Below are 72089 nucleotides of genomic sequence, written 5' to 3'. Positions count from 1 at the left end.
TATAACCCCGCCACCTAATCCCATAAACCATCTTAAAGCAGCCCATTTTAATGTAGAGGGAAATAGTTTTAGTTTCTGGGGGTCGGTGGTGTAATCATATCCCCTGCACAACACATCAAATTCAAATAAAAATGCATCTGGATCTTTTGATGTAAGACCGTGAAATGTAGGGATATGTTGAAGAGGGATTTCTTTCATAGGCGCATTTGCTGCAGAATCCACTATAGGGTATTGTAATGTAGAGGTTTGGGTATTTGGCTGATTTTGAGCCATTGGGTCGAATATATGCCAATAACCTTCTGGGATATCTAGGAGGGTATTCCTAGGCTGAGAGGGAATGGCTTTAACAGGGACAGTTTTAATAACACTTCCTCTATCTGGGATAATGAGAGTGCCTAATGTCTGAGGAGATTGAGTTTCTTTAACAATGATTTTTGCAGCACTTCCATTGTCAGGGCTGTTTAATGGCTGAGTTGTTCTAATAAGAGATCTTAGTTCCTCAGTTTCCCCTGTTTCTCCTTCTTCTTCACAAAGATTGCTGAAATTCCCTTCCTGCAATAGTTCTGGAGTAGAATTTTCAATTTCTTGAAAGTCATGCTCTTCAGTTTGACTATGCACCTCAGCAAAGGCTACAGATGGTGATCCTGTGGCCTGAAGGGAACTAGTAGGCTGTTTAGAAATGACTTTCCTTGGTCCTACTGAGGGCTGAGATTCTGCTTTCTTGTAGATTTCGTCTATGAAGGTTGTTCGGCCAAGGGTCACCGGCCCCTTAGCTTTTTCTGGCTTGGGTAGAGGTTTGGTATTTTTTTCTGGTTTTTTCTGCTTAGTCATGCACTCAAATTAACTACTAAATTTTATTCAAACAAAACAATAGAAAATCTGTAGGAAAGTGGACAGAGGAGCAGGGCTTTTACATGCTCCGCACGTAGGTTCTTACCTTCCGTTTTTAAAATCCAACTCTTCCCTAGCAGGTTCGTACACTACTCTGAAAAAAAGAACAAATGGCTACACTCTTTCCCCGGCAACAGCGCCAAAATGTAGAGCTATAAAAAGGGTCTCTTTCACCTCTAATTACCTCACATTAATATGTCAATCCGGGAGCGTTTTGTTATTTCAAAGAGTGTCTCAGTCTGAGGCTATCATTTGCCAGAGTAATGCTAGTAGTACAGTGTTCAGAAATGCAAGAGTAAATGGATGCTTGTCTACAGCTTAACTTCTTCAAAAGAGTAAATCACACAAAGACTAAACAACTTATCAGTCAAGGGTTCAGTAGAAATAACCCATCCCTTTGGAAACTGATGGAAAAGGAAATCAGAGAACAGATCGTGGATCTGGGAGCCGGACAGTAAATGCCAATGCTCACTATAGCCTTAGATCATTCCTCACACCAAAATAAGAAATGACAGGAAATGGAACGGTAGATAAGAAATGGAACAGCAATTAAGAAATCGAACAACAAGTCTGCAACGGAACAACAAATCCGAAATGGAACAACAATTATTAAATGAAATAGCAGCTAAGTCTTACAAGCAGTAACAATCTTAATCTATCAAATCAAAATGCATTAATCGTAATCAAACGAAAATCTTTCACTCTTAAGGGCGAATCGAACAACACACACCAATGGAACAACGCTGATTACTGATGAACTATGGAACGACGCTTGAAATCCATATATGCACACAACACACTTAAATAGTAATATGATCCAAGTATCAATCTCAGTTAGAAGGAATACGACTGCGTTTCAAAATAGAACATCATTGTTCATAAATCCAACAATCGTAAAGAACATAACTCCCAAGATGTGAATGAACAGGTGCACAACACAAAAGCTCTGTAATGGAATAGTAACAGTATTATGTTAAGACTTAGCAATATTAGATCAACTCTTAAAAGAACAGTAATATGATGCAGAGTCAATACAATAGTTCTGTCTGTGGGAACCTTAATGAATTAAACATAACAGAGCATGTGATGTAAACTTATATAACACATCAGATTACCAAATAACGACGATAGGCAAACCACACATAAACCAACGTAATAATACAGGAGCAAGTGTCATCCAGGGTCAGGCCCTTAGCCTCAAGGGGTACACCACTTGAAGTTAATCTAGACTCTGAGATTAAGTAATCACCAAGTTTGTATTAATGCATAAAGCAAAATTACAATAAACCAGTTCTTAGCGAGACTCGATGATCACAGTTTTGATCTTAAAAGAAATTACATAAAAGCATAACCATGTCTAACTCCCTCCCGAGCTAACAGTGCTGTCCCTTTTATAAGGGTGACGGCGGAGATGTCTAAGTGCAAAAATAGATAAACGATCCCTCAGGATCAAGGATCCTGAGGGATTCGCCGAACCGTTAGTCCTCAGTCATTTCTTTTCTCTCCTGCACTGAGCTGATATCTCCACCTCCTTTTCTGGGCTGATTCGCTTTGATTTGCTTTGCCTTGTTTGCATTTGGTCTCCCGTCAAATGGACAGCGGTTAACCCATCCTTGTCCTTTCCTTTGGAACGGCAACTTCTCGTTTTCACTCCTCCTTGCATAAGGAAATGACAATTGTCAGCGTTTTAGTCTTGCATATTAATCTCACAAGTTTTATTATAATTCTTTATTATTTTCTGAGTTCATGATGCAAAAAGGTTTGCAAGTTTTGATGAAAAGATACTGAAATAATCATCAAAAATATACCTTCTTTAGTACTCCACGGTGGGAAGGGAAGTCGAATCAAGAAAGAGGAGGAGGAGGATGCAACTCTAGAATCTACGGAACAACAAGGGAAGAGGAAGAAGAAGGACATCTCCAAGGTAAAGTGCTTCCATTGTGGGGAGCTAGGACATTATGCATGCCAGTGTCCCAGGAAGAAAAACAAGGGAGAGGCTTCTGATTCTAAGGCAAGCTCGACTAAGGTGGAGAAAGAAGTCGAGACTGATGACGACTGTGCCATGAGTGCTCATGCACCTCTAGAGAAGAGGTGGGGAGACATCGAGTTGTAGTCAAGAGGATTACAAACTAGGAACATGATCCTTGAGGTGCCCAAACTCTTGGTTCATGTTCAGCTACGGGAGCCCATAACGAAAGTAGTAGAATGACAGAGGATGGGTGGAGCAAAGTGTAGTGGAGAAGCAAGGCAGTGCTTGGGTGCATAAATCTGAGGCAGCACAATGGAGATTGCAGGAGTGTGAGAGGCGCAAAGCTACTTACAGCGGTGTAGTGGCAGCAGAGGGAGCACAGGATAGTAGCAGAGATAGCTTCAGTTTCATGAGGCCTCCAGATTGACTGGGATGTCAATATTTGGGAGAAGTTAGTTACCTACTTCTCGGTAACTGAGTTGCAGTGCAGCAGTTAGCAGTGGCAGTGCTAGGGGCAACATGGGTAGCATATTGAGAGGGAGCCATAATACATATGTAGCAATGGCAGTGGCAGTGTCATGGGAAGTAGTACAGGAAGCAGCAATGCAAATGATGTGATCCAGTAGGCCAAGCAATAACATAGGTACTGGTGTGGAGGATCAGTGTGATGTTTCCACGTGAAACATTACTAGAGTACATTCCTTGCTAAGAGGGAGTGTTGATTTGTGGTAGCATAGGATGTGCTCTAGCCATGAAAATTGGTGGAGAGTCTAAGGCACATAAGATCTCCAAGAACCAGAAATGCTTTGGGGAAATTCGACCCTGTTGGAGAGATATTAAAATAGTTAATATTTTTAATGGGGTTCCTAAGTCTAAACTTAGGAAAATTAAAATATTAATGGGTATTAATATAAAACTGGGTGAGAATGTTCTAAATGACATGGATCAAGCCAAATATAATCTTAGCCGTTGATTAATCTTGGTCGTTGAAGACTCAGCATGAAAAGTATAAGAGGAGGCTTGAGGGTCAGTTGGAGAAACACCAAATTGATCAATCAGTTCGATTTTCTGGAGCAGGGTTTCTTGAGAGAATCGAACCAGTGATTTGTTGCAGTGAGGGGTAGTTTGGCACGAGGTCGAGAATATATAATAGAGAGGCAAAGATAGTGCCAGAGAGACAACGTAGGGCCTGGAGAGGCTGATGCAGAGGCAAATGGGAGTTATGCAGAGGCTGAACAGGCTAGCATGGGTGACGCAGAGGGTTTGAGAGATGACGCAGAGGCTTCAGTAGCTATGCAGAGGCTAGCAAGGCTGATGCGGGGACAAAAGGTAGTGCTAGAAGAATTTTTGTGGGGTAGACTGAGTGTTGGTGAGCCGGGAAGGGTGACGCAGAGTAGCAGAGAAGCTTGGAGTAGCTTTCGCTATCCAGCTAAAGAGCTGCCATAGTTGCTGTGGGATCATTCATCCAGTGATTGATCAGTCAGAATATCTGTCTCCGAGGAGAGGTATTACTTTCAAGGACATTCTTTGTTGGGTGAGCCATTTCTGGCACCCTAGTTATATTCAGAAATTTCATAATAATAAAACCCTCATATCTGTTGCACCGGTTTTCCCGTATTGGGTTTTTTGGGGACGATTGTCAAAAAATAATGGTGTCCCTTGTGTGTTTGTCTCAGTTATTTCAGTTTTGATCTTTATATGAGTTAAGGCTGCATTTGTGTTTATTTCAGTATTTATATTTATAAATAGCTTGTTAATGGAATGAGCAAGTAGGAGAAATTAAACCAGATAATGCAGTAGGGATTTCTAACGTGTCAGACTTAGAAATTTCAACACCTAGGAAGTCCAAAATACACTGCCACACTCAAATTACATCCAAATTCTAGCGTTATAATCCTTCGCCACTTGTCCTCTCAGTGAACAATTACTGACTCATTGTTCCAGGGCGCACTCCCAATGTGCATTTGACTCCATCTAGAAATGTTAATGACCAAAACAAATATATCCCCGACCTTCCCTTCTTTGTTACACAGTCCCTCGGGAAATCCGGTCACCCCTTCTGTGCAGTCACTGTCCTTTCTTTGACATTTTCCTTGTTGCAATTAAGTATTACTATGCAATGTCACATCACCCAACTGTTAGTTATATAAACACATCAACTATTACCTTGTCATGATAATACCAAGCATGTTTCCTGCATTGCTCGAACATGTTAACCACATGTTCCAATTATCAAGACAATCATATCTATAAATTTGAAATCAATCTTTACCAAGACTAATATTCATGTCATAATCCATAATCAACTCATAGTTATTAGACATAATGACCTAGCCTTTCCTTTTTCTGGATGCCATGGTTTGTTGGGATGTTTGTCTCAATTTTGAGCTTTGGTTTGTGAGATGGATTTCGGAATTCGGGGCGGAGGTGGTCTCAAGGTTCATTCCCAAAGGCCTAGGAATCCCTTGACTGGTTTTGATGGGATACACGGTAAAGCATGAGGGAGAAGTCTTGGTTTAGGGCCTAGTGATCTAGGTTCGGATTGCGTATAGCCTAAGAGACTGGTCTCAGTTTAGGGCCTAGTGATCTAAGATTGGATTGCAGTAAAGCCCGAGAGACATGGAGATAGAAAATTCATTAAGGATAGTGATGAATTCCAGATGGCATTCCAAGTTCGGTTCGGTTGTGATCAGAGCACTGGTTTTGGTGTGATCACAATTTGGTGAGGGTGGAGGTGGTTTAACCTGTAGATTCACTTGGTTGTTTTTGGATTGGTTTATCCATGAGATCCCATATTCATGCTTAGAATATGGCACAAGGGTGACTGGCTGAAAGAAAGATTTGGTTCAACCATGTCTATGGTTGGGTGGTACGTGGAAGTCCCAAACCTGGTTGGATTTGCCTATGATTAATGAAAGCTAAGTTCTCTTGATTTTGCACTTGTTTATATGTGGATTTAATGGTTGTTATATATCTGTTATTTACATGGTTTTATGTTGTTTATAAGCATGGTTAATTGACTGGTTCATGTCATGGTTATCTCATGTATTTACTTGTAATTGTTAAATTGATGGATGCAATACCTAATTGATGTTATAACAGTTCAAGGGAGAAGGTGGTGATCCTTCTTGTCATGTTTCATAAGAGTTTTCAGTCATTCATGCTCTGTCTTGTATCCTAGACCTGTAGGTTGCATTGATGCCAAGTGTTTGACAGAATGTCAGTCCTAGTTGGGGATGGTCAGGACTAGTCTAGAGGTTGATTTTTGGTTTATTAGTCTTGTGATCATGTCTTTGATGGATTCTAAAAGTTATAACAAGTTCTTGGCAATGGCTGGAATTTTGGGCTACAAAAGTTCCTTGAATTTTGTGGACATTGGCACGGGTTTGTTGGGAAAAGTCTCTGGACGTTGGCTTGTAGGCCTGTGAGAGAATCGATATGTCCCTGAACGCTGGCATGCCTATAGCATGAGAGCGTCCAGAGGTCAAGAGGTCTAAAGGATCAGTGGGACCCAGGGGCAGGATGCCTGAGTGGCTGAGATGTCTCCAAGGGGTGTTCTCGCTGACATGGAAGATGTGGTTGATGTGTTCCGTCAATTCCAATTCCTTAAGGTCAGCAAGGAGGTTGAATCCCTTCATAATGGCCTCTCTCGTCACATGTTTGCCCCGGTTGAACGGTTGCTTGGGTAGATGTGGGAGGAGGGTGGTTACATATTGGTATTAGAGCATGGTTTCACTCTCCTTGGGTGAATGTGTTTGTAATGCATTCACGTTGGTTGTACATGTGTCGGTCATCCTTGTGGTCTATGTGCTTATTGCATATGCATGGTGTTGGTCATGGTCGTAGTGATGTCACCATGGGGATAAGGATGTCGTTGTCTGAAGCATGTTGTCATGAGTGTATGATTGGTTACATGTTGTTATATGTCGCTTACATGTGTCATTTTGTATTCTTGGTTACATTCTCGTATGTTTGGTTACATTCTTGCATGCTTGGTTACATGTATCATTCTTGTAGGTTTGGTTACAAGTATCATTGTTCATGCTTGATCATATGCGTTCATGCATGTGTGTGTTCAATTACACATTTCTTATGCATGTTAATGTTTGCATGTGGTCAAGTATATAATGGTGTTATGGTTGTTCTTCTCATGCATGTAGTTAATATGGTCATGCATTGATGAATGGACTCTAGCTAGATTGATGGTTACATGGTTATGTGCTTATGTATCATATGTCTATATGTTGTTATAATTATGTTATACATGTATCACAGTTGATTTGATGATCTTGCAGATGAGATATCCTCCCCGAACTATGCTAAGGTACGTTGGTTTATTGTGATTTGGTTTAGCTGACATAGTATGCCTTGTAGGAAAGAGATCAAATGGCTAGCAAGATGGTAGACTACAAAGACTCTCCCTATGAATCAAATGAGCAACGTGGTGTTGGGATCTCTTCTGATTTGGAAAATACATTGAGAAGCTTGAAGGAAGAAATAAGGAGTTGTAAGGTGGACAATGACAAAATCATGTAGGCACAAGAGAAACAAGCATAGGTTAATGCAATACTACTTCAGAGTTTGTCAGAATTGCAGCGACAGGGACCACTTCAGATCAGCCATGAGTAGGAGGACAGAACTAATGGGGCATATGGCAATAGGTCTTATGGTGGTCACAGGTCGGAAAAAGATGACACGATCAAAGATGGTAGGTTGTTGGACACTTTGGATAGGAGAGGTGATGGACACAAGTACTATTCTAGTTCTAGTTCAAACATGCATCATGATCGTCATTGTTATCATCCTTACAGGAGGAGTGATAGGGGATACTTGCCGGATGAGTTTAAGAAAGCAAAGCCACCTACCTTTTATGGAGAGATGAAGAAATCACAGGATGCAAAGGCATGGTTGCTTGGTATGAGGAAATTCTTCAGATTGCATGATTATTTAGAAAACATGAAAGCAAAGATAGCCACTTTTAGTCTCAAAGGTAAAGCAGATATTTGGTGGGAAGATGTGAAGAATGTTAAAGGTATACATGAGGATGATTTGACTTGGCATGAGTTTGAGAGGCTCTTCAAGAAGAAGTATTTGTCAGAAAGATACTTTGATGACAAAGCTAAGGAGTTTTATGAGTTGCAGATGGGTTCCATGACAGATGATGAGTATACTAGCAGGTTCTTGGAGTTGTTGAGATATGTGCCTTACCTCAAGGAGGAGAAGGCTAAGGTTAATAGATTCATCAATGGACTTCCAGTAGCATACAGAGACTAGATTGAGTTCAATGAGCCTAGATCGTTGGAGGAGGCCATCCAAAATTTAAAACATTGTTATGAGCAGTTGAAGTGCAAAGTTGAGGCTAAGCGTGAATTGAAAGGAAATGAGAAAGTTAAAGGGAAATGACCACCAAAGCAAGGAGGATCTCAAGATGCAAGTGAGAAAGAAAATGTAGTTCCTTACAAGAGGTTTAATACAATGGAGAAAGGACATGGAGAGCAATAGGCTAGAGGTGGTGGTAGGGAACCATTGCAGTGTTGGATATGTGGTAAGGATCATTGTAAGAGGGATTATTTGCAGTATCAGACTAGTGGTAGACCCCAGATCTATAGTGCTCAGAAGGCACATACAGTTGGTGATGTTGGTCATAGCATTCCTCATATCTATGCAGTTATGGACAACAGGCAGGCAGATCATTAGGCATCTATCATTGAGATGGACGGTAAGCTTTGTGATCAAGTTGTTTCTATTTTGATTGATCTTGGATCTAACTATAGTTATATTAATCTTGACCTGGTGGATAAGTGTGGTTTGAGAAAAGAAGTGCATGTAGAATCTTGGTTGGTACAGTTGGCTACAGGTACAAAGAAGAGAGTTCACCATTGGGTAAGAGCTTGTGCATTTGAGTTAAATGGTATGCCTACGAAAACACATTTGAATGCCATGCCATTGGGTTCATATAGTATGCTTTTGGGTATGGATTGGATGTACCTTCACAATACCAAAGTGGTTTGCTTCGACAAGGCCATTGAGTGTGTGGATGATAGTGGGGAAAAGAGAACTTTGTAGGGGAAGAAGAAGCCTACATCAGTGAGGATGATTATCACTATGCAGGCTAAGTGTAATTTCATAAAAGGTTGTGTGATGTTTGCAGTGCACACTTCTAGTGACAAAGGTAAGGAAGTTGGTGATGTAGATGTTTTGAGCAGATACCCAGTTCTACAACAGTTTCATGATGTATTTCCTGAGGACATTATAGAGTTGCCACCTCACAGGGAGGTAGAATTTTCTATTGAGTTGGTGCCAGGAGCAGCTCCGGCATCAAATGCACCTTATCGGATGAGCACACCTAAGTTGGTAGAGTTGAAGTTGCAGTTAAAGGAGATGCTTGACAAGGGATACATTAGTCCAATTGTATTGCCTTGGGGTGCACTAGTGTTGTTCGTAAATAAGAAAGATGGTACTCTCATATTGTGCATTAATTACAGTCAATTGAATAAGGCAACGATCAAGAATGGGTACCCATTGCTAAGGATCAATGATTTGGTTGATTAGTTGAAGGGAGAAGCAATGTTCTCTAAGTTCAACTTGATATCGGGATACCATCAAGTATGCATCAAGGAAGATGATATCTTCAAGACTGCGTTTAGGTGCAGTATGGGCATTATGAGTTTGTTGTAGTTCCATTTGGTTTGAGTAATGCTCCATCTACATTTATGTGTTTGATGAATAGTGTATCACATCCATATTTGGACAAGTTTGTTATTGTATTCATTGATGACATACGGGTATATTCTAAAAATGAGGAAGAACATGATGAGCATTTAACAACAGTGTTGAGATTACTAAGAGAGCATCAGTTGTATGCTAAGCTTAGCAAGTGCAACTTCTTTAAGAAAAAGGTGCATTACTTGGGACATGTTGTTTCCAAGGAAGGCATAACAGTAGATCCAGAAAAGATAAGGGCCATCATGGAGTGGGAAACCCCTAAGAATGTGGTTGAGGTGAGATCATTCATTGGATTTGAAGGTTACTACAAGAGGTTCATCATGAAATTCTCATGCATTGCATAACTTATCACATCATTGCAGAGGAAAGGTAAGAAGTTCGAATGGAAAGAATAATGTGCAACTAGTTTTGAGCAGCTCAAGCAGTTGCTCACACATGCACCAGTGCTAAATATTGCGAATCCGGACAAGTAGTTTGTAGTGTGTATAGATGCTTGCAAGAGAGGACTTGGTGGAGTTCTCATGCAAGAAGGACATGTAGTGTGCTATGAGTCACAGAAACTGAATGAGCATGAGTAGAACTATCTGATGCATGACCTTGGGCTAGCAACGATGATACATGCATTGAAGATGTGGAGGCACTATCTTCTTGGCAGGAGGTTTGTATTGATGAGCGATCACGGTGGGTTGAGGTATTTGTTTGACTAGCTGAATCTAAACGCTAGGCAAGCTAGATCGTTGGCCCCCTTAGTGAGCTCGACTTCGAGATCAGATACATCAAAGAAAAGGAGAACTGAGTTGTAGGTGCTATTAAAAAGAAGGTACAGGTAAATCATATAGCAACTATGAGCTCTTATGGGACAGAGTTACAAGACAGGATCTTGCAGGCAGGATAGTGGGATGACAAGTACATGGATATCATGCACAGGTTACATTAGATTATAGGTACAGGAGAGGGTACAAGTATAGGAGATCTAGATGCAGACTATTGTCTCATGACAAATGGTTTGGGGAGATTCAGGGACATGATCTATGTACCAAATTGCAGTGAGCTCAAGAATATTATCTCGAGGGAGTTTCACATCAAGCCATATTCAAGTTACCCAGGATATCGGAAGACATTGACGGCGGTGAAGAAGTTCTACTATTGGCTAAATTTGAAAAAGGAATTGGTAGAGTTCGTGGTTAGATGTTTAGATTATCAGCAGGTAAAGGCAGAATGTAAACATCCAGGTGGTCTACTAAAACCTATAGCAATTTTAGAATGGAAATGGGATGCCATTTCCATGGATTTCATTATAGGTTTTCTGAGGACAATGAGAAAACATGATTCTATTATGGTTGTGGTTGACAAGTTGAGCAAGGTATCTCACTTCATTCTAGTGAAGACTACATATTCAGTTAGTGAGATAGCACAAGTTTGAATGAGAGAGATAATGAGATTACATGGTGTTCTGAAGAAGATTGTGTTGGACAAGGATGGAAAGTTCACTTCTAAGTTCTGGAAGGAGCTATTTTTAGGTTTGGATACAAAGTTGGCCTTCAGTACAAGTTATCATCCATAGACAGATGGATAGACAAAGAGGGTCAACATGATCTTGGAGGATATGTTGAGGATGTATGTAATGCACCAACAAAGGAGATGGGAGTAGTATATTCTAGTGGTTGAGTTCGCATACAACAATGGTTATCATCAGTCATTGAGGATGAGTTATTTCAAGGCATTGCATGGGTAGAGTTGTAATACTCCCATCAACTGGAGTGATCCAATGAACAAGGTACTTATTGGACCAGATATGTTGGCAGAAATGGAACAAGAAATGTAGGTTATAAAGAAGAATCTAAAGGCAACATAGGATGGACAGAAGAGTTATGTGGACCAGGACGGGTATTCAAGGATTTTCAAGTTGGGGAGCATGTGTATTTGTGCATCAAGCCCAAAAATATCTCTTTGCGGATTGGATCATGTGCCGAGTTGGCACCACAATATTGTGAGCCTTTTGAGATCCTTGAGAAGATTGGACTAGTGGCCTATCGACTTGCATTGCCTCCAACATTGAAAGTCCATGATGTTTTCCATATTTCATTACTTAAAAGGTATATAAAGGATGTTGATCATGTTATTGATTGGTCTGTATTGTAGGTGGAGAAAGAAGGAGAGTTCCAACTGGAGCCTCAATGCATATTGCAACAGAAGCATCTCATGCTTAGGAACAGAGCCATAGAGCAAGTTAAAGTGCATTGGAAGCACTTTGGGATTGAAGAATTTACATGGGAGATAACAGATCAGATGCGGACCCTATATCCTTCATTGTTTTCCAGTTGAGGCAAAGTAATTTTGGTTGAAGTTTGGTATATATTTGGCATATGTATATGTGTATATGGATGTAAATACCTCCATGAGCTAAGTTATAAAGCTCCAATAAGTGATATGGTTGTTATCTTGTCATGTTGTCATGATGTTTTGCTTTTGAGCAGGTCTTTTGTTATAAATAATGCGATGAGCTAATTTATAAAGCTCCATGGGCAGTATGCTTGCTTTTTAGCTGTTTTGCTGAGGTCTTGGCATGGTTTAACACTGTAGACGATGTTCCCCAAGGGGGAGGGTTCTGTAACAGAGTTAGTGAAAAGTTCATGTAATAAAATTTAATAAAGGCAAAATAAGACCACGGTTAAGGGACACGTATTCGAAGCTGAATGTTGGGCAAAGATATACTAGTGGGCATCACTGGATGTATTTTTGGCTAAGGAAAATGGCAAAGGCATTAAAAGGAAAAAAATGCATTTTGGCACATTTATTTATGAAAATAAAGGAAATTAGGAGAAAAGTAATGTGAAAGGTCATAGGTTGCATGTGAGGAGGAAATTGAAGGAGAATAATGGAAAATGAAGAAAATAGAGGCCTCATTAATAAAAATTCTTATGAGGATCAGTTGGTAACCTTTTGTTAGTTCAAGTTTTGGATCTCTCTCATTATTCTCTCTCGCTCTCTCACGCTTGGTCACTTAGAGTTTTCTTGGATCACTCTAGCTTTGTGTCAGGGAAGGAAAAGCAAACAAAGAGAAAGGAAGGAAAACAACGATCAAGGAGGGAAGAGCAAGATCAACAGTTTCAGCAAGAATACTTGCAAGTAACATATTGCATGTGTGATTTCCTAGCTGGGTTTGACATGCATGACTTTGCTTATTGGTATATGGTTCTCAATGAAATCTTGGCATCAATGCGATCTACAGGTCTAGGATACAAGACAGAGCATGAATGACTAAAAAATCTTATGAGACATGACAAGAAGGATCACAACCTTTTCCCTTGCACTGTTATGACATCAATTAGGTCTTGCATCCATTATCCTTTCAGTTACAAGTAAATACATGAAATGACCATGTCAATAACCAACATTAAACCATGTAAATAATAGTGAGATAACAACCAATAAATCCACATATAAAGAAGTACAAAAGCAAGAGAACTTTTCTTTTATTAAATATAGGAAAATTCAACCAGGTTCGGGACTTTCATGTACCACTCGACTGTAGACATGGTTGAACCAAATATTTCTTTCAGCCAGTCGTCCCCGTGACATATTCCAAGCATGAATGTGGGATCTCATGGGTAAACCAATCCAAAAACAACCAAGGGAATCTAGAGGTTAAACCACCTCCACCCTCACCAAACTGCGATCACACCAAAACGGTGCTTCAATCGCAAAACTGAACCGAACTTGGAATGCCATCTGGAATCCATCACTATCCTTGAAGAATTTTCCATCTCCTTGCCTTTCAAGATTTACTGCAATCCACATGGATAACTAGACCCTAAAATGGGACACCAGTATCTCGGGCTTTACCGCAATCCACACCGGATCATTAGGCCTTAAACTGAGACTCCTCCCTCCAGCTTTACCATGTATCCTACCAAAATCGGTCAAGGGATTCCTAGGCCTTTGGGAATGAACCTTGAGACCAACTCAGACCCAGATTGTGAAATCCATCCGAGAATTCCAAAGCTCAAAACCAAGATCAACATCCCAACACACCATGGCATCCGGAAAAATGCAAGGCTAGGCTGAAAACCACTATTGTAACCCGACAAAACTATGCCACCAACAACAAGAGAACCATACACCAACATGCAAAGCCATGCATGTCAAAACCAACTAGGAAATCACACATGCAATATGTTACCTGCAAGTATTCCTGCTGAAGCTGCTTGATCTTGCTCTTCCTTGCTTGATCCTTGCTTTCCTTCCTTTCCTTTTGCTTTCTTTTCCTTCCTTGCTCCAAATCTAGAGTGCTCCAAGAAAATTCTAAGTGTCCAAGAGTGTGTGTGAGAGAGAGAGAGAATAATGAGAGATCTCCAAAACTGAACTAACCAAACTTACACTGACCAAGCTTACCAATTGATCCTCAGAAGCCTTTTTTTATCAATGAGGCCTCTATTTTCTTTAGTTTTTATTATTTTCCTTCATTTTCCTCCTCACATGAAACCTGTGACCTTTCACCTTCCTTTTCTCCTAATTTCCTTTATTTTCACAAATAAATGTACCAAAATTTCCTTTTTACCTCTTTAATTCCTTTGCCATTGCATTTGCCAATTTCCTTTAGCCATAAACACATCTAGTGATTCCCACTAGGATATCTTTGCTCAAATTCAACTTTGAATAAGTGTCCCTTAACCGTAGTATTATTTTGTCTTTATTAATATTTATTACATGGAATTTTCACGAGGGTTGTTACAAACATCTTCACCTTAAAGCTTAACATATATCATTTGTGACGGAGCAATTCATGTAACATCACCCGACCCCTAAGGTTACCATTAGAGGAATGGGGTATATATATATATATATATATTGTTAATTATGAGTTAATGGTTCCATATTTACATACACACACACACACATTTGCTATGCCTGCCAAAATTCAACAACTTCCACTTTTCTGCATTAGCCAGTGGCTTCCAGGCGGGTCCTACTAGACACATCACTCCGCTTACCCTATCCTGGTGGTTGCAATTATCCTGGCACCTCATATCTTATGGTGACACTTTATTCCACCAGGAACACATTGTCGAGTTGACTTGGTTGTGGGTCCTTCCTCCACCAATAAGAGCTCTATTCAGTTTGCATGTATGAACATGCAGTTGACCCACGTCACCACATTTGGCCCCTTCTAGTGCGCAACTGAAAGCACCGCTTTTACTTCCTATCACGTTTCACTTACTGGGCTTATGTGGATGCTAGGGGTGTATGGCCTCTTCCTCATTGGTCTGTCCACCGCAACCACTTCGACACCATCCTGTTTTCCTTCATCCCCGTGCTTGCAAATTGCCTACCCTATTAATCTATTTTGGGTCATGGCGTCAAGCTGACATGGCTGGTGGGACCCTTCTCCACCAATAGGATGGTGTATATCGTTGTGTGAAGTGACTTACATCATCCCGCTATCTTACCTCTCGATGCTTTACATTTGACTCCCGCTTTAAGCTTTTGTGTGAACTTCGTCAGGCTGAATCGACAAGTGGCTAGTCCTCGATGCAATAGCACCACAACAATGGCACAAGCTTGGTTGTGTATCCCTTTTATATCATCCCTCCAGGATTTTCCCAACATTTTCACTTTGCGCCTTCTCTTCATGTGTTCGGGCTAGGTGTTCAGGCCTACCATTCTAGCCAAGAGCAATTGTAGAAATTCTTGCTATAGATCAACAGATTATGCAATATACTAAAGCAAAATACAAGATCTACTTCTACAACAAACTTTGCAGAATCTTAATCGAATTGAGCAAGATCAATGAGAACACATATAACTGAGAATGAGAAATCATTCACACATAACACAAAAGAAATAACCCGGGGAAAGCCTCAGCCTAAAACCCCAATCTCTGTATTATCATACAAGTGGAAATATGTTCGAGTTACAAAAAGAATCAGCTCACAAGCTATCCTGCTCTCTTTGCAATCAAATAATACAACTCACAGACTGAGTAGACATAAGATATGCCTTCCATCAGCCCTCCAAGCCTCCTATTTCCTTGCGCAGTTTTTCTTGGGGTCCAGTGATGCCACCTATGTGAATTGGCCTCATCACACCCTCTAAACTGAAGAAGTAACTGCGCAATCTCCAAGGAATGAATTCCTTCTGCATGAAAGAGATATTCACAATCGAATATTCCTGCAACTGATAGTACACTGACCCTCCATCTGATCTCAACTGGGTATCTGTCTGAACTGACATGCATGAGTTATTTATGAGAGAATATCTAGTTATCTAAAGTGCAGCAGTTACATGCATGCATGCATTAACTAACTGATCTCACAATTAATTCAACAAACTGTTTGAATTAATCTAACTGGACTTGACTTAGTTAACTGAGCCAACTAATTACAACTCAATATTACAACTCATCCTTATCTCTTTAACTGATGGATAAATTCCTCAATCAATGGAGAAACTGTTGCATGTCCTCACATAGACTTCATGTTTTATTTTCTACAACTAATTAACTCAAGATGAATTAATTAATTATTTTACAAACAACTGCTAAGATCAAATTCGAATTTTACTTCTCTATTTTAGTTCAGGGACTAACTAAAATAGGAAGGTATCCTGAAATGCTATTTATAGCAGTACTAAAATTAGCACTTCTATATTTAGCATTTCTTGTTGCTATTTTCAATACTCCCTCTCAACAAGAAAGGGATTATCAGTAACCCCAATCCTGTCTCTGTGGAACTCGAACTTGCATTTTGACAATGCCTTCGTCAAAATATCTGCATCCTGTTCCTCGGTTGAAACATACAGCAACAATATGATCCTCTTGACCACATAGTCTTGAAGATGGTGATATTGGATATCAATGTTCTTGGACCTGTCATGAAAAACTAGATTCCTAGAGAGTTTGATACAACTCTGATTATCACAATAGATCACGATTGGATCTATCCTCTCACCAAACAATCCCACTAGAATCTTCTACATCCAAATGGCCTCACATGCAGCCTGACTAGCAGCCATGTACTCATCCTCTGCTGAGCTAAGTGCAACTGACAACTTTTTCTTGCTGTGCCAGGAAACTGCAGCTGAACCAAGGTTGAAGATTCCTCCAGAAGTGCTCTTTCGGTCTGATGGACTCCCTGCCCAATCTACATCTGTGAGTCCCTGAAGCTTCACTCCCTTTGTTTGTCTGTACCACAAACCAAAATGAGATGTGCCTCTGAGGTATCTCAGCACATGCTTCACTACCTTCCAAAACAACTTGGTAGGCTGAACCATAGCTTGACTCAGCTGGTTCACCACAAAGCATAAGTCAGGTCGTGTGTTCACTAGATACATAAGTGAACCCACCAGCTACTGATAAACAATAGCATCTACTACCTCACCTAAAGTAGCATCCTCCTTCCTCCAGTTCCCAGCTAGAGGAGTCTGCATGGGCTTGCACTTCTCCATGTGAAAGCGCCTAAGTATCTCATTGGCACACTTGCCTTGAGACACAAATACTTCACCATCTTTTTGCCACATCTCCATGCATAGAAATTAGTGCATAAGACCCATGTCTTTCATTTCAAACTCTCTTGCAAGGTCCTCCTTGCAAGATTGTATCAGCTAATCATCACCTATCAAAATCAGATCATCAACATAAATAACAATGATCCATGGTTTACCTTCTACCATGATGTGGTAAAGGTTCGCATCTGCTTCACTCTTGGTGAAGCCCAACCCAGTGAAATAGCTGTCGATCCTGGTGTACCAAGCACGGGGTGATTGCTTCAGCCCATACAAAGTCCTCTTGAGTCGACACATATGCGACTCGCGATCAAAGGTCTCGAAACCCTCTGGCTGCTCAATGTACACTTCCTCCTCAATCTTCGCATTACGGAATGCTGTCTTCACATCCGTCTGATGGATCTTACAACCCATCTAAGCTGATAGTGCCAACATTGATCTGATAGATGAGTACCTTGCTACAGGAGCAAAGGTCTCATCGTAGTCGATCCCCTCGACCTGTGAGAAACCTCGGGCAACAAACCTTGCCTTATGTTTCTCAATACTGCCACCAACTACCTGCTTTACCTTGTAAATCCATTTGGAACTCACCACTGACTTACCCTGAGGTCTTAGGACAACATCCCACACACTGTTCCGAATGATAGAGTCGTACTCCTCTACCATTGCATCAACTCAGACTGGTTGTTGCACTGCCTCCTCGAATGAAGAAGGTTTGGTATCTACACACTCCACAACTAGGCCATGTACCTAATGTATCACTCGGGCGACCTCCTCTGTCTGCACTGAGAAGATGGTTGTCCCACATTATCCCGTGCATCCAGCATCAACCTGTCAGCTTCCCTTGAGCATTTCCGCCCATCTCTAGAAGTCTCAACATGAATGGATGTCTCCACTCCTGGATCCTCTGCATGCGGCTACTCCGAATCAATTTGAGGCTCCTCCTCATTAGGAACTAAAAGTTCCTCCTCTGCATGCAACTTGAGCTCCCTCTCAAGTGATAATTGCATGGCTTTCTACTCGTCGAACTTCAGATCCCCGCGTACCATTGTCCTTTGATTGGTAGGCAGGTACACCTGATAGTTGTGGGGTGTATCCGTGTACCCCACAAGTATTCCCAACTCAGCTGTTAGATCCAGCTTCTTCCGGGCATCTTTGGTCACATGACAGTAAACTGATGATCCAAAGATTCGGAAGTGACTCAAATCTGGTCGCTTCTCGGAAAAGGCCTCCATAGGTGTCTTCATTGCCAGTATATGGTGCAGGCTTCTATTATGCAATTATACTATTATAATGCATGCCTCAGCCCACAAATGCAGTGGTAGGCTTTGGTCATGCAACATCACTCGAGATGCTCCCATAATCGATCTGTTCTTCCTTTCGGCCACCCCATTCTGCTGTGGGTTATGGGGTGTCGTCAATTCCCGTTTAATTCCTTCTGCAGTGCAGAAGTCTTTAAACTGTTGGGAGACATACTCTCCACCATTGTCACTATGCAAGGCTTTTATTTTCTTTCCAGATTCTTTCTCTGCCAAGGCTTTAAACTCACAAAACCTCAAGAAGGTCTGATCCTTCTTTTGCATAAAGTAGATCCAACATCTACGAGAAAAATCATCAATAAAAATAATATAGTACCTTTGTTTAGCAGTGGAGGCTATAGGAAAAGGTCCAAAAACATCTGAGTGAACTCGCTCCATGATTGCTCCAGCTCTACTGTCCCAATTCAGAAAGGAAGATTTTGCATACTTACCCAAGGTACAACCTTTGCATGTATTCGTCTACTCCAATTTTCCCTTGGGTAGTCTGGTAGAAATTTGCTACATGATCTTCAGGGCTCCATGGTGCAAGTGACCCAGTCTTCTATGCCATAGCTTGCCAACATCTTGGCTCTGCACCATCTCAACTTTGGAACTCAATGCAGCACAGTCGTCGACCTCCAGCTTGTAGAGATTCTTTACTCGATTCCCGATTCACTTGGTCTGTCCAGTACCAATATGCCTCAGGAATACCTTTCCTTTACTAAAGACTACATCATAACCTTTATCTTCTAGCATAGCAACAGACACAATATTCTTCTTCAGACCTGGTACATACTTTACATCAGTCAGGGTGAGAGGAGCTCCATGCTCCCTCCAAAACACAACCATACCTTCACCTAAAACACGGTACTTTCCATCATCACCCATCTCGATCCACATCTGGAGATCCTTCTCCTCCAAGGTACTGAAAAGATTCTTGTCACCTGACATGTGGAATGAAGCTCCACTATCTAGGTACCACCCACATCCCACCATGGATGAAACCATGCATGCGATAAGAGAGAAATCTAGCTCAAACTGTGAGGCCAATGCCTCACCATCAGATCCCTTCGAGGATCCCTTCTTGGATTTCTTCTATGGACAATTCGTAGCATAATGGCCCACTTCAGGACAATGAAAGCATCGCACTTTCGATTTGTCAGACTTCTTCCCACCATGGGAAGAACTGGATTTGGGATGGGACGCCTTCCCTTTCCCTTTCCCCGCCTTACTCACTAAGTGATGCAGGAGCATCCAACACCCTTAGACAAAGGGAGGAATCCAAAGCAGAGAGAAGAGGAATACGTGGACCAGGGGAGGAAAATAGGGAAAAATCTATTTTAAAACAGATTTAAAGATGGAATGGATAAGTCTCAAAGTCTTTTTAATGTAATATACCATGTGTTATATGCATGCATGTAATGAGAGCTTAAGGGATTTTTGTTAGAGGGTTGATCGGATCCTTCCGTGATCCGATCCAAAAATGCTTCCTCATATATATGTGATTGAACCTACGTGTTCAAAAGTAGTAGAGACAGAGGGAGATAGATACAATGTAGTCAATAGGAGAACTGCTGCTAAGGCTGAAATGCCTTTAGATTGTAATCATGCTGCGTTAATAGAATATATATGTGTTTATGTCGAACTATGCGCTGTATGTATTTCATATATGTGTGTGTGTTAATGGCTTGGAAGCTAGCATTTTATATGTGTGTGCGAATGGTTTAATCCCAATTGTGAAGTGTTTGATCGACCATCGATCACAGTAGGATCGATGGCGATCCAATGGAACATTGTTATATGTTATGTCGTGTGTTGGTAGAGTGTGGTAGAAGGAAGCCTGAGAAAGGCTTAAATCCATCGAAGGTGAGCGAATTCCTATTTACACTAAGAAACGGCGTAAACATAGTCAGATCCGAGAGTCTAGACTTAAAAGATTATAGGACACTGTCTATACCCTGATTTGTTCTGGAAGGCTGATCGAAAATCAGCGAGTCAAAGTACCAGAGGAATCAGGATGGTGGATACGCCGATGGCCGATAAGCGATATCACCGATAGGTCTATCAACGATCAGGGGTTGTGGTAATCAACGAACGAAGCTCTGTTTGATCAGAGGTGTCGACATCAGAATGGCATTGCAGAATGGCGAGAAGGAGTGGACCCGCCAATAATATGAATGCGGCTTTATTATTATTTGAAGTCCGGCATGTATGCTTGGAGTGGGGTTTCTTTGTAAATTTCATGTTTATGTGTTTTCTGATAGTTGTGAGGCCATGGGGATTTAATGCTCGAACTTATGTTTGAAAGACCCAACAAAATGGTGGCTCCAATTCTAGCATAAGTCCACGGTATAAAGGCTTAAAACCTAAAGCACTTCCGAAAGGCTTGGTGGGCCATAACCCACAGGCCTCAAGATTAATTTGTTAAGGAAAAGGAATTTTGATTAACCCCTTAAATCTCATGTCCATCATTTGGTATCAGAGCAGGGAAAGTTTCCTACGAGAAGGAAGAAGAAGATTCTTCATGCAAGAGAAGGGAAAGGATTCTAGAGAGAAAGAAGAGAAGTAGGAGGTACAGTTGATAAAGCTGGAGAGCTATGGTCTTACTGTCGCGTAGAGAATGACAGCCAAAGGTGAGAAGATTGTAGCAAACCTAGAGCATGGAGTGCTCATATGGTTCTAGAGGAGAGAACCTGAAGGATGCCAAAAGACCAAGTGAGGAGGGCTTGGTGAGGTATCATGTAGTAGAAGGAGACTGTTACTACAGAGGTTTGGTTGTAGCTCACAGAAGACCATGAAGGCAGTTCCATTGAAGAAATACAATGGGTAGAATTGTGAAGAACAAGGAGAAGCATATGACCAGGAGGTCATAAATTTTTGTGCCTTGGGAGTCTGATGCAGGAGCATCCAACACCCTTAGACAAAGGGAGGAATCCAAAGCGGAGTGAAGAGGAAGACGTGGACCAGGGGAGAAAAATAGGGAAAAATCTATTATAAAACATATTTAAAGATGGAATGGATAAGTCTCAAATACTTTTTAATGTAATTTTCCATGTGTTATATGCATGCATGTAATGAGAGCTTTAAGGGATTTTTGTTAGAGGGTTGAGCAGATCCTTCCGTGATCTGATCCAACAATGCTTCCTTATATATATGTTATTGAACCTGCGTGTTCAAAAGTAGTAGAGACAGAGGGATATAGATACAATGTAGTCAATAGGAGAACTGCTGCTAAGGTTGAAATGCCTTAGGATTGTAATCGTGCTGTGTTAATAGAATATATATGTGTTTATGTTGAACTATGCACTGTATGTATTTCATATATATGTGTGTGTTAATGGCTTCGAAGCCAGTGTTTCATATGTGTGCGTGAATGGTTTAATCCCAATCGTGAAGTGTTTGATCGACCATTGATCACAGTAGAATCGATGGCGATCCAATGGAACATTGTTATATGTTATGTTGTGTATTGGCGGAGTGTGGCAGAAGGAAGCCTGAGAAAGGCGTAAATCCATCGAAGGCAAGCGAATTCTTGTTTACACTAAGAAATGGCGTAAACACAGTCGGATCTGAGAGTCCAGACTTAAAAGATTATAGAACATGGTCTATACCCTGATCAATTCCAGAAGGTTGATCGCAGATTGACGAATCAAAGGATGAGAGGAATTGAGATGGTGGATACGCCAATGGCCGATAAGCGATATCGCTGATAGGTCTATCGATGATTGGGGGTTGTGGTAATCGATGATCGGAGCTCTATTTGATCGGAGGTGTCGGCATCGAAACAATGCTGTGGAATGGCACGAAGGAGCGGACCCGCCAATAGTATGAACGCGGTTTTATTATTTGAAGTCCGGCATGTATGCTTGGAGCAGGGTTTCTTAGTAAATCCCATGTTTCTGTGCTTTCCGATAGTTGTGTGGACGTGGGGATTTAAGGCTCAAACTCATGTTTGAAAGACTCGATAAAGTGGTGGCTCCGATTCTAGCATAAGTCCACGGTATAAAGGCTTAAAGACTAAAGCACTTCCAAAAGGCTTGGTGGGCCATAACCCACAAGCCTGAAGATTGATTTGTTAAGGAAAAGGGATTTTGATTAACCCTGAAAATCTCATGTCCATCACTAAGGCTAGATTTTCCTCATCATCTTGCTTCGATGAGGATCCATCTCAGGTGCTTCTTCTTATTTCCTCCTGCATTAGATTCGATCAAAGTCATTCCCAATCTGTCTTCCATTAACTGAGTCTTGGTAGCTATGCCAGCTCTTAGGAAGACTGAGGAGTGGAAGACTCACCATGTCATCATCAGCGGTCATGATCCCTACACTTCCAAGCTCATCCCTGCAGGTGGTGAGCTTGTTCAGATATGTAGAGATCGTGTCACCCTTTTCACACTTGATTTTCCGAAGCTTGTCTTTTAGCACCAGCTTCCTCTGATCGCTACTGTTCTAATATAGATCTTTCAATGTTTTCCACATCGAAAACGGTGTCTCCTTCCCATGGAGGCTCAAGAGAATCTCGTCTTGAACTCCCTCCAGGAGGATTCTCCTTGCTCTAGCCACACATTTCTTCCATTCCGCCAATTCTATAGCATCAATCGACTTGGGGACTTCTTGATAAATGAAGTCCTTTAGACCATTATCCTCTAATACTGCTTCCATGCGATCCTTCCAGGTTATATAATTTGAGCTGCCATCAAGGGCATACTCGAGTCTTAAATCGTTGAACACCATTGGTGAAATTGAGATGTGATAAGAACTCGATTTTATATTCAGGAACCTCAAACTTCAAACTTCTCCCTTCTTGTATACCGTTCTTCGCTTTGATCACCTTTGCTCTGATACCATGTAGAAATTCTCATTTAGATCAACAAATTATGCAATATACTAAAGCACAATACAAGATCTACTTCTACAACAAACTTTGTGGAAGCTTAATCGAATTGAGAAAGATCAATGAGAACACATATAACTGAGAACGATAAATAAATCACACATAACACAGAAGAAATAACCCGGGGAAATCCTCAACCTAAAATCCCAATCTATGTATTATCATAAAAGTGGAAATATGTTCGATTTACAAAAAGAATAAGCTCACAAGCTATCTTGCTCTCTCTACAATCAAACAATACAACTCACAGAATGAGTAGACACAAGGTATGCCTTCCCTCAGCCCTCTAAGCCTCCCATTTCCTTGCACAATTTTTCTTGGGGTCCAGTGATGCCACCTGTGTGAATTGGCCTCATCACACTCACTAAACTGAAGAAGTAACTGCACAATCTCCAAGGAATGAATTCCTTTTGCATTCAAGAGATATTCACAATGGAATATTCCTGCAACTGATAGTACATTTTCCCTCCATCTGATCTCAACTGGGTCTTTGTCTGAACTGACATGCATGAGTTATTTATGAGAGAATATTAAGATATATGAAGTGCAAAAGTTGCATGCATGCATGCATTGACTAACTGAACTCACAATTAATTCAACAAACTGTTTGAATTAATCTAACTGGACTTGACTCAGTTAACTGAGCCAATTTATTGCAACTCAATATTACAACTCACCCTTATCTCTTTAACTGATGGATAAATTCCTCAATTAATGGAGAAACTGTTGCATGTCCTCACATAGACTTCATGTTTGAATTTCTACAATTAATTAACTCAAGATGAATTAATTAATTATTTTAAAAACAGCTGCTAAGATCAAATTCGAATTTTACTTCTCTATTTTAGTTCAGGGACTAACTAAAATAGGAAGGTATCCCGAAATGCTATTTATAACAGTACTAAATTTAGTACTTCTATATTTAGCATTCCTTGTTGCTATTTTCAACAACAATCCTATTGGGTGCACATCATATTTCCACATCATCCCACTTCTTTTCACCTGACTTTTCTTTGCTCGTGCCCTTAGAAATGTTCTAGGGTAAGACCTCTAGGTTCTATATAAAGGCCACGCCAACATGGTGGGACACGTAGTGGAACCACCACTTGATCCAGCTCCCTTCCATCTACGCCTTATGTGAGTGCTCTAAGGAAACCTAACAGGATGGCCTGTTAGGTAGGTCCATCCAAACCAATAACATAATAGTTAGGTTTGTGTGGTTTCCAGCATGTCCTGCTTGTCACTATCTCAAACTAGTACAAATGGGGCCAAAATCCAACAGTTACTAGTTAGATATGCGATTTATTGTCATCAACCATTCGACACGTTGGTGCTTATCAAATCGTCACTGGAATTGTGTCGAATAGTCGACAATTTAGTTACCATTGGATATGTGATGGTAAGGATGCCGATTATTTATTGCATAAAAAGGTTGAAATGGTCATTAAAAAACCAATGTTTATAAGTCAATTTGTCGACACATAACATCGTTTGATATTTGATGGCACAAACCAACGTTCAGGCGTTGGGTAATTGACAACATAAGTGAATTGTGCAATAGAAGTGTTGTCGCTTTGATACTTTTAGGCTGATGGTTAAGTGTTGGATATTCAACAAATAGGTCGTTTTGTTTGATGGAACAAATCGACATTCAGGCGTTGGGTAATCGACGACATAAGTAGATTGTGTAACAGAAGTGTTGTCACTTGGACACTTTCAAGTCGACGGTGAAGCGTTGCGTATGCGACGGATAAGAGTTTTGTTTGATGGGTGTGTTGAGGTACCGACGCTTCTGTCCATTGATTCGGTCGTCAAGTATCCGACGCGTACTCCGATCGGAAGTCATCGAATATTCGACGACTGGCCTCGACCGTCAAATAATCGATGGATATATGTGTTTAAAAAAATACATAGTACACAAACCCGATCTTGGCCTTCCTGTGGGTTAGGACTATCCTCTTTCTACTCAACCACTGAAAGCAAGGATCAGGCTCAAATCCCCAATTAAGGGTTTGGGGAGGGGAGATAAGCTGTAGCAAGGCTCCTACAAAAACCCATAGTAGGTGATAGATTTGGGAAGCCATCCTAAATAAGTGGTGAGCCTAATGTGTTACCTTCCATTACATACAATTAGGGGAATGGAACTCTTGGGATACAGACTAATCACAAGAACATCAACACAAAACTGGTCATATTAAGTTTGCAAGAGAAATAAAGTTTGCCTTCTAATTTGGAAGGTCAATATTATAATAAATGACCAAATTAAAACACATTCCCAAGCTTCCTTGTAGATCCAAAAATATTTTTATAAGTTGGAATATGGAGCTATATATGATGTCATTTAAAATGCAATTGAAGAGCATGAAAAGTTGCTTTCATGTAGTTAGATTTTCAATTTCATGTAAATTTGAAGGTAAAATTACCTTAGAGTAAAATACATGCGCCGGTCTTAGTTTTGATCCAAATTGAGAAGTTCAACTTGAAAAAGGTGTAATTTGTGATTTGACACCTATTTATAACCTTATAAAGGCATTTGTAGATAAAACTTACGTGTTGTGCATAAAGGCTAAAAATTGCCTTATAAATCTTGAAAGGGCCAAATTGTTAAAATTGGCTATATGAAAATGCATGCCCAAAGTCAACTAAGCCTCCATAATTTGCGATTTAAGTTGTAAATTGATTATTAAAAATAATTAACTTTTTTATAAGATTAGGAGTGAATTTACACTCCAAAAAAGATGATTTCTATGCACAAAGATGACCTTTTAATGAATTAGAGGATAAAAATGAGAGAGAAAAATGCACACCTAGAATTTGTTCACATCCAAATTGATTGATTGAAGTTGGAGAGTGTAATTTATCTTTTCACCTATACTTTATGCCATGCATTTAGAGAAAAGTCCCTTTGATGTGCAAAAGGACCAAAGATTATCTTATAAAATGAAATGCCATTTTATATCTCATGCTTCTTATATTATAAGGTAACCTTTTAATGTGTCATGCTTATTATATTGCGGTAGAATGATAATGGAAAGGCACTATCCTTAGAGTAGGTAAATGACTAACAATATCTATATCTATTTAATGTGAATTTTATATTGTTTTTATAATTGAATTAATTTGTTTTTGTTGATATAAGTAATTATTTGCACTTGATGTTGACAATGTGGGAAACAATGATAAATTGTCTGAATCCTTCAACTTGATAGTGACAATAAAAAAGGCTTTGAGAAAGGAAAACATTGAACTTATTGCATTAGCTAACTATGAACAAAAAAAAAAACAAATAAAAGAAACATAAAGACCTTTGATGGAAGATATATAATGATATGAGGTAAGCACCATCTTTTAAAAAGATTATCTACCACATATATTGATTCACAAATTTTGGTTTGCTACTTTCATATGATTGAACAAAAAAAGTATTCTTTCTCTAATATTTTGCGTGATCTATGCATGAGCCTACTAGTAAGGTCAATGTTTGTAGTAGTGATGCACAAACACCACAACATCCTGGCATGAACAACATACCCACGAGGCTATTTTCCTCTTTACTTGTGGCTCATAATCCTATCACTCAAATCAAAACACCTTATGGGGCCCACAAAGCACCCTCCTAGTGCATGTCAAATGATGGACATGATGGTTGAAATTAGCCAATTAGTGATTTTACCAATTGGTTTCCTGGATTGACAAAAGTTACAAATAATGGAATAATGCCAATTACCTTTTTAGTGAATGAGAAAATGTTTTTATTAAGATACCAAAATCCTAAGTATTTATGAATTTCTTAATTATTTCATATTATTTAATTTAAATGTACATCTCTCTGATTATTTTAAATTAATGATCACATCGTTTATTAGGAAACAACACTTTTATACATAGATGAATGATAATACTTTGGATATATTTGGGCCCACCATATGTAAATGATGGAATTCTGAAAATGCTAATTTGAAAGAGGATATTATTGACTACAATGTCAACCGATTTGGTGAGTCCTTCAAGAAAAGTGTAGACACTTCATTAGTTGTTACATACTTGAAATATGTAAGGGATCAATATATGGTTCATTTACAAAAAACACTAGGTATGAGCATCCTCTTATGATTTCTAAGAGTGAGTGGAAGATTCTACAGGAGGATCTAAAGGAGAAAAAAATGAGAAAGAAGGAAGGATGTCACCTGGTTTAGGAAGGTATATGACATTTTGAATTTAATGTGTTGAATGTTCTTTAGTTTTACATAAGAATTGTAATATCTAATGTATTTGAAACTCTTTGTAGGCTCCCACACATGTCAAAAGAAACCAAGTAAAGACTCAAGAAGCTAGAGAAGCAAAAACTTGGTCATGCATGGAACTAAAAGCATGAATTGTAAGTATCAAATAATTAAACCACATCATTCCTATAATTATCCAACTTTTAGTTGATGTGTTCAATGTCTAAGTGGTATGTGTTTAAAAATATATATATATATATATATAATACACAGTACCTAAACCCGATCTTGGCCTTCATGTGGGTTAGGACTATCTGTTACATGTCTATTTGGGCACATCACTCCCGACGATCAGATCAGTGTAAACATGGTCTATCAAACCCTAATTCAGTTGCTACATGCCCTAGACATGCCACTTCATTGAGTGCTTTCATCCATAAAAGTTTCCTAGTTTGAAACCTTGCTGAAATGCCTCCTTGGGACACCAATGTAGCCTTGGTCAAGGGAAACTGCTCTACATAGTAGGTAGGCCCATTCAAACCTGTGCTGCATAGCACTTAGGCCCACTTAAGCTTGCGCTGGGCGAGGATGAGTGAAATTGGCATAGGATTCTGGGAATATTCCTTGATTCTAGAAGGAACCTAGCTCCTATCCTATCAAGATGAGCTTGACTTAGGATAGCCTTGGATCATATAATATTCTATCCTCTCATCCCTTTGAACATGGAAACTAATCATCCAATTATGGAAATCCATTCAATGCCATATTAATGACAAAACCAATTGCATTCAACTATAAATTGGCCTCCCATCATAGAGCCAAAGGAGCTTAGATATTATTGAGAAATACTGTTGGTTTAGAGACTTGAAATAATTGTCAAGTAATGTTATGCTGCTGGATTGATGTTGCTATTGTTGTGAGGAGGGTTTGGACTATGCTGGATGAGTGACACGAGATCAAACCACATTGGGTGCAACTTCTCCTTCTATTAATCAATAAAGTTGTTTGTTCCTTTTCCAATACTTTTGTCTATATCTATGATGAATGTATGTTCAAATGTTGTCGATTCCATTTGTTTACAATAAAGAGATAATATGCTTTGATTGTTGTCGTCTTGTGTTTATGTTGGCAGGTACTAATTGAGCGAATTTAGTTTGAGCGGAAGCAATGGGAGCAACTCAAAGGAGATCAAAGGAAGAGAAGGATCACAAGTAGGTTCCTTTATCTTATCTATTTATTGTAGGAAAAGGTTAAACATCTTTACTTCAGTTCTTCTAAGTGTAACTACCCACTTAGGGAAGATATACTTATTCGTAGGTATAAATTTCGTATAACACTATCCTCTTTCTACTCAACCAATGAAAGCAAGGATCAAACTCAAATCCTCAACTAAGGGTTCGGGGAGGGGAGATAAGTTGCAGTAAGGCTCCTCCACAAACCCATAGTAGGTGATATATTCAGGTAACCATCCTAAACAAGTGGCGAGCCTAATGTGTTTCCTTCCATTACATACAATTAGGTGAATGGAACTCTTGGGATACAGACGAATCATAAGAGCAACAACACATAACCGATCATATTATATATTATATTTTCTATAGTTCTTGATATATTATCTATAGTTCTTTATATCCTATGGATATTGTCTTTCTTGAATCCTTAGTAGCACATATTCAATCAGTTACATAGTACGCTTCACACATAGTGAGGTGGAGTCAATCCTTATACACTCACTGCGACACTTGATCACTTATTCGGTCAGTTGCAGACAACAAATCATATAGCCCACACAGAAACAACACTCTCCACTTCACTTGTAACCCACATTGTGCACAACATAGCTTTCATTCATAATCTTCACACAACTTAGACATCGAACACACTAAACACTCTCAAGGCCATCATCAATGCCATAAATCTACATCTAATGCACAATTTTCTAGCTCTTACTATCTACTCATACTTTTCTTCATATCGTTGATCACCCATAGTTGAAGCTAGAGGATATTGTGGCTTATGGAGTTACGGTTATCAAAAACAATCAAAAGAGTGAGTATCTTGTGTGAAAGAAAGATACTCTAGAACAGGAGAATGTGTAACAACTCTTTTTCCATAAAAACCCATGTATATAAACCTAGTTATGCAAATTGTTTATTTGTCAAAATAAATTTATCATTGTTGGCTTCTTGGGGCCTAACCCAAGTTCGGAGTTAATTATCCAAACAAATCCCTGTACTACTGGCCCTTTCAGCAACAGTCCACGGAGCGCGAACTAAGGTCTCACCCAAAGTAGTATGGGGGGGTGCTAGAACTAGGTTTTTGCACCCTTGAGATGTTTGAGGGTTTGATTCGGTCCAATGTTAGTCCCTTTGTGCAGGTTACTTTGCGCACTTCCTTGGCTTTCGTGCCCTGATATATTCGCCTTTGTGTAGCCATAACGAGGGGCCGTGGGGCTTCCGCACTGCTAGAGTATCACTCTGCACTATATCCCTAAGTCACCCCCGAGATCTTATATTCTTACACCAACTAGGTATCTTCATGTAAATGGATGCCTTATGTCCTATTTACTTATACAACACATTCATATGAGTTTGTGCAACAAATAAACCGTAAACTTGTAATTCATACCCAATAATACAAAAAACAGGAAAAGATACACAAAAATATGGTAAAACTTCTCTTTATTAATGCTTCCAACGGTTACAGACTCGACCTGCCCTGCGCACTCAGATGCAGGGGTCCGCGCACTCAGTTGCAGACTACTAGGCCTCTGCGCACTCAGCTGCAGAACCTTCTCCTACTCTACGACCCAAAGACACAACTTACACTTCGACTCAATCAATTCCTTAGACTCATCTTGCTTTTTTCCCATTAACTATTCTTTACACTTAGAGCCTCGCTCTATTTATACAATCCCATGGTCCATGGACCATGGTTAGATCTTTCAAACCGAAATTACATTACAAAAACAAGGGCGAACAACCCTATGACTCTATTATGACTTCGCGCTTCGTGCCCACAATTCACAGAGTCATTACAATGGACTTATTCAAAACTTGATCTTTAAGCCCCAAAACATGCATGGGGGGGATTCCACGCCCAACAGGCCCCCAACACAAACATCGTGACTCGCCCTTGAGTCACTCTGTCAGTGTAGAGATCTTCACGCAGAGTCCTTCCAACTCTGCTCGAACAACTGCAAGGTCGGTAACACAGTGAGTGGCTGCCTGTTGAATCTCCTGTACACGTTGTTCCGAGACCGCGGTGTTGGAACTGCTTCCCTGGATCTGTTCCTGCGTCCCCTGCATTTGCGCGAGCTTGCCTTCAATTATTGCTGTAATGATGAAGGCCTCATCGATCCAAGGCTGAACGCACGCCTTCAAGATTGCTTCTCGGTGTCGTGCGACATCCACTTGTTCTTTCAGCACTTTGTCCTGTTGCATTTGCATGAGCCTCTTAGTGAGGTCCACTGTCTGCACGGTCCCTATGACGTTGTCGTACTACTGCTGGAGCTCATGTGCCTCTGTCTCTAAGCATTGGATGTTAGGGTCCTCCTACAGATTAGTGAGGAGCTTGAATGATTCCTCCAACATTCTGGTGCAGTTCCTTACTGCACTGTTGATCTCTTCCATCCCTGATGTAATAGTGCTAGCGCGTTGTTCTCTGACTTCTACAGGGGGGATGGTTGTGCCTTCAACCGCATCTCTACTACCTGAAGGTTCAGCTCCAGCTGAACCTTGGCCATTTCTTCTTGCACCTCGCACACCCTTGCTGCCAGTCTGTGGATGCACACCTCTGCTGGTGCATCTGCTGGGATGGCCAGCTTAGGGACCATCTGGCAGGCTTCTTCAAGTACCTATACCATCTGCCTATTCTATGACACAACCTCGTCACGCTGCAAACTCAACTACTCCATGTTGATCTTTTTCTCGCTCAACACTTGCAATGCGCGACTCTACTAGCTCGCAGTTCTGCAGTAATCCCATCTTGCAGAACATAAAGCGTCTCCTGCAGGAGCGCAACCATGTTGATCCCTATCCCTTTTAGTGCACTAACTATAAGCCTGTCGGCCCCATTTGTTGTAACCAGTTCCCCCTCTAGCATCACTATGGTGTTGGTTGTCCGAGTGCATAGCATTTGCTCGGTTGCAGCTGTCCCTACTGTGATGTTGGTCGAAAGGGTACCAGCCTAAGGAGTGCGCACCTACAAATCCTGAATCTATGCTTGGAGGGCCCCCAACATAATCTGATTCTCCTCCTCGAAGTTCTAGAGGGCCTCTGTGGTGACGTCGCGTACTGTTTCGCCTATGTCATGTAGATCACCCTCAGTAAGGGTGATCGGGTCAATCGATAGCTTGGATTCTTTCACCTTCTTGCACGACCCTGTCTACTCGCTTGGGCACTGGTGCTTTAATAGTGTGGACGTTGTTTGTGGGTCCGCGCCGCCCACCTCTTCCTCTATTTCCATTTCTTTCTCTTACCCATGCAAAGGCGACTTCTTGCACTCGCATGCCTTCTTGGCTGTCGCTTGTGCTGTTGCTATTGCGGCCTTTTTCTGTTACGCTGTTGTTTGCGCAACGTCTAGTGCCTCCTGGGATTTCGCTATCGTTGCTTCTTGACTTCTCTTTTCTGCCAACTGTGCCATGCGCAGTTTGGCCTCCTCTTTCTTCTTCTGCACAATAGACTTGTCCATCGCCGCAACGTCTGAGGCACACCACTCGAGCGGCCATGTCTCCAATACATCAAAAATCACATTATCAATGGCTATGAAGGTTAGCTCGCTCCATTTCTTGGCCAGGTCCTTGCGCGCTCTGATATATATGTTGTGGAAGTTCGCTTTAAATTCTGCAAAACTTTGCAGGCTATTGTAGACAGTGGGTGATAACCACGGCTTATGGTTAATCCCCATTCTGATGTTCATCTCCATGAACACCCAAAATATCTTGCTATCACGGATTCGGTTCGCGTCTTTTGTGGCCTACAACGAAGCGTACTTCGTGGCCTCTGGAAGATCCTTGTCAATTGTGGGGAACTAGCTATCCTCCAACAATTCCCCAGCCACCAGCACTATGGACAACAGAAGCCATGCATAGTGGAACGTTTTTCCTTATTCTTATGCCTCACGACAATTTTCCAGGAACTCTTTGCATGAGAACTTGGACCAGTTAAACTGGACCCCCTTCATGCATTTCTCAATAAGTGCAACCACCGGCATGGGCACCTTATCTGTGCGACACTTCCGCTCGAGCTTGCCTACCAGTATCTGGGTTGCCACTTTAACCGCTTTTTTGTTGATGCTAGATATGGCATAGCCCCATTTCTTCTTCTCCAACTTGTATTTCTTCTTCATGGCCTCCGGAATGGCCAAATCGCTGCTCTTCCTCTCTGAGATGTTTGCGGGGTCCTCTCCTTTGCACGAGAGTCGAGTAATGCGATGGATGAAGTGGTCCATGATGGGGATGGGCTCCTCCAGCCACAAACACCCACCATGCACCAGGTAGAGCAATTGCTTGATGATGAATATCGTTACTGGGGTGCGGTGGAAATGTGGCACCTAGAGCAGGTTTAATAACCCTGCCTTCTCCACTCCGTGTAACCACTTTCGTGGCTCCAATTCTATAACCCCCACTGCGGTGTTCTGCTTGGGCTTCATGAGCTGCGCGGTCTCTAGATGAGGGAATTTCTTGTGGTCAGTGAGATCCCAATATTGAAACTTCAAGTTTGGCACCCGTCCCAGGTGCGTGCCTTCAAAGATTATGTCGTCTGGGAGGAGCGGAGTCTGGAGAGAGCTCCTGCTCTCATCGAGGTCCTTGGGTACTTTTGCCTTCCCCTTCCGCAGGGGATATATGTGGGCAGCTTTGTTGGAGGGTGCATAGGCTCAGTTTCTTCCTCCATGCCCTCGTCCTTATCTTCTTCAATTATGAGGTCCTCTAGGTCTTCCTCCTCTTGGTTGGTTTCCAAGTTAACTGCTTCCCCTTTCTCCTCCATTGTTAATCTAGTGAGCAGCGGGTTTTGCGGGGACACATGCACCAGAATCATTGGTTGTTTATCCTTCTTCGATTTTGGTGTGCGCAGTGATTTAGGGATTTACTCAACAATCCTGGCGCCTTCAGGGGCATCTTCTATGGTCAGGGCTTACACGGTCTCTTCGGCGGTCATCTTTGCAATTTCCCTAGATTCCTCAGATGCTGCCATCTTGCTTGTCCATAAACCTCTCAATTGCTCAATCAACACTCGACACAGGGAAAAGAGATCTCAGCGCAGAATACGCGGGGAATACAACAACTCAATTCTAAAATGACCAAGTGTTATTTGCTAGGTAGCCCTTTGTAATTTATAGTGTCTTTTGAATTTGAAGTCGACCGTTCCCCCTAAATCCAGTCCATTAATGCTCCCTTGGTGGCATGTTTTTCCAAATCTTTCCCATAAAGTGCGTCTTAAATGCCTTCCGCCCACTCCATTTGGTCGCAAGTCGAGCATCACATCATGAATAGTGACTCAAATGGTTACTTTCCAGCCAAGCCGCGCGGTAGCGCAACCCCCCTTGCGTGGTCATGGACCTTGTGATTCTTTGCTCCTGTGCACAGTTCCAACATCGCGTAGTTCCCGAGTAGAGTAGTTTATAGTTCCGTGCCTCCTTTCAACTACTTGGAGTGCTAATACTGTACTTCCCATAGCTAATTAGGTGGCTGCGCCACCTGTATAGGGTTTCAATTGGTCATCCATCACGTTCCCTAGAAAACATCCACCTTTTACTGTTACTGGTTGCGTCGTGCATTTTATCATCTGTAGCGCACCACCATGGGTGATTCATTTAGTAATATGCGGTCCAAGCCAAGGCATCCGGCTAATCAACTCTCAGCGGTAGTCCAAAAATTCGTCAACGTGATCGTGCACCCTTTTTTATCACCCTGGTTTTTTATCAAGAAAATCTTTCTTTATTTCGTCCTCAAGTTTCTTGACTTCCACTTCCACCAGAGCATTTTTCTTCCTTAAACGCATCCTTTCTTTCATAAGTTCTTGGAGCCTAAGGTGACCCTCTCAGATTTTTTTCCCTAGGTTCCAAGCGTTCTGCTCTGTACAGCTGCACGACCCCTTCTTCCAATGTTCCGCGAGCCGTCATATCTACTGGCGCTGCTATGCACGGACTAGTCATTTTATAATCTATGGGGATTACAACATTCACTCCAGACTCCAGCCTCGAAGGCGTCCGCTCCGTTAGCTTCTTGCACGTTATAAGCCCACAGAACCACTGGTACGCGCAGGTCGCAATCAGTCCGCTGCGCATTGTGTACCTTGTTCAACACTTCACATACTTCGTTAAAGGCTTCTATGTGGATAACCTTTTGCACACTTGTTCTTTCCATACTCCGTTGTTCCAACCGAAGGGGTCGCTTGCTCCATTGCCTTACCCGCATATGCTTACTGATTGTGTTTCCCAACACGAAGTCTGTGTGCATCCGCGCAAGTTTTGTAACATACGCTTGTACCCATTTGGATAGGTGCGTGTGCAGATCGTTCCATCCAAAAATCCTATCTGTTAATCACATTTGAGGCTTCCCAAACCATATGTGCATCATCCTCCTGCATTCACGCCAGTCCGTAAAGCTTCCTTGGTGCATACCCCACCACCTTGTGGGCGTAGCACGCAGTACCCATTTCAAAGCCTCGAAGCATTGCTGTTCCGTTAATTCTCTTTCGAATATATTCAGGAAGGCATCTACCTTGCTTAACCCATCATACGTAGGCAGATCCCTTACCTCCATTGATACACAACGCAACGATCTCGTCATCATGTTACAGTTCAGCGTGGTTACCTCGTGTAACCGGTTCTGCCATCGCTCTATCTACTCATTAGAATCCGATGTACAAGAGCTTTTGCACTCCCATGCGATTCGTCCATTTGTAGTTGGATTTACCCAGTCTTGCTCTTGTGCGGTTATCTTGTAGATGCAATCTAAATCGTCGTCCCTTTCATATTTGCGCATTGGTTCCGTGTAACACGATCCTTCTGTAGGGTCCAAAGGTACAACTACACGCAGAGAATTTTTCTCAAAAATCATCTTGCACTTCTTCAGATTTATCACCCCATTTAGGTTAGTGGCCCAATCTATCCCTAATAACGTAGGGTAGGGATTGCTATCATCAAAAATCTCTATCACTTCAAAATTTGCCAGCGTGCTCGCTCCTTCAATATCCACTGTGATCCCTTGCAATCTTCGCATAGGTAGGATCTTTTGCTAGTTCACCATTCGTAGTTGGATAAGAGACCATTGTAGCGCAGGCCTCCCCATGCACTCCCATGTCTACTTCGGCAGAACGTTCATGTCCAATCCTAGGTCCAGACTCACTTGGTCCATCTCATATTCTCCAATTTGCGCGGTCAATCTCATCTCCCTTCTCGTCCTCGTCACATGCTTTCCGATCTTCCAGACCATGCACGGTTCTCTTGGCGCGGTCCCATCACATCGATTGATGAGTTCTTGTAGTCCTTTTACAGCCTTGCTATTGCGCAACAACTTCATGCATGTTTCCAGGAATGTTGTGAGCATCGATGGGTCCATTTCCGGCTCCGGTCTGTCTTTGCTTCCTGAAGTGGAGGCATCAACGAAGCTCTTCCTAGCTTCCATGAAGGTTTCCTTAGCGCGCTCCAAATCAAACTTTGGTTCTTTCGTCGGAGCCTTGTGAACCCAAGTACTATCTTTAGGCTGCTTGCCTTTATCGTCCCCTATCATAATTCCACTTCGAAGCACAATATTCACATTAGGGTCTTCCTTGCACGGCTCAGACCTCATCATTTGCAAGTTCTAAGTCGGGGGAGGTTGGAGAACTGCTTTATCCCGCAACCTCGCTATTAGTGTGGAACTATCCTTCGTCTCATGATCAAACAATGTACAATACAAGCATGATGGACACGTCAGATTCGTACAATTGTGAGCATAATGTCCTAGCCCTCCACAATTGTAACATATCAGCTATCCGCGACCTCTTCCAGGTCCTCCTCCACCTCGGCCTCGTCCACGCCCCTAAAATCTAGTTTGCACCATCCCTGCGTTCTGGTCAAGGGGTCGCGTTTCAATCTAATCTTTGTAGGTGGGAGTCCTATCCATCATCAACTTATAACTTCTACAGGTGCACTCATCATGTCCCACTGACCTACAAAAATTATAGAACAACTGTTGTGAATTTTGCGTGTACTTCTGCAACAGATGGCAGTTTTCTGTAGCATGCTTTCCCCCTATTTGACAAATCACGCACCATAATGTAGGCACCATGCTAGGTCCTGCTTGTGCTTCTGGTCTCAACGACATTGGTCCTCCTCCCGTGAGGTAATTAGCGAACACTGGGCAGTGGTCCTCGTCGTGTCCTTGACCCTTGCACTTTATGCACCATACCTCGTCGTGCACTTCTGGGCGAGCTGTCTTGTCATGTTTTAGACTCTGCATCTCAAGGCACAAGTTTTTCAACTACGCGTGGATGTGCTGAACTCCCAGGTTGGGATCTTGTATTGAGGTTTCATGTAGCCTCATCGCAATCTCCAAGGCCTCAGACTGAGTTGTTAGCCTTTGTTGTGACAACGTGTTCCTTAAATGCGGCGCTAGCGATGCTACAAGCCATTCGAAGTGTTGTCCATCCGTCAAAGTCATGTTAGCTTCACAAATTGTGCACTTCAGTCTCTGATCCAACTCCCAAGGGGTCTCACTTGGTAGCATCATGATATCCTTGAACCTAATGATTGTTAGGATATTCCGACACATAGGATATAGTTAAGTTCAACTTGGTCTAGTATAGAGTTAGGTAAAGTGTCTTTCTTTACCGTTGTACATTTTGTAACTTACAATCCGACGGTCACGATATGTAGTGATCCGACGGTTCACTCTCACCTCGGCATTACCGACACTTGATCCGTGGCTTGACACCCGATTGGTCCATGAGTTCTATTTAAAGCGCATGGAGGGTCATTGTTCGGGTAATCTGTGCATGAGAGAAGCTTATGTAAATTTTCATTCTTTGATTAATAAATTGCCTGTAGTACCCATGTTGGGACAGGCCGTGGACTGTTTCCCTCCTTGCACTCTGAGGGTTTTAACCACGTCAAAAATACTGGTGTATTGATTTGAGATCTGGTTGTGAGCGGTGTCCTTTTGGTGTTCTTTCTGAGGAACTTACCCTGTAAATTCCTACATTGTATCAAAGCTATTTGAGGCCCGCGTCCATTGGTGATCCAAATCTGAAGCCAGTAGAACTGCATGCGGCTGTCGTTTCCTAGATCTGTTGTTTCTGACTGCTTTCGGGCCGAGAGGACTGCTCTGTTGCGTTCGGAGCATCTGTTCCAGTGAGGAACCCCTTTCGTTTCACGCGAAAAGGTTTCCGGTAGCCCTAGCTGCGTCATTTTTCAGATCAGGAGGTATACAGTGTTTTTTGCAGTTTACTGTTATTTTCTCTCTGCTTATTTCGGTTTCGGTTTATTTAGCCTTTTTTTTAACCGGATCTATACCTTTCATTTCTGCGTATGCTCTTTGCCCTGCGACTCTGTGCGACCTGGGCAAATCAGAAACAGAAAGGAAGGATTTTTCTCATGCGTATGCTCTTTTCCCTGCACCTTAGTGTGATCTCGGAAAATCAGAAACATTGAGAAAAATATTTAGTTTTTCGGCTAAAGCTAACTTTGAGATTTTTTTTTAAATTTCTAGTTTTTTGGCTAAAGCTAACTTCGAGCCGCAAGGTTCGTTTTTTTTTGCATATTCGTGTTGGGTTTTGTGTTTTGTGTTTTGTAGGGAAAAAGAGCTTTCTCAAGGCAAGCACGCAAACCAAGGCCCCCCCCCCCCCCCCTCTCTCTCTCTCTCTCTCTCTCTCTCAAATTTTTTGTATAGATCAATTGGTTCAAAGCTATTTTTAGAGAGTAGAGGTCTTGGGTTCAAGTCTCCATTTTGTGGGGGCGGATTTTTTCATTCCCGCACATTCGCGCACTTTGCCAGCAACATCAACAATTTTTTTTCAAAAAGCCATAACTTCTTCATCCGGAAGCCTTTTTCAGAGCCGTTTTTTTTTTAAAACCGCCTATTTTTTCGAGATCTATCCATTGGAACACTTACTTTCAGCATCTTCAGCTTCAGTTTTTTTTAAAAATGGAAAGTCCATGCCAAGTCATTCTTGACAGCACTAACTACTTCCAATGGGTAGCCTACATGGAAGATTTACTTAGAAGTAAAGGTCTCTTTAGAATAGCCACAGACCAAGAGAAGAAACCAAAAGATGAAGACAAGGCTGCAAAATGGGAAAATAGACAAGATCAAGCACGTGGTTTGATAGGGATGTCTATTTCTCCTGATCTTAGATTCCACATTGCAGAACTTGAGACTCCTCATGAAGCATTAGAAAAACTCGCTAAATTTTTTGGGATTAAAAATGAAATTAGAGCCCATCAACTTGAAAATGAGTTGCTTACTTTGGATCCTAATAATTTTTCTTGCATTGAAGATTTCTTGTCCAAATTCAAGACCCTTAGATATCTCTTGGAAGGTGTTAAAGTTAAGAAAGAAGATGGTAACCTTATTTATTCCATCCTTACTAAGTTGGGACCAGCCTACTCTGTATTTGTTTCCACTTTCCATTCTACAAGGGAAGCTTTCATTTGTCAAGGAAAAGACTACAAGGCCCCTTCCTTTGACTCCTTTTGTGATTCCTTAATAAGAGAACAAGAAAAACTCTTACACCTTGGTCTTCTTAATCTTGGAAACTCTTCCACGAAAGCGTTAGCCGCCCAACAGCAACCAAATTCAAAGAATCCTAAGAAGTCATATCCTCAAAAGAATGGTCCTAAACCAACTCAGCTTCAAAATGAAAGATCATTTCAGCAAAATGATAAGACCAATAAAAACAAATGGAAGAAGACTGATAGACATTGTAACTTTTGTAATCGAGATGGCCACTTAGAATCTAAATGCTTTAAGAAGATGGAAGCCTTGGAAGCCGCAATGAAGAAACATAACATCCATGTGGAGCCTACTTCAACTTCAACTTCCGGAATGGCACTTTCTGCATGTCGTTGTCAATCATCTCAGTCTGGTTATGCATTAAATGTATCTTCTTCTTCTTCTCATTCTCATGAGTGGCTCATTGATTCTGGAGCCTCTTATCACATGGCCAAAAACCAAGCCATGTTTTCTTCTTTAAATGATTGTAACACCAAAAATATATATGTTGGTGATGATAGATCTCTTAATGTTGTAGGGACTGGAACTGTTCATCTAGACAATGGTCAGTTTAATGATGTATTATGTGTTCCAACCTTATCCTGCAACCTTCTATCTGTCTATCAGATAACTCATTCAGGTGAAGGTAAAATTGTTGAATTTTCACCTCATGATGTTGTAATCAAGGATCTAAAAGATCCTAAACAGATTCTAGCTACTGGTCTTGCTGATGATTCCACAAGGTTGTATAAGTTTCACAACTTTGGGTCATCAAATCTTCCCTCAGTATTTGTTGCTCATAATGATGAAGTGAGCAAACTTTGGCATGAGCGATTTGGTCACTTAAACTATCGCTCCCTTCAGCATCTATGTAAAGAAAATATGGTGACAGGTCTTCCTATGGTATCTTGCAGAGATGGTGTTTGTTCCGGATGTGTACTCGGAAAACATCATCGGGACAGTTTTGACAAACGTGCCTCTTGGCATGCCTCAGCCCCTTTACAGCTTGTGCACAGTGATTTATGTGGTCCTCTTCCTGTTGCTTCATTCTCTGGCTGCAAGTACTTCTTAACTTTCATTGATGATTTCTCCAGACGCACTTGGGTATACTTCTTAAAACTCAAGAGCGAAGTATTTAACACATTTTTGGCCTTCAAAGCCTTTGTTGAAAAACAATCTGGACATCAAATTCTTAAGCTAAGAACTGATAATGGTGGAGAATATGTTAAAAACACATTCATCAACTTTTGCACCGAAAATGGAATTCAAATGCAACATACTGTTCCATACACTCCACAACAAAATGGTGTAGCTGAAAGGAAAAATCGCACCTTAAAGGAAATGGCTAATTGTATGCTGCAATCTAAAGGACTCAGTCTTAGTTTTTGGGCCGAAGCAATTAATTGTGCAAATTATATAATCAATCGCACTCCTACTAAGGTTCTAGAGAATATCACTCCAGAAGAAGCTTGGAGTTCCATTAAACCAGATGTAAGTCACTTTCGTGTGTTTGGAAGTGAAGCATGGGCCCATATTCCAGATGAAAAGCATAAAGCTTTAGAACCTAAGAGTGAGAAATGTACTTTTGTTGGATATTCTGAAGATGTAAAAGGTTATAGACTTATTCCATTTAAGTCCAAAAATGTTATCATTAGAAGAGATGTCAAATTTGATGAAAATAAATCGGCCTGCGAGCCTAGTCCGGCGGATGTGCCACCTCTTCCTATCTCTTCTACTTTTGAAAACATTTCTTCTTCAGATGATGAAAGCGAGGATGATAATCCTCCCCCACCTTCTCAGGATCCTCAACTTCCAAGATGGGTTCGTGCTACTCGGGATGCAGCAGGTGATCTTGCCGGTGATCCTACAGATCAGCGACGTACACGTTCTCAGTTTGAAAGAGCCTCTTCTTTACTGGCTCAAGCTCCAGTAAATCATGATCCTGACACTTTTGCAGAAGCTTCAGGCCATCCACATTGGGAAGCAGCTATGAATGAAGAATATCATTCATTGATGACAAATGATACATGGGATCTTGTTCCTCTACCAAAGGGACGCAAACTTGTTAGATGTAAATGGGTTTACAGAACCAAGTATGGACCAGATGGGAAAGTTGATAAACATAAAGCTCGTCTCGTTGCTAAGGGCTTTTCACAGGTTGAAGGCATTGACTACACTGAAACCTTCTCCCCTGTTGCCAAAATGAACTCTATCCGCCTTGTTCTTTCCCTTGCTGCCTCTTTAAAATGGGAAGTCCATCAGATGGATGTTAAATCTGCCTTCTTGCATGGGGACTTGCAGGAAGAAATCTATATGGAACAACCCATTGGCTTCATACAAACAGACTCCAGCCTTGTTTGTCGACTTAAGAAATCCCTTTATGGCCTCAAGCAAGCTCCTCGGGCTTGGTATGCCAAAATGGATAGCTTTCTTTTAGAATCTGGCTTTTCTAGGTGTCATTCTGACAATACTGTCTACACCAAGAAAGTGGGCAACTCTCTTATCATCCTTGTTCTTTATGTTGATGATCTTATTCTTACTGGTAGTGATCCCAACCTTATAAACCATGTGAAGTCCAGCCTTAAAAAGAAATTTGAAATGACAGACTTAGGACACTTACACTATTTTCTCGGTCTTCAAGTCTTGCAATCCAAGGAGGGTATTTTCCTTTCCCAGTCCAAGTATGCTTGTGATATTCTTCGTCATTTTCACATGGAAGACTGTAAGCCAGCCCCTTCTCCCTTTCAGTCTGGAGTCAAACTTTCAGTCTCTTGTACTTCTCCTGAAGTTGATGCTACCTTATACCGTCAACTTGTAGGAAAACTCTTGTATTTAACCCATACTCGTCCTAATCTTTCCTTTGCTGTTGGCCTTGTTGCTCGTTTTATGCAAAACCCCCGTGAAAGTCATTGGAAAGCAGCTAAAAGAATACTTCGTTATGTTCGAGGTACAGTACAGTTTGGGATTCATTACAGTGCCAAAGCAGCTCCTCTGTTAGTTGGTTTCACTGATTCTGATTGGGCTGGTGACCCTGATGATCGGAAGTCTACTGCCGGTTATGTCTTCACTCTTGGTTCAGGACCTATTACATGGGCTTGTAAGAAACAGGCTGCCATTTCTCTTTCATCAGCAGAAGCAGAGTATCGTGGTGCCGTGGAAGCTAGTAAGGAAGCCTTGTGGCTTCGTCAGATCCTATCAGAGTTTGGCTTTGAGCAGCAGCATCCAACCACACTTTGGTGTGATAATCAAAGTGCCATTAGCTATGCAAAGATCCAGTCCAGCATCAGCGCAGCAAACACATTGAACTACACATGCACTTCATCAGAAAGCTCATTCATGACCATGTTCTTGAAGTGCAATATTGTCCAACAGATGATCAGGTTGCAGACATCTTCACAAAGGCTCTCACAGAGGCGAAGTTCACTAAACTTCGATATATGCTTGGAGTTCAGGAAGTTGTCACTAAGGGGGGATAGGCTCTAGTGCCTCCTTCCTTCTCCTATTGTGTCATATTTGTAAATCCTTCAATCCTATCCCAAGTTGTTCTTAAGGGGGGATGTTAGGATATTCCGACACATAGGATATAGTTAAGTTCAACTTGGTCTAGTATAGAGTTAGGTAAAGTGTCTTTTTTTACCATTGTACATTTTGTAACTTACAATCCGACGGTCACGATATGTAGTGATCCGACGGTTCACTCTCACCTCGGCATTACCAACACTTGATCCGTGGCTTGACACCCGATTGGTCCATGAGTTCTATTTAAAGCGCATGGAGGGTCATTGTTCGGGTAATCCGTGCATGAGAGAAGCTTATGTAAATTTTCATTCTTTGATTAATAAATTGCCTGTAGTACCCACGTTGGGACAGGCCGTGGACTGTTTCCCTCCTTGCACTCTGAGGGTTTTAACCACGTCAAAAATACTGGTGTATTGATTTGAGATCTGGGTGTGAGCGGTGTCCTTTTGGTGTTCTTTCTGAGGAACTTACCCTGTAAATTCCTACAATGATCAATTGCGCCTTTGACTTCGGCCTATTAAATTCTTTGTTTAGCACAGTTTGGATGTCTGTGATCCCTGCATTCAGATTGTCATTAGAATGCTTAATGTACCAGGTCAGCATGCGATCCTGTAGAGCACTGACCAACGTTGATTTCTTTATATTGTCATCCGTAACTCCCTGCGCTTCCCATACAGCTTTTATCACAAACCAAAATTTGCCAGGATCTTTATTTCCTACTCCCTTGAACACCAACAACTTTACCGCACTTGCCATATTAACTCGTAGTTGTGGCGGAGGTGGTATGGGCGAAGATGGGGGTGAAAATGATGAAACTGGTGTTGGTGTGGGTGAGGGTGGTATGCGCGAAATCCTCTACCTTATCAAATTGATCGCACTCCTTGGTGAGACCTTCGTGAGATCTTCCTTGTTCCCTCACGGAGGTGAAATCAAGGGGCTAGTTTCTAGTTCTGCACTACCTTCGTTTCTATAAATTCTCCCACTTCGCGTACGCCCAAACATCAATTTATTTGCATAACCAATTTTTCACATAGTATCATTTTAATCTAAGTGTTCAAATACTTAACGTACTTAACTCGCAGTCCTTTGAGGAATCGTCACTCTGCCTCGCTGTAGCTAACTGAAGTATCTACCGTGAATTTAGTAATGAATCCTCCTATAATTCGATCGAGCCAGTGATCAATAGTGCGCGCGATCTTATCCTCCGATGCTTCCAATCTGCGCACGAATTATGGGGTCCAAACAATAGGTCTGTCGAGCTTACACCTTCCTTCGCTATCTGCTAGCTTCGTGATCCACTCGTACAACTCGGTAGGGAAAGATGTGAAGAAAAATTCGTGGATCTCTGTGTATAGGTAGCAGTCTAACCACTCTTCTTTTGATAGTCATGGATTCCTGTTCTCTTGTGCCACGAACTCGTGAATCTTCCTATCCAACCAATCTTCAATTCCTTTCTTAGTTCGATTCCAGTTATACAACATCAGACATCTCTATGCAGATCCCTGTCTCAACAACAGAACCATTTGTTGGCTTGTTGGGGCTTGACCAAGGTTTGGAGTTAATTAGCCAAACAAATCCCTGTACTACTGGCCCTTTCAGCAACAGTCTATGCTGCGCGGACTGAGGTCTCACCCGAAGTAGTATGGGGGGGTGCTGGAACCAGGTTTCCACACCCTTAAGATGTCTAAGGGTTTGATTCGGACCAACTGTTAGTCCCTTTGCACAGGTTACTTCACGCACTTCCCTGGCCTTTGCTCCTTGGTATATTCGCCTTTGCCCAGCCCTAACCAGGGGCTATGGGGCTTCTGTGCTATTGGAGCAGCGCTCTGTACTATTTCCCTAATTCACCCCCGAGATCTTACTTATCTTCTTACACCAGCTAGGTATCTTCGCGTAAGTGGACGCCTTATGTTATATTTACTTATACAACACATTCATATGAGTTCGCGCAACAAATAAACAGTAAACTTGTAATTCATACCCAATAATACATAAAACAAGAAAAGATACACAAAAATATGGTAAAACTTCTCTTTTTTAATGCTTCCAATGGTTACAGACTCGACCTGTCCTGCACACTCAGCTGTAGGGGTCCGCGCGCTTAGTTACGAACTACTAGGCCTATGTGCACTCAGCTGCAGAGCCTTCTCCTACTCTACGACCCAAAGACACAACTTACACTTCGACTCAATCAACTTCTTAGAGTCATCTTGCTTTTTTCCCATTAACTATTTTCTACACTTAGAGCCTCACTCTATTTATACAATCCCATGGTCCATGGACCATGGGTAGATCTTTCAAACCGACATTACATTACAAAAACAAGGGCAGACAACCCTATGACTCTATTATGACTTCGCGCTCCGTGCCCACAATTCACGGAGTCTTTACAATGGACTTATTCAAAACTTGGGCTTTAAGCCCCAAAACATGCCTGGGGGGATTCCACGCCCAACAATCATTGGCTTGAATGGAGGGACATATGAATCCAAATATATAATAGGGAAAGTCTGTGGTGGGTTGTTGCATGGTCATTGAATTTCTATTGCATATTGGTGGGTTTCCCTATGGCGTGTCATGAGCAGGCCCATACAAACCACCCTTAATTGTCATAACTATCTACCTAATGAAGTGTTGGCCTACCCTAAGAAGCATTGAAGTCAGAGTGGGCAGCTTGAGTGTAGGATGGCATCATACGGCCCCCTCTCCTTATGAAACGTGGACAGAGAGAAATAAGGTAGTGGAAGAAAAGGCCCCGAGTGTGAAGGAAGAAGGATTGAGAAACTTTAGTCTTCTGGCATTGTGGAGAGGAGAATGTTCAAAGTGTGTAGAGAAGGCATATAGAAATTGGTGAAATTTTTTTGTTGTGCAGAGAGCACTTAGACAAGTTGAGTATGAGCACAATTATTTATAATCATGCCTGACATCATGAATTGGTAAATGAGTTTTGGTGAGCACCCAAAAACATGACTTAGCATGTGTGATGAGTAGGTGCGGTTAGTTAAAGGCACACGCCAACCAACACTTGAGTGAATGGTTATGTATATTGCATGGAGGAGATGTGTGTCGACCAAAGAATTTTAGTGAGTCAACTTGCATGGGTGGTGTGTGTCGACCCCATAGAACTTGAAGGGACATGACCCTTTTCTCTACATACACCCCATACATATAGCCAAACATGTTGAGAGGAGAAGGCATAAGAACTTGGTGGATCACACCAACTTGCATGATTGGTTCATGGTGAAGAAGGATGCAGATTTTCTTGTAACAAATAGAACTTCATAGGGGTTTTTCCTGGCTATGCGCTTACATCTCGTGTTCTTATCTTTGTGATCTTCATGTTGGCTTTTATTTGATGAAAGGAACACTAACATAATCAACATATAATTTCACAAGTAAATTTCAAGATAAGATAAAGCAAATTAAAGAATCTAACTCACATAATGCTCTAGATTTCTCAACAAAGGAGAGGTATTGGACCTCAACATATAATTTCACAAGTAAATGTTAATATAAGAGAAATCAAATTGAAGAATCTAATTCACATAATGCTCCATATTTCTCAATAAAGGAGAGGTATTGGACCTCATTTGAGTCACAGAAGTAATTCAATCTCTTTAAGAAGTCTGAGGCAAATTCATAGTGAGAAAGAGGTGAAGGATAGCAAGGAAAGCAAGAAGATCTATTTTTTTGGCTTGTGCATCAATTATTTGTTTGGTAAGTTCCCATGTATGGGAAGAAATCTATTTCTGTTTAGATTTCGAGCTAGAGAAGAGCAACGAACTGAGCTATAGAGAGAAGCATTATTGTTTCGGTGGCATGCCTACCACTTTGTGAGTTGTCTTGATCAAAGGTCTTGGAAATATTCCTTGAATTTCTATAAGAAGAGATTTTTTTTTGGGTTTTTCCCTAGCCTGGAGCCTATTTCTGGTGTTCTTCTTTGCATTGTGATCTTGTTTATTGGCATTGTATTTTTTTTTTCTCGTGTGGTTCACAAATACCCATGGTCACTAGGTAGCCACTACATCCACGGTAAGAATTGGGTAGATCGACCTGAAGGGGATCACACCCCTCGGCCTATTTACTGACTTGACCCCAAGAGCTTTCGGGAATTAACCCTGTGACCTCCTGATTGGCGAGGCACTGATTTGATCGGTTGAGCTAACTGTTGGAGCTATTATTGGCATTGTCTTGATGATGAACACAAAATAATAATGATGATGATGAACTAACATTATATCACAAGAATTGTCAATATAACAAGAGAAACATTATGAGAGAAACCCTAATTTTGTTTTCCCTAGTTTTTTCTCAACATCTATGGTCTTAGAAGATTTGCAAGGTTGAAATAAAAAATTTCTTGAAATCAAATGCAACACAAAACTAAATCACGCGCCTTTGTGGGCTAAAGTTGAGCAATACTTCTATGAGTTTTTATTTTCACTTATATGACTCAAAATGTAGTTAATCTTTCAAATCCAAATATGCAAATGAAAGTACCTACAAAAAAAGGGAGGAGGAGAAGTTAGATGTGATAAATAATTAATAAAATAGAACAAAAATCATACCACTGCCTTACGTCCAATAAATAGAGTAAGAGCTTCTCCTACTGCCCTGCATGAAAAATGATAGTTTATGGCCTTTCACTCAAATAAAAACACAATTGTCAAAGAAAGACAAATACTACAAAAAAAAATTTCATGGAAAACTTTGTTATTTCTTATAAAATGTTATGTAAATCCCACTGGGCCAAGACATACAAGACAAATATCAAACAATTTTTTTTGTCTCACTTAAACCATTACCATTTTGAGCTCTTTGATTCAGATAGTTATTCCACTTCAACATCTGAATTGAAACTAGTTGTCATACACATATTCATGAGACCAATGAGGCAAAATTAGATTAAATTTAATCAAATATTAAAATTAATTGCTCAAATAAATAATAATTAAAATGACTTGGGTGCGTGAATACCTGAATGAGCTCCTCTTGGTTTCGAGAATAAATTGTTGGAGTAGTTTAATCTTGGAGAAAATCTCCCTCCACTCGACGAAGCAACAACGAAGTCAACATTGACTTTGTTGTTGCTCTATTGGATTGAGGGTGTTTTTCTCAAAGATTATCCAAATCCTAATTTATTCTCTACTGAATAGGGCCAACAACATGAAGGTGGAAGCTCTCATGACCCACCTGCCCCTCACATCACTCTCAATTCCCTAGTACCTAATCTATCTACTATATAGGAAATAGTTGAAAGCGAGACATTAAGATACATAAAAAACAAATAACAAACATTCATCCATTCATTCATTTGTAAATCCACAAAATATTTCATCTCAATAAATTTTATCATAAAATATATGTTTACATAATATGAAACAATGTCATGTACTTAAAGAGACATATAGAAAATATTCATTAACACATAACATTCATTGATTCATTCATTAATCACAGACACACAATAAATCATCTCAAATTTTTTTATCATCAAAAATATGTTTTCATAATATGGTATGTGATGTTTCTAATGATATAACTATTACATTCATTTATTTTTCCTTTTCTCTATGGAGATTCTAAAATGGACAATATGAAACAAAATAGTTATAATATGGAGATTCTAATATAAACAATATGAATACTTGAATGAGCTCCTCTTGGTTTCAAGAATAATTTGTTGGACTAGTTTAATCTTGGTCAAGCAAACCACCCTCCACTCGGCGAAGAAACAACGAAGTCAACATTGACTTTGTTGTTGCTCTGTTGGATTGAGGGTGTTCTGCTCCAAGATTATCAAAATCCTAATTTATTCTCTACTGAATAGGGCCAACCACATGAAGGTGGAAGCTCTCATGCCCCCCTCTCCAACATCATTCTCAATTCCCCAGTACCCAATCTATCTACTATATAGGAAATAGTTGAAAGAAATACATTAAGATACATAAAAAAATAAATAGCAAACATTCATTCATTCGTAAATCCACAAAATATTTCATCTCAATTTTTTTTATCATACAAATGTGTTTACATAATACAAAACAACATCATGTACTTAAAGAGACATATATCAATTGTTCATTAACATATAACTTTGATTCATTCATTCATTCGTAAATCCACAAAATATTTGATCTCAATAAATTTTATCATAAAATATGTTTACATAATATGAAACAACGTCATGTACATAAAGAGACATATAGAAATTATTCATTAACATATAGCTTTCATTTATTCATTCGTAAATCCATGAAATATTTAATATCAATAAATTTCATCATAAAAAATATGTTTACATAATATGAAACAACGTCATGTACATAAGAGACATATAGCAATTATTCATTAACATATAATGTTCATTCATTAATCATAGACACAAAATACTTAGGGGTTTAGGGGAATATATAAGTGGGGTTTGTATAAAATATTCAGGGAAGATTGTAGTCGGCGATATTTTTAGATGCTTAAGATGAGAAATTTATTAGCATTGGAAAATTAATAATTGCACATTTATCCTTCAACAGATTAGGTCTAATCCAAACAACATGCATGAGCATTGTTTTTGAAACTAGGCATCTGAATTATTACACCATTTCAAAAATCTAGAAACAAATATTGATCATGATTAAAGACTGAAATTCACTTTTTGAACATGGTATCCAAATTAAGTTTGAAAACACATTGTTAAAAGATCAAACCTAGTCTGAAAACTACAGTCACCGTACTTGAATAAGACAAAGCAGTTTTGCACATACATATATAAGATCCAAAGTCTAAAAAAGATTATATAAGTCGAGATCTATGTTTGATGCAAAGATCTTAACATATTAGATAAATATTGGCATATGTGTATGTGTGTGTGTTATGAGCACGAGGCTTCTAATACCGATCAAACTAAGAAAATAGAGAATACGATTAACCTACAGGAGGCCATACCTATGATGGAATGTTTGCAAGATCTTCTAAATATGGATCGAGGACAACAAACTACCTTCATAAAACAAATACTAATTAACCTAGACTTAGTGTACCACTTGAATCTAGAGAGTTGTGCAAATAGTGGGAGGCTACAAGTCTTATAAATTGTTAGAATTTAAATAGAACCTCAGAGCAATATTATGACATCAAATGATTATTGGGATAAAGCATGAGACGAGTTGATACACCATCCCATGAAGCATCAAGATTAGTCTCAATATAGACTAGTCGACACTGTTGCAATGGCCGTTATATTCATTTATACTGTATTTATTGTAACTAATCTATATACTAGTTGCATTTTCTAATCTATATTAGTCTAACAAAATTATAACATATATTAGTTGTCAATTGGCAATAGTTTGTGATTATGGTGAAAATTTAAGTACACATGAATGTAATGTCCATATCGATGGGATGTATGAATTTTCCTTCACATATTGCCCATTAATAATTATAACCTTGAATGGGGTAGCACTGGTATGTCATCACCATCTCAAAATGAACCGGCAAATGAAAGTTTACCGTGTCTATCATTATCACTTCACATTGTCTCATAGATAACCCCTTCTATAGATTATATGCATGAATTTTTGGAAGGCCATCCCCTCTACCTAGCCTATGGTTCATTCTGAGAGCAAGTAAACAAAGTACAATTTATAAGTAGGGGATATTGTCAACAAAGATTCGTCAGTTGTCCTTTATCTACTTGCTATCATAATCAATCATAGGATAGATAGAGGGGATGGCCTTCCATAAATTCATGCATATAATCTGTAAAAAGGGTCATCCATGAGATAATGTGAAGGGATGATGACAAACATGGCAAGTTTTCATATGTCAGATCACTTTGAGATGATGATGACATACCAGTGCTAGCCCATTCAAGGTTATTGTAATAATTGATGGGAAATTTGGGTATGACAATTCATACATCCCACCATGAGGATTACACACGTATGTACTTAAATTGTCATCATAATCACAAATTTTTGTGATTAGGCATTGAAGCTGGAGTAACTAGTACCTAAGTTAGGAGTGTGGTAGTGTATGGTGTAGTGGGATAGGTATACAAATTAGTAGATGTTTGACTTATCATGGGCACGAATTTTCTAAAGGCTTAGTTTAACACGAGAATATGATTATAGGCTCTTGGTGTTCGTAACAGAGTTAATTGACTTATACCACAAATTTATCAAATATATGGTATTCTACACCCTCCTTGTATCACAAAAAATATGTTTACATAATATGAAGCAAAATCTTTTTGACTGTTTGCAACAGAAAAATCACAACTTTTTATTAAGATAGTATAAAGTTACATGTGCACATGCCATAAGGCATTCAACCTCTCAGTAAAAAATACGGTTCTAAAAAAAACAGGCTCTATATAAACAAGTTTAGTCATTTTTTATTAGTTTTATTTCTCTTTTTTAACATGTAATTAGTGAGGATGTCTTAATCTTGGCCCGCTTCAATTGTTGTGGTATATGGTGTTATAGATCTTTCTACTGACCTAGTTATACAACTATGCTACTACAAGTGGGGCTAAACATCAACTGTAATAAGAAAGAAATGTTAAATTCATATTTATAGTTATTATTATTACAATTTTTTTATTAATAAAAAGAGTAGCATAGTGTTCTTTACCTGCTTCGGTAGTGGAGGGAAACAAAATACTTTTGGATGTGGCCATATATTCCTCCTCTTATGTGGCCAGATCCTATACATGCTCTGGTGTAGAAACAAGAAAGGTTATAATTAATACACCATTTTCATTTAAATATTTTTAATTGTAATCCTATACTACAATGTTTTTATAACACATGAAATACCTCCAGTACCGAGTTGAACATTAGTCTCAAGATGAGGCACTCCACCGTCAGTAGGCTCATGTATTGTATGTACATTGCTTGCCTTCCTTTTACAATCAAGCACATTATTTTATGCCCAAAAATAATAATGAATATATTGTACAAGTAATGATTTATAAATGATATTTGTTGCTTTTATTTGCCCGAGTGTTATGTTCGATGCTGGAATACTGTGAAGACACCAAGGTTGTCCTTCGTTCAACCACGACTTGATAGTCATACTTGAAAGCAAGTTGTAGGTCTTCCTTCGTGGGAGTCTCTTTGAATTGTGTCCCTTGCAATTTTGCATAAGAACATGAATTTTTCTTCTTCTGTGATATTAAATTAAAATTGTTAACAATTTATAATTTGGATGCAAATTATTCTTTTGTATATTTACAATTTTTGTGGCCAATTTCCAGTAACCACCCAAGCCAAGATGATGTTGCCCATGTTTGGTTATTCTAGCCTATGTGGCTTTGGAAGTATCTGGGATCCTATATTTAAAAAATTAATTACATATTGTAATGATGATAAAGCATCATAATTACATTATTAAACGTGTGTCATACCTTCATGGTCTAGGTGGAGTCTTCCTTTCTTTTCGAAGTGCCTTCTCATGTGCATATACCACAAGGGATATCCACTCCATCTTTGGAATTGATGGAGGGTGCTCATGCGACCTGGCCCTTTCCAATTGAGACCTATACTAGTCTCGCAAATATTTTAAATGTATGCCTACCTTTGAGGTAACTCCAGAATTGTTGAAGGTACCATCATTGAACATGCGAACCATATTGTTAATAAGTTCCTCTTTTAACTTGGAACTTTGGAAGTTCTAGTTTGTGTGATTGGTCGGCCCAAATGTTTCCAAGGTTATGTCATACAAGCACTTATAAAATACATCATTTCCTACAAAACGATATTATCATTCGTTTAAAATAATTACATACTATACATTAATTTCATTTAGGTTGTACTTAATATTTAAAACACTTCTTAAATACCTGGAAGTTTCTTTATTTTCATAGGGACATTGTCATCATCTACCAAAAACGTGATTGGTAGTGATCCCGTGTTAGTAACAAGGGAAGATCCAGGAAAGATCATTTCAAATTGTGCAATTGTATCATGCTCTGTATCCACAATATCTTGTGTAGATCATGTTGTATGTTGTTCATGGGGTGCAAAGCTTGTCGTGGGTGGTTGACTGATTCTTTTGGTCTCAATGACCGTTGAATCACTTGTTGGGAAAAATACTGCAGGGGGGGGGGGATGAATTAATATTTTCAAACCATTAAACTTTTCAATTTAACATCCTGATTTCTGTACACGACTTTACTGAAGGGCTTGTGTACGCGACTGTTATTCATACAACTAGAGTATTTCAATAATACTTCATTCAACATTATATAAACAGTAACCATGTGCAGTAAGAACAAAATAAACCATCACACATAAGAAACACACATGAACACCAGGATTTAAGGTGGAAACCCAATGTGGGAAAAAACCACTATTGTTGTCGTCTTTGTCTTCTTTTTAATATAAAGAAAAAATTCTTACAATATTGTATAGGTTCAGACTCATATCAGTATGTAGGAAGCCACCTACAAAAGCCTACAACCTTCGCTCATTCTCGAGCACCCATTGGAAGGAAGCTCCAACCCCATGATCTCGTTTAACGACACTCACTGGAAGGGAGCTCCAACCCCCTGTTCTGATTTACCAGCTACCACTGGAAGGAAGCTTCAACTCCCTCACTAAAGGCTCCAACCCTTAACACCTCCGGGGACCATGTTTCATAAAATTTGATACTGGATCCACTTGCTACAACACATCACAACTTGTAGGTCACGTTTCATCAAATTTTCAGATTGAACCCATTACCAACATTTAAGCCCAAAACCAATCATCAAAACTGAAACTTATCACTATAACTCAACCATTGAACCAACTAATCACTGAACCAACAGAACCAACCAATCATTGAAACCTAATCACTGAATCAACCGAATCAACTGAAACCCAAATCAATCAACTTAAACAACTAGAACAGTCAAAACATTGTAACCAGAATACCAATCAACATACTGCACATCACATAAACCAGATTTTGTTATTGCAAACCCTGATCAACCATATATCAAAATATATACGCTACTTTATAGTAGCAAACCCGCGTGTGTACACGCTTTCCATGAAGCATACCCGCGTACAGATATTAAACCATTGAATTCTAAAAATTGAACCATTGTCATTTTGAAATAAATACTGAATCATACTCAGATCCACTGCATCATTATGAAACAACCACAAAACCTTCACTGAACTTCAATCACAAACAACAAGTATCTTCAACATTATTCAATCAATTATTTCATAATCAAAACATCATTATTTAAGCCCAAATCATCAAGAATAATTCATTAACAAACAATAGAAACACAACAAGACTGATTAAATTGATCAGACATACTTTTCATAAAAAACCCTAGTTTCTGTACGCGCTTTCCTCAAAGAATATTCATGTGTATACGCACTTTTCAAGAAATAGACCCACATATAGATCAAAATATATACACGACTTACCAGAATCAAACCCGCGTGTATACATGCCTTTCAGATTATAAAACCCGCATACAGATCTGCAATTTTTGACTCAAACCTTCGTTGCAACATAAAACTTTAGACATACCCAGATCTCGACATACACAAAAAATTCATGCGTCAAGTCACTATCAACACTGATCATCTCACATCTATTGGATCCAATCCATCATCAGATTCCCCCGTGCATACTTAATTTTAGATCAGGCAAAACATCAACAACCCATTACATGCATATGTGCATTAGATCTAACTATTCATAAAATATTCATCACTTGCACACCTCTACCACTTTGATCTTCATCTCCTTATATAGCTTAACCCTTATCCAATATCACAGGTCAAAACCATACTTTGGCTGATGGTTTTCTTAGACGAGATCAAAACATCTGTTGCTAGGCTCAATACCACAGGGCAATACCAGGGTAAGGACCCTTGGTATTTATAATACCATGGCGTAGAAACTGTACGCGCCTTTGATTCTTCATGCTTGTGTGTGTACGCAAATTTGCTTCACAGAACCCGTGAATACTTCTTCAAACTTCATTTTTATCATTTGTCTGTCTCTGAACTGCTACGCCTTTGATAAAACTCTCTATCACATATGCATACGCATCTTGTTGACATCTGTATCAAGTTGGTTTCCATCAAAGTACAACTCATCAAGGAGGTTGCCATCAAGGACAACACATCAAGTAGGTTTCCATCATGGAAAACACATTAGTCATAATGCCAACATTCTCCCCCTTTGGACTTGATGGCAACCACTTTGGTGTCTGGTCACCACAACCTGTAGATTCCTGTACAACACATCAAGCTAATCACCAAGATTTTCAAACACCAAGTTACTCTCCCCCTTTCACATCAAGAGAAAAGGGTTGACCAATGCTGAATGAAGTCTTCCATAGATCCGAACTGCTGAGTATGAACACTAAAGACTAACCATGCTCCCCCTGAGAACATGCTGAAATTTCTGAAGGATGTACAATGAATTACATGAATCTATGACTCATATGACTTGTCCTATCACTAAGGAATCAAACTTACATCAATCACCCAATCATAGTGGGTTTACATATTTGACATCATTATTACATCAACTTCCCAAGCACAGTGGGGTTACAAATTACATCACATGTCCAAAAGGACTTGACCACAATAGTCCATACATGACTAAATTTGACAATGAGTACATCATAGGTATTTACATGACCTTTACATCAAATGATAGATATGAAATTTATAACCAAGACAAATAACCTTAATAAGACCATGATAGTCATAAAAAACTATCATACACCATTTATGATTTGCACCATAAGCATTTTTTAGCATCAACATGCACTTCTTTCTCGTTAATCAAGAAATTCAGAAACATAAGCAACATCACCATTGATAAGAATCATTATGTATCAAGGAAACATAATGCCAACAATGCATTATTAGAAGCATAACAAATGCTCCCCCTGGACCTATGCCAATTGTTCACTGTCAGATCTGATCATATCATCTCATATATTAGTAAGAATAATCAAAGTACCTTCATCAACTATACATCCATAAAGGTATAAACAACTTATAAAGGCCAAAAGCAATTCTAAATATCAACAACAGACTGTAATCATCAACCATCAGAATAGGAAAGCCAAACAATAATTGACTGAAGCACATCAAACCATTTTCCAGAGTCTAACCCACTGTTTCTTCATCATACCAAGATATACGTGACTATTCAGTTCAGAAATCGCATATAGACACGACTTTTATTTATAGGATCCGCATACAGAAAGTGAAATATTGAAATTTCACACCTTCAACTCCTCCTGAGTCTGTTATGTTTATACTTGTTTACTGTTACTACACTAGATGCTCTGTCAATGATAAAAGCAACATGAATATCAAAAGAATCACGGGAATCATCATCAAGACATAACATGTATTACTTCGCTTGAGATTACACATCACTGATCCTGAGGACCTGATAATCATCTTCTGTTCTTATGAGGTCAAGTACCTCACACCACTTCTGCAATCACTATTAGAAGAATTCTTTTAAGAATAATGGACTGCAATGGAGTCAATCTTCACTACATTTCTGGCTGATGTTCCTTCTTCCTCCAAATTTGTTTTCACTGTCTACCCATGTGCCGAGACTTATCCCATATCCTGGCCATGTTTTGCATACTAGACCTACAATTAATGACCTTATGACCTTATGTTCAAGTCCTTCACAGTAATTGGTTCTTTCTTTAAGTTCCTTGGTTGTTGTATCCTTTTCATTCACTTGATTTCTTAATGATGTTACTTCATCCTGTAGCCTTTGACATTGATCTTCCTTTTCCTTGTACTACTTCCTTATTTTGTTTCCCTCTTGCAACTGAGTCTTTAACCTGGTAATATCTTCTTTGTAGGTACATTCCCTTTTATCAAATAGATTTTTTTGATCTCTAATTTTATCTGTGATCCTTTTAACCTCTACTTCTAGGGCCATTAGATTTCTTTCACTTTTACCCATAAAAAACAAATTCAGTTGATTCACTGTCATATTCACTATCTTCAATATTACATGAACATGGAAATGGATCACAAGTGGAACAAAAATTAGTACCTGATAATTATTTCACTTCATCATCCTCATTCTTGATCAATATAAAGTGGGGTTCTTTTGAATTTGAATATTTGCTTCCATCTATTAGTCCACATGATATAAAATCATCACTGTCATAGTTTCCTTGAGCTGTCTTCTTCCTTTGAGTTGCTTTCTTCTTTTGCTTCTTTCCCATTGTCTTGACGGATCTCCTTCAAGCGATCAAGCTTCTGCCAAAGGACTTGCTCTGAAACCAATTGTTGGGAAAAATGCTGGGGGGGGGGTGAATCAATATTTTCAAACCATTAAACTCTTCAATTTCAAATCTTGATTTTTATACACAACTTTACTGAAGGGAACTCACATGTGTATGCGACTTTTATTCATACCACTAACATATATCCATTAAAACATATTTTCCAGTTAATTCATCTTCTGTTTATCTTAATCTAGATCATCAGTACTTCATTCAACATTATATAAAAAATAACCATGTGTAGTAAGAACAAAACATACCATCACACATAAGAAACACACATGAACACTAGGATTTAAGGTGGAAACCCAATGTGGGAAAAAAACCACCGCTACTGTCATCTTTGTCTACTTTTTAATATAAACAGAAAATTATTACAATCTTGTACTGATGCCGACTCATACCAGTGCGTAGGCACCCACCTGCAAAAGGTTACAACCTTTGCTTGTTTTCCAACACCCACTGGAGGGGAGCTCCAATCCCCTGATCTCGTTTATCAACACCCATTGGAAGGGAGCTCCAACCCCCTGATATGATTTACCTGCTACCATTGGAAAAAAACTTCAACTCCCTCACTAAAGGCTCCAACCCTCAACACCTCCGGGGACCATGTTACATAAATTTTCATACTAGATCTACCTACTACAACACATCACAAATTGTAGGCCATGTTTCATCAAATCTTCAGACTGGACCCATTACCAACATTTAAGACCAAAACCAATCATCAAAACTGAAACTTATCACTGTAACTCAACCATTGAACCAACCAATCACAGAACCAACAGAACCAACCAATCATTTAAACCTAATCACTGAAACCAAATCAACTGAAACCCAAATCAATCAACTTAAATAACTAGAAGAGTCAAAACGATGTAACTAGAATACCAATCAACATACTGCATATCACAGAAACCAGATTCTGTTACTACAAACCCTGATCAACCATTTATCAAAATATATACCCTACTTTATAGTAGAAAACCCGTGGGTGTATGCACTTTCCATGAAGCATACCTGTGTACGGATCTTAAACCACTGAATTCTGAAAATTGAACCACTGTCATTCTGAAATAAATACTGAATCATACGCAGATCCATTGCAACATTTTGAAATAAACACAAAATATTCTTTGCACTTCAATCACAAACAACAAGTATCTTCAACATTCTTCAATAATTTATTTCATAATCAAAATATCAATGTTTAAGCCCAAATAATCAAGAAGACTTCATTGATAGACAACAAAAACACAACAAGACTAATTAAATTGATTAGACATTCTTTTCATAAAAAACCCTAGTTTTTCTACGTGCTTTTCTCAAATCATATCTGCGTCTATATGCGCTTTTCAGAAAACATACATGCATATAGATCATAATATATACATGACTTACCAGAATCAAACCCGCATGTATACGAACCTTTCAGGTTTTAAAAATCACGTACATATCTACAATTTCTGACTCAAACCTTCGCTGCAACACATAACTTCAGACATACCCAGATACCGACATACACATAAAATTCACGCGTCAAGTCACTATCAATATAGATCAAATCTCCTCATAATCAAGATTGTCATCTCAGATATATTGGATCTAATCCATCATCAAATTCTTAGGTGCATACTTAGTTTTAGATCAAGCAAAACATCAAAAACCCATTACATTCATATTTGCTTCAGATCTAACTATTCATCACTTGCACACCTCTACCACTTTGATCTTCATCCCCTTATATAGCTTAGCCCTTATCCAATACCATAGGTCAAAACCATACTTCGACTGATGGTTTTCTTAGATGGGATCAGAACATCTGTTGCTGGGCTCAATACTACTGGGTAGTACCACGGTAAGGACACTTTGTATTTAGAATACCATGGTGCAGAAACTGTACATGCCTTTGATTCTTCATGCCCACATGTGTACGCGACTTTGCTTCTTAGAACCCGTGTATACTTCTTCAAACTTCATTTTATCATTTCTTTGTCTCTGAACTGCTATGTCTTTGATCACAATATCTGTCACATATGTAGACACATCTTGTTGACATCTGTATCAAGTTGGTTTCCATCAAAGGAAAACTCATGAAATAGGTTTCCATAAAGGATAACACATCAAGTACGTTGCGATCAAGGACAACACATCAAGTTGGTTGCCATCAAGGACAACACATCAAGTTGGTTGCCATCAAGGACAACACATAAGTCATAATGCCAACATCGCTCACAGGTGGAGCATCGATGTTGCTACCAATGCTAGCCCAACCCATAGTCGTAGCATGAACATCAAAATCCGCCAAAAACTCTTGTAAAATAAAGAGTTTTTTATTTTTATTTTATTTTTATTTATTTATCTATTATTATTATTATTATTATTATTTTTATAGGATGAGATAACTAAATCATAAACAAATAATTGGGATAAATAAATGAGTTTGTCACCCCATATCGATGAATTTGTTACAACAAGGTTTGGATTTCTCCTTTTATCTCATCTATTTGAAGCATTTGGATTCATTATTGCTTGCATTGCATCGTTAGAAATAAAAATTTCATCATCAGTAACCTCTTCCTCATGATCATTTGTGGATTGCTTTAAGGCTAGTGCCTCCCCCTTATCACCCTGTTTATCAAATACATGTAATTTGCAATTCATCCACAATTAATCATCATTATATTAGTAAGAAAACCACTATTGACATATGTCTAAATTTATATAGAAACTTTATGTAGTAAATGAAAATCATAACATACAATAAACATTACTTACAAGTTGGGTAAAATTTAATACATAATGCCCCCATAGTAGAAATATTTGTAATTTTTCTATTCAAATTGTAATCAATGAGCAACTCTTCCCTTGCAACTATTGATTTAATGGCACATACAAATACACAGTTTCCTTCACGTCCCTCGAATATGCAATTGGGTTGCTTATTTGTGGTGACGGGTTGTGTACTATTTATAAACCCTGCAATATTCCCTGCTGCTTTTGGCCTTCCATCAATATACATAGTTGCACCTTTATTTTCATCATTGTCTTTTAGTTGTATATAATTTGCAGCCACTCCATATCTTTGCATACTTTTGGTATATTGGAATAGTCATACCCAATCATTGTAGTTGTAATAGGGTCCAACATACTCCATCAATTTGTTAATCCTTTGTAACATACCTTTATGCCATCCATGGAAAATAGCCCCAAACCATGTAATGATGATTGGGCAATGTGATATATCCTTTCATTGACAGAAAAATCAATGTTTATTTCACTAGATGTTTGTACCTCAATGGCACCTCGATGTCATCTATGCTCTCATTATCTTAAGAACATGACCCCCCTTTAGTGAGAAAAATCTCCATGCATCTATGGATTTTTCTTATAATATTTTCACATCTAGTTGATCTTCACTTGCTAGATGACGTAGCAGATGTTTGGTCAATTTCTTCTATCCTACCTGAACTTTCGTCACTCGACGAAGATAGATATGACAAATACCTATTTGGTTGAACATCCTATAACACTCCATCAAATGAGAGAAACTGTTAGCAAGTGTCATAAGGGATGTTGAGAAATTTCTTGATGCAACCACAAGTATATTAGTACAAGTGAGTTATAAGGAAGTTCTTTGTGTTTAAAATATTCAAGTAATATTTAAAAATATGAGAACTTGAGAACCTATTCATCCTAACCAATGAATTGATCACTCGATAACTTAAGAACTCAACATAATCTGATAGCATTTAATCAACTTACATTACAAAAAATACCAACATACTTTGATATGTTGAAGAATGTAACTAGTTTCGGTAGAATAAAAAGCAAAGTTTATGGATGTCGAGGTTGTTGAGATTTGTAGCTTGGGAGGTACTTCAATTCCTAGGCTATAGGGTTTTGAAGGGCACACAAAAGTGACTTGTGGGCTCAGAACCCAAACCCTTGGTATTTGCACTCAAGCGGGTGGGTGTGGAACCACACGAAATTTCGATGATTTGACACATGGAGGTGTTAAAGGACTTCGAGAGGAACTAGAGGCAACAAAATTATTGAAATATGAGTTGTCTATTATGATATTTTCATTTTTATATATGGTTGTTGGGTTTTCACATGACTTTTTCAAGTCAGCTTGTGTAATTTTATGAGTTTTCAAACCTACAACAATAGATTAGATGAAGCCCTTGAGAAGTCTACAAATTAGAGTGAGAAGAAGCCTCATTCTCACCAACCCAAGTGTAATTCATCATAAGTGGAGAATATATAAAGTAGTCACAACCTAAATGAGTCTTGTCAAGTGCAGGAGGAAATTTTGGGTATGTTTTGTCTCTATTCCAAATTTCTACTCCTGATCCCAATATCTCTCTATGGTAAGAGCTTCTATAGGAGCAATATAGACACATCAAAACACATTGTCTAGGCCTTTTTGATGCAATCATAGTAAAGCAAACCCAACAAAAATAGCCTTACCACTACCAGTAGGTCCTACAACTAAAACATTATCATCCGAGTTATAAAGCACTACAAATACTTGAGTTTCAATAGGATTGAAGTGTCTAAACTATTTTTATAGTGCTTCGTATGAAGGATTTCTTAATGCAGACACATGAAGTGGATGCAAGTCTAGCAAATCAGTTAGAGGAGGGTATTTCTCTTGAAAAATAAGATATCTAAATGAAACTGGCGGTATTGTTCATGACCACAACCACTTATCAGATACAACACGAATAAAGTACTGGGGAGGAAGAGGTTCATGGTGTTGAAGAATGTAACTAGTGTTGGTCTTCATAATTGTATTTGTGAAAAGAAAGAAAGAAAGAAATTATTATAAAATAAATTTGACTTATTAACACATGGGTTTCATGCTTGGGTCATTGGTCAACAGGTCAAAGCATCCATTATAAGCTTCTAGGATTATATATTGAGTCATTATCATTATTATTATATGATAGACCCTTCTTGGGATATTTGTGTCAAGAAAGAAAATTATTTTCTCCTCCTCCACCAAGTCAACTTCCTAATCCTTCAATTCAACCTCAAATAATTTAACAAGTCAGCCTCAAACAACTTGACAAGTCAACCTTATGTTGAAGATTCGAACCACTATAAATACACAAGTGAATTTGGCCTATTGAAGGGTAACAAGACATTTTATCTATAGTGTAGAAGCAAGAAGAAAAATAAAATAAAATATTATCCTATGCCTAGAAGAGAAGCAAGCCAAGCAAAGGACTGAAGCTAATAATTTTCTATCAAAAGGTGCGAATTTTCCCGGAGTATTATAGGGTCGAAAAATATAGGAGATCAAAAATTGTAGAAAAGATGAAGAAATAAATTGAAACTCTAATCTTGATGCTTATTAGTTTGACTTAGTTATGGAAGGTTGACTTAGTGGAGTAAAGGTTGACTTAGTGCAAATTTTTTTGGAGTATTACAGGGTCGAAAAATATAGGAGACCAAAAATTACAGGAAAGATGAAGAAAGAAATTGAAACTCTAATCTTGTTGATTATCAATTTGACTTAGTTATGGAAGGTTGACTTAGTGGAGTAAAGGTTGACTTAGTTATTTCTCATCTAAAACTCTTGCAATGTAGTTAATGTTTATGTGCCTCTAATTTATCATGAGAAGGTTGAATGCTAGAAATTCATAATGGAGTTAAGGGATTAAGATTTCAGTTGAAATTACATTTGTAGCAAGAGACTTTAACACCACACTTCATCACTATGAGTAAAGTGGGGGGAGGTGAGGGGACATGTTTTGGGTTCCAATCATATAAATAATGGAGAACCAATTTCATTGCTTGATTTCGTGGATATCTTGGTTGAAAAAGGGAAACTTACATGGAACAATAAATGTATCAGCCCTAGACACATTAAGCTAGATCAATTATTGGTATATAGTTCCTTCACAGAAAGTAACATCTCTCTTTCTTCTCAAATTATATCTTATGTTGGATCAGATCACTGAAACATCACCTTTTCTATGATTAAACAAGATGATTATGGTCCTCTTTTTTCCTTTTCTTTTTTCATTTCAATAATTTTTGGCTCTAAGCCCCCTCCTTCTTCACCTTGTTTCTTGAGTTTGGAGCAAGTGGGTGGTTGGTTCATTGGTGCACATCTAGGAACAAAATATTAAAAATACGAAGCTCACTCTAAAGGTTGGGATGAGGGATTGATATCAATTAGTGAGTAAAGATATCAACTACCTCAAATATAAACTAGGGGGAACTCAAAGGCTCATGGAGTAGGAATAAGTCACTCCTTCTTTAATGATTGAAGAAAAATAAACCTTCTAGTGATACAAATCTATGATGAGGGAAGAAGAATAAAAATGGAGGTAAAAGTCCAAGAGTTTGTGGCTCTAATTAAGGGATATAAACACTAATTTTTTTCACAAACAAGCTGAATTACAACACTAGTGTAACAATGTCAAGGAAATCACCACCAATGAAGGAGAGACACTAAGTGTAAATAAAAAAAATCAAATAAGTAGCATATAACCTTTATACCACCATATATACTAAAACTAGGAGCCAAGATAGATTGAGTACAAATATTATGCAAGAAAATAATCCATGTATTATAAGAAACAAAGACAATGCTTGTCTAATGTAGGTTATATCAGAAGAGGAAATCTTGGACATAATCAATGATTTTGAACTTGATAAGGTATCAATTCTAGATGAATTCAACATTCATTTTTGCAACTATTTTTGGAATATTATTAAGTTTGAATTGGTGTGGATGGTGTGAATTCTTCAATATGTTCATCATTCCTTACACCTGAGAGGAGGGACAAATTAATATTTCTTAAGTATAGTCCCAAAAGAGGTAATTCCATCATCCTTTGTACATTCAAGATGATATCATAGTGCAATGTGTCTTACAATATTATGTCTAAAATCATTGCTAATATATCAAAAAGTATACTCCCTAAGATTATCTTAGAAAACTGAGGTGGTTTTGTGAGGAAGAGACAAATTGTGGAAAATATCATCCTTATACATGAAGTTATCCCCTTTAGTAGGAATAATGAGGAAAAGTGGATGATCCTTAAGTTGGATATGGAAAATGTCTTTAATTGTGTCAAGCATAACTTCATGTTTGGATTCCTTTAGAAATTTGGGTTTAATCTAGGTTTCATTGCTTGGATCTCCACATGTATCAACAATTTGTTGGTTTCTCCTTTATGGAATGGGTTCTCCTTTGGAGCAGATTTAAGTAGATCCATGTGACTATTGAGAACAATAGGATGACCATCTTCTTTGGACAATATAATTAATATAATAGAATCCAAATGAAATATGCTAATGTAGGGTAGAGTTGGCACTAATTGGAGGGTAAATTACTTCAAACCCTTGTGAAAATTTTGAAGAGTTTAACTTGCATGAGCAGTTGAAGGACCAAAAAAAATTTCATGAATTTATATGGGCTCGAAGAATCCTTTAAATTCCTTAGTGGTTATGCTATATGTGGCAGGAAGATAGAGAATATTTTAAGTGAAAAGCCATTTTTTTTATCACCTGTTGATCTCTTAATGAAGTGAAAGAAGTTGATGATTAGAAGCATACAAATAATAATTGAAATTCAATTAAAAAAAAAAATGGAAGAAAATTACTCAAACTTAGAATTTTGGGTATGTTAATCACTCCTTCATAGTGTAGGTGGTGTCAACTTATCCTTGCATGGATTTGCAAGTGGGGCTGTGTAGCCTCCTATAAAATATAGTGGGATTTGTAAATTGCAGTGATGACCTGCAACAGGGAAATGGTGGTAAAATTTAAATTACAACATCCCAATTCACTAATCCATGTCACCCAAAAATTAGTTGTCCAACAAAAAGTCTTCCTGTAGGCTTAACCTGTCCCTCCCTCAAATGGCTAAGACCCTAACATTCATTACACCCTTGAAGTATATCCTACTATCAATAGATGTTGTCCAGTCCTTTATAAAAATACTGAATGGAAGATGTACAAAGTGTTTAAACTAGCTTTTGGCTCTTAACATACCTCTATTCTTCTATCTCTTGGAATTGCTGATGGGACAATATAAGTGGAACCTTGGGTTATAGAAAAATACTATTGTGGAGATTTTTGTATAGTAGAAATAACCATCTTAAGGGCCCTAAGGTTCGGAGGAGGAACAAGTGATGGATGGTTTGACTTGTGGGCTTTTTGAAATGATACCATAGCCTGTAGAAGGGCTGTCCTAGTTGGATTAGCGATATATTTATAGGTTTCTCTATAAACCCAATCAGTTGCTTCTGATCACACAAATTAATAATTCAAACCACACTCAAAGGTAGGGCATTTCCTATTGATATAGGAGATTTTTCTTCTTTCCTTTTCTAGATCTCGACCAACAGGCACATTTATAGGTTCGAGGTCTCCACGTTTCTCTCACTCTTAAGTGGGGAAAATGTGCTCCACCTTATGAATAGCTAAAGCTAAGCTTTGGGTATGTATCTTCTCCTCAAGCACCTTTGAAGGTTCGAGGTCTATCCCAGTGAAAGTTGCGAGACCATGGGGCCATGCTTATCCTAGACAATCATTATCGCTAGTTGGTTCCAACCTACATAAGTTGTGTCTAGCCATAGGAGAGATAGCCTTGTGCTCGCAAGGGTTCAACCCAAGCCAGGCTCATTAGTCATCTAGGGTTACCTGTTGGTTGCTTGAATGGATTATGTCCTTGTCTTTTGTCAGCCCCACTCACCTAATTTATATATAAAGGGAGGAAATAGTCCTTGTATACATTATAATCATTGTTGTTCATAAATAATATCCCAACCAGCAAGGAAGGGACCACACCCTTGTGTGGATTAGTCTTCCAACATTTCCTGATGGACATAATTGCTACATAGTTTCTATGGTTCCTGCCCATGGTTCTTGTGCTTGTACTAGCCTCTTCCCTAACCCCTCCCTTTAATGGATGGTCAAATTTCTATGTATTTGCGTTAGCTATGGGGTCTACCATAGGGAATTTGTGAAGCCTTGAAATTTGCTGCGATAACATGGGGAATAAACACCCGGTTCTGACCTTGAAAGCAACTCCTTTTTCGTTTGGTATAGTGGCTCCGACTAGGGATAATGGGACTAGTTTCCCAAAGAGAATTGATTTGATAATGTTGATGGGATGATATAAGATGTAATGGGAAATTATAAAACTAAATATGATCTAATTTAACTATTAAACACATGCTTATATATTAATCTAACATTATCTAACTATAAATATACCCGGGAATAAAATAAGATATGCGATCTACAATGATGTCTAACATCAATTGGTAATAAAGATCATTCAACTGCCAAAAGAAATGAAATCATTTAACGATAATTGTTTTGGATAAATAGTTAGACAAAACAATTAAGAGAAATATATTGCATATAAAAATTGTTCATGTATTCAAAACAAAATCAGAGCTAACATCATACAAAAGTGTAATAATGCAGAACTATAATTCTGACTTTCATACATAAAATAATCGAGAGAAGGAGTATTTCTTAATACATAAATAAAACATAATCATATGATAAAAGTACCATATATGATAAGTCATTCTCATGTGCTTCAACAATATTGATCCAATTTCATTCAATCCAGCACATTCTAAGAGTATAGAAGTGCATTTCAGTAGAGCATGCTAGATATTCAAAGAAAAATAGATCCTGTTCCATTCATTTAATCAAAACCTCCTCAAAAGTACAGAAGTGTAATGCCTTGAAAAGTGCTTTTGATAAAATTTCTAGACCCCTCTCTAAATGCATGAGAGGGGTTTGAATATTAAAATACTCGCCTCAAACTATATTATTACAAAAATAGACGAGGAGGTTTCAAACATTCTTCCTCGTAACGGGCAAAAAAAAAAAAACTAAAAATAAAATAAACTAATGACTAGCTCCTTTGAACTTGAACTAAGTTAATCTGCTAACTTGATCTCTGAGGTCGCAAATATCGATCATTGGCTTGAGTTGAGGTGGCTGGCTGATTGTAGATTTTAACTGCCCAGCAAATATGGCATCTGTCAATGCTGGCACCATATTTTGTGTAGAGGTTGTTAAACACCTCAGAGTCATCCACTAGCTGTGTGGTTTTACTAGAAATTGCCAGTATGTCTCCCAATTCAACCTATTTAGTTGTTTAATTGCCTCTTACTTTTATTTTGCTGTCTGTTTCCACTACTGCTCTAGTTCTTTGACATTCGGTAGAAACCCTAATACACACTCCTTAACAAGGTTGGCACCCTGGAGGTTTTCATTTACAAATTCAATCATGCCGCTTACTGCTCCTGCTGCTATCGTTGTCGCCCTTTCTACTTGTTTCAACTGAGAATCACAATCTGTAAACAAAATATCTTTGTGGGACTCTTCCAATTTTGGTAGGTTAGCCTTTCGGGTTAGCCTTTCTTTCGTCCTCCGATTCTTGCTAGGTGATAAATTTAGAATCTTTTTTGTGGATTTCTTCATACTCAAACATCATATCAATTACTAGGTTCATCAATTTATTACTGGTCTTGCAGTAAGGATTTATTTGCGAGATTTTCTAGAAGAATATTTCCTCTTGCTGCATTAATAGGGAATTGAGGCTGATTGCTTCTTTGATGAATTCGTCAATTTGAGGGTTATCTATGAATTTATCCAACTGTTGTGGCCATCAACAACCCCCCTTCTTATTTAGTTTTATTACTAATACTAAATAAGTGGGGACCCTTCTCTGAAAAAAATAAAATAAAAAATAAATTAGCACTTATATTCCCTTTTTAAATAAATCTTACTATCATAAACTTAGGAGAACACCCGCAAAAAATCCAAAAGGACTTAAGTTTTGTGATAAGTTCAAAGAAAAACGTTCTCTCAATAATAAAGCATCGCATCGCAAAAAGGTAATGGATGACACCATATAAGCCAACTACTAAGATTGTGAAATCGCGATGCGAGATCGCACACTGAAGAAGCTCATTGCGCGTCACAATTTTCATATGCCTCAAGTATCACTTAAGGTAAAATACCTCAACCCGGCAATATGCGATAATGCATCTCGCAAATCACATCTCGCATAAACATGTGGTGATAGATGATTGTTAAACACAACAGATTAGCAATATTGCGAAGCAAATCACAAAATCGCTTTATTGCAGATCTGCAGGGCTCATCGTTCAATTTTTTTTTTTTCGTAATCCGATGCCAAGTTATGTGCATTAATGTTAATTTAATGAGTTAGTTGATGATCATTAATGAGATAAGGTTTAGATCTGATCAAAAGGTCATTTCACATAGGGTGGTATATTTTATATGATTTCGGCATTAAAAGCTTTCCCGTCACCTTATTTCTTATCATTACTCTTTCCTTATTTGTAAATTGCAGGAGCGGAAAGCAGAAAGGTATACGTAGCAGTGTTCAAAGTATAATAGGAAAGAAGGGAAAAGCTCTGATTTCTGAAGACAAAGAAATGACGCCCTTATGCATAGACACCACCTGTAACAGGGATGCCGACATAACTACTTGGGAAGGCATGTACAGTCTACTCGAAGAAGAAAATCTGAGAGTAATGGAGGTTAAAGCAACTGCAGACTCACGCGGGTCATCTAAGGTGTCGATTACAGAACTTGCATGTTCATTCTTGCATCGGATAGCGGCGAGACCCAAGATTCTTCCATACACAGACATGGTCAAATGGGTACTGGATAGTGCTGACATAACATACAGACAATGTTGGAAATAATACTGAGAGGGGGGGTGAATCAGTATTATCAAGTCAAATATTTCCCTTTTTCAAATCCAGATAATATACGCTACTTCAGTCAATTAAACCTGCGTATATACGCAACTATGTATAAGGAAACCTGCGTATACAATGCAGACTTATAATTTAGTTTATCTTACTGATGTTGATCATTAATCTGTGTATTAGGATCAAATAAACAGTAACCAGAAACAGTAAAACAGATCTGAAGACAATCACACACACAAGAACACAAGATATAAGGTGGAAACCCAATGTGGGTGAAAACCACCTGCTGCAATTCGTCTCTATCTTCTTTTAATTAGAAACTTCTTTTTACAATGTACTGGTGTAGTCCTTTACCAGTACGCAGGCTGCAACCTACAAAGAGCTACAACCCTCTCTCGTTCTCCAGCTTCTCCTGGAAGGGAGCTACAACCCCCTTAGCTCTTGTACTAGCCAAGATACTAGTACGTAGGTGCTGGCCTACAGAAGGCTACAACCTTCTCTTTTTTCCAGGGACCACGTTTCATAAATTTTCAGACTGGATCCATGAACATCAATCAATCATAAACAATTTCTGCATCAAACAATCTCCTTTTCACCAATTAGAACTGAATCAAGTAGATACTTCTCTGATAGCTGTACCCAAAACACAGCAATAGTAACCACACACCAAATTCTAAACCCTGAACACTGCAGCAATAAATAGAAGCAGCTAGATCACAACTCAAAAGATATACGCTACTTAAATAACCTGAAACCTGCGTGCATACGCTTCTGTGTTCCGAGAAACCTGCGTATACGCAGTTTTATTCACTGAACCAGCGTGTATACGCGCTTTCACTTCACTGAACCTGCGTACAGATCTATAAAGGATAATTCACTCTTTCAAATATTCAGACACTAATTAACCCAGATTATCAGATTTATAGATCAAGCATGTGCCACATATAACAGATCAAAATCATACAAAGATACTATCATTCAAGCCAAAAGATTATGACCCATCAATAGAACTTATCCTTCTTTGCGCTAAGGTTCCTCCTTCATTCAGATCCAGATCTGCACCATAACCCCAATCACCAATATTTCAGATCTAGCTCTTATTAGATATTCAATTAATTCAGATCATACTTTGCCAAATGATCTCCTTCCTCTTTTATAGTCTTAGGCCTCTCACAATAACACGGTCCAAAACCATAATAAAACAATACCATGGACCCAATACTTGGGATCAACACTTCTGACGAGATACCATGGTCCAAAACCATAGGTTCAAATACCAAGGACTAACTACCACGGACCAAAAGTAAGTTCTCCAACATATACGCGCTTTTCCTTGCGTGAAAGTGCATGTATACGCATACGCGCCTTTGTAACGTCTAACCCGCGTGTATACGCGCCTTAGTCTAGGTGAACCTGCGTATATGTCTTTTCCTTCATTCTAAAAGCCTGAATTGAAGCCTGCTAGCTGATCCTTCCTTCTCAGGGAAGTTAGTTCTGGTTTGCTTACCAAACTGACATGATTTGCATATTGTATTGTCTGGAATTCTGATGCCTGGAAGACCACGAACTGTCTCGTATTTGCATGCTTTCCTTATCCGTGAAAAGCTTAGATGCCCCAACCTTCGATGCCATAACCAGTGTTCATCATTCTTGCTCAAATAACATTGTTGTTGTCCTTCTTCAAATATGTATAGATTATTTGGAGTTCTTATGCATTTGATCACTGTTTTTCCTGTATCAAGATCACGAACACTACATCCATTTGATCGAAATATTACCTCAGTTCCTTGATTGCACATCTGACTAACACTCAATAGATTATGCTTCAAGCCATCAACATACAAAACATTTCCAGCTTTGACTTTTTCTTTCAACTGAACAGTACCTTTTCCTTTTATGATTGCAGGGGTATCATTTCCAAAAGAAACTTTCTTTCCTTTTTCTAAAGCACTATATGATTGAAGTTTTTCTTTATCACCTGTCATGTGCTTCAAACATCCAGTGTCGATGTACCATTGATTTTCTTGTCCTTCTGCATATAAAGCTATCCCACATCTTTCTGGTTGCGGTTCCTTCATTCTCCATGTTCTGGCATTTGAGGTTTGTTCCTTCTGAGTTGTCTTCCGAAACCTGCTCCTGCATTCAGAATCTTCATGACCGAGGTTATTACAAATAGAACATTCAATTTCACTTTCAAGGGCGGAAAAGTTGTTATAGGTCCTTTTCGTGATTCCAGTCATACTTCTTTGCTTTTGAGCTTCTCTAGTCATGATTGTCTTATAGGAAACACATTGAGCTGCTTTGTGACCAAAGTTATGGCAAGAGAAACATTGGCCATTGAAGAAACTCCTGCGATTATCAAATCTATCAACCAACTGATTGTAGTTTCTACTGACATCCATTCTTGAGGGAAATTGGGAAAATTTTACTTGTGGCTGGTTGTGGCTTCTGTTTGTCCTTAAGGTAGATTGCCCCTGATTTTCTTGATAGTCTTTGTTCATTCTTGAGGTAAACTGTCCCTGATTTACCTGATGATTTCTATTAGGCCTTTGCTCGCTCCTCCTTGCTGCATTAAGATAACTTTTGGAGGTGGATGCTTGAGATGCTTCTCCATTATATCCCAGACCTGTCTTGATTAGTGGAGAACGCTGCACATTGATAATCTCATCCAGAGTTTCAGATCCTTTAACAAATTTAAGATTAAGAGCTTTTGTTTTCTCAATCTCTTTTCTAAGACCAACAATTTCACATTCCAATTTTTCATGATGTTTTTCCCTTTCAGCCAGTTGACATTGCAGAGCATCAATAATCACATTTTTCTCTTCTAAACAAATTTTGAGTTTAGAAATCTCTTCATAAAGACATTCTTCATCTATAGCATCCATGTAATCATCATCTTCAAAAGCCATTAAAAGTTTATAATTATTACCTCGTTCATCTTCATCACAATTTGAAAGTCTGTCACTATCTTCATGAGTGTAATAGCTTTTCTTATTTGCATTCTGTTTCTTGTTCCATCTAACAGGTTCCTTCCCCTTGTCAATCTTATCCTTATGAGGAAATTTTGCAGCATACTGACTGACTCTTCCACAAGCAAAGCATTTGAAAGGTAACTTACCTCGGAATCGTCCAGCACCCCGTTGAAGGTTTTTGACAAAATTTGATTCTTCTTCTTCTTCTGACACATGTCCCGACTCATAGTAATCTCCTTTGCCTAAAGCCTTGAAGGCAACTTCTCTCCTGTCTGATGGTCCTCCTTTCCTCATTTCATAAGCAGTCAGAATTTCGTGCAGCTGTGACATGGTAAGGTTTCGTAGATTCCCTTTTTCTTCTATTGCAGAAA

The sequence above is a fragment of the Pinus tabuliformis genome, chromosome 9 (genome assembly GCF_031772625.1).
Source record: "Pinus tabuliformis cultivar Carrire ecotype Pingquan chromosome 9, CPIR1, whole genome shotgun sequence".
Lineage (NCBI taxonomy): Eukaryota > Viridiplantae > Streptophyta > Pinopsida > Pinales > Pinaceae > Pinus > Pinus tabuliformis.
The sequence above is the reverse complement of the archived record's forward strand: the minus strand, read 5'-3'. Positions refer to the sequence as shown.